This window comes from Sus scrofa, chromosome 13 (assembly GCF_054392235.1).
Source record: "Sus scrofa isolate SSC_HxYL_T2T_F1_AM1 chromosome 13, Sscrofa_HxYL_maternal_Yorkshire_Landrace_v2.0, whole genome shotgun sequence".
Taxonomy (NCBI): Eukaryota; Metazoa; Chordata; class Mammalia; order Artiodactyla; family Suidae; genus Sus; species Sus scrofa.
The window spans coordinates 100,758,748-100,830,836 of NC_139395.1; the positions used below are offsets into that span (position 1 = coordinate 100,758,748).

At 34.8% G+C, this 72,089-nt stretch overlaps 1 long non-coding RNA gene across 1 annotated transcript; it reads right to left on the minus strand.

The window, feature by feature from the left end:
- Nucleotides 1–37,021: 37,021 nt before the first annotated feature.
- LOC110256530 (uncharacterized) lies at nt 37,022–46,397 on the minus strand. Its single transcript, XR_002338138.2, has 3 exons — nt 46,219–46,397; nt 44,027–44,141; nt 37,022–40,705 (listed from the first exon to the last, which is right to left on the minus strand). It is a non-coding gene; the product is annotated as an uncharacterized LOC110256530 (long non-coding RNA).
- Nucleotides 46,398–72,089: the final 25,692 nt, after the last annotated feature.

Here is a 72,089-nt window from a genome sequence, read left to right on the forward strand (position 1 = left end):
AAATGAGAAAAGCCACAAAAATTAAAAATAGGAGTTTTAAAACCCAGAAATTCACTACTCTTAATAAGGACCAATATTTTCCAAAACATTTAGTAATAACTTGTACCTTTTAAAATCTTCTCTGAGACCAATGACATTTTAAAAAAAATCTTAGTCTTATTATTTTAGTCTAACACTAGTTTTAGATCTCAAGTACTTACAACAAATAAATTTATTTAAAAGTTCTTTGTTATGACTCTTTATAATAAATTGTTCCCAATACCTTTGGAATTTCTCAAAATGCCCTGAAGTATAATTTCTCCATTGTAACTGACCTTGTATCAAAAATTTATGTTTCAGATCAATATATTTAATATCTCTATTTCATCTTCTGTCCCCTTATTGAAATGGAAAAAATGATTTATGTTTGCAGCAGATGGCAAATTACTTCAAGATCAAAATAAAAAAGTATTATATTTAAAAGTATTATATTTAAAAACAAATCAATTAAATGAAAAGCTGTCACCATTAAGACTTATACGGAATTGCAGCTTTATTCAGAATAGCAAAAATTGATAAACAACTAAAATGTCTATGGATAAGCAATAAAATTGATCCAACCACTAAGCAATAACAAACAACAAATTGCCTGTATACGCAACATGCTTGAAGCCCATAGGTACTTCATACTGTATGACTGCATCTTTTTTAAGTTCTAAAAATGGTGAAACATTAGTGGCTGCTGAAGTCTGGGGATGAGAAAGAGGACTGACTACAAAGAAACACAGAGCAGATGGGATGAAACTGTTGGAACATGTAAAGAAGTGAAAAATCAAACCCAAATAAAGAAGATTGCTGCGGAGTTAACCACATTTTTCCAACAGAGTAAGCTCAGAGTGATGCAACATACAAAAAATGAGCAGTGTGTCTACCAACTTTTTGGTCATGTAAAGCAGAGCAGGATAGAAAGAGGTAACATGTCTCCATGTACCACTCAGTGGTAACTTGTAAAGATCCAGACTAAATTCTAGCAAAGATAATGAGGAAAAAAAAAATGTAAAAATGTTATGTTAGTTCCAAACATTATTTACCCTAGCAAAACTGCTTAGTAACAGGGTTTAGCGGTTTTCAAACTGGTCCAAGGGCTATTTTTGCCATAATATAAACTCTTAGTATTATCATTGTATTCTTCATTCTCATTCTCCCCCAGATGCGTAGTGGAAAACTTCTCAGAGATCACATGATGTGGTGACATCATCTCTTTGAAGGCTAATGGAATGTGTATACTTGGGTTTAAAATGGGTTTTTTTTTTGTTTTGTTTTGTTTTGTTTTTTGTTTTGGTTTTAACTGTTAATATAGTAAACATCAGAAGAGATAACTCACATAAATACAAGTGTAGAAGTGAGTTCTAAAACCAAAAAGTTTGAGAATTGCTAGTATAGTTAAATAAATAATGGACCAGTTACCAAGATTGGACCTGGAACCAGCCCTAGCCTTCCCTCCAGCATGAAAAGTAGCACTTGCTTCCAGTTTCCAGCTGTGAGAATTACTTTCTAACTGCAGCAAAAATGTTCATGGGGACCTCATGTGGCTTAAAAACAGAACATTGTCAAGGGTCACTATAGACCTCTACAGGGGACACAAATGAAAAATGAAAAATCTAAGCATTTTTCCATTCAATAATGTAATATTACTCTAAAGTGTTCCAACATAGGAGCATCCTTATTTTAATCTACTCATAATGGACCACACATGCTCAGAGGAGGCCTAGAGGCAGCAAATTCAGGAAAATAAACAGACTAGCCCAACTATTTAAAAAATATATTATTTCTCACAGTGCTGCTCTTGTGGAAACAAGATCAAAATGGAATTGGTATTGCTAAGGGAGCTCTCTAAAATGAAGTGGGGAGGCTAGTGAGGAAGTGTGATTTGTACAGGTCCCAGTTTGGGTGGAATCTGAACTTTTGACCTCTTGTCCTAACAAGGAATCCAGAACAATTACCATAAATTCAAGATACTTATTGGACACTTACCCTAAATCAACTAATTTCAGACATCCCTTAATGACAAATATTTCCCTTCTTGTATCAGAGTATAAGCCCCCTGCCTTTGCCTTTACAAGCACCTGACTCTTCTGTTCCCTAGCAGCCTCTTCTGGTTTAACTCAAATCTGTGTCTCCTGAATTGCAATTCTCAGGACCCCAAATAAATGCCTTTTTTATTTGTAGCATTCTGCATTTTTTTCTCTTTTTCTTTTTTGGTTGACACTCAAATATAAAAGCACAAAAAAGACAAACGTTTGAGAAAGGTAAATAATATTAAAGAAAAATGTACTATGAATAGTGAGGACAACTGGTGCAGCCAAAAACTGGATCTATGAGTCTGAAGACAAACATAACACTATGTAATAAATATTATAGCATAAATCAAAAGCATGTTATATTCAGAAAATTTCAACTAATCTAAAATGCAGGCAATCAGAAAATAAGAAATAATTTAATAAAACCATAATTTCTATAGTGAAAACGTCAATAGAATGTGAAGATAAGATAGTGCACGTATAAGTGACTTGAAATTTAAAATGTAAAAATCTTCCAGAAGTTTCAACAGTAAGTGAAAGAGATATAAAATATAATAGAAAGGGTTAGAGATAGCACAAAGACCTAAGTTTGAACATTCATATAATAAGAGTATCAACAAGAGAAAACAATTTAGGGTTATAACCTATAGTTGAAAATATACCTGACTTGAATTAATCTTTACATTTAGATAATCCACTAATATCTGGCAGAAAATTATTTTAAATATACATATATCTAGACATATACTCCTGATTTTTACAAAAACGGCTGAAATTTTCAATAATAAAAGTAAAAGTAACATTACCTCCACATTAGCAAGAATAATCCTGGCATAAGATGTCTCATTAATGATATTTGATGCCAAGTGACTGACAAAGTGCATCTTCAAAGTTTTAACGTCATTGATCCTAGAACATATATGACCAAAATAGTCAAATGTGAGAGTGAAAAAGAAGTATTTTCACATATGTAACAACTCAAAAAGCTTATCTTTCTGATAGTCTTTCTAAAAAATTTCAATTTTCTTCTCAATAAAATGATTTTTTAAGATCTTAATTTTCCTAATCAATAAATTATAAATATATACTTTTATGTATATGTATAACTGAATCACTTTGCTATACAGCAGAAATTACACAGCATTGTAGGTTCTAGACAGTTTCAAAGGGGCCGTTTCCACTTGACATTTGTTAAAAAAACTAACAAACATCAGTTACAAAAACAAAAAGAACTTGATTAAATCCACTAGAAAATGTAAAAGAGGAAGAAATGATTTGCATCTAACCCAGGAGTGAGATGGCTAAATGTGCCATTAGGCCGGGGCAGCAGGCCCAATATTCTACAGGCCCAAATTATGTTAAGAAAACAAAGGAGAACTTCCAGTGAAAGTGTCTCATGAGCCTATACAATTTCACTGCACAATTGATAAGACCTATGCCTCAAATCTTACATTTGATCATTTATCTTCCAAGGCAGATATATGAAGAAAGCAAACCTATGTGTATATATACAGCATATATATATATATGACATGCTAAACAACCCCACATTCGCAGTTGCTGACAAAATCAGCATCATTATGTCATGTGGTAAATATCCACTGAGGGTCAGCTGGGCCTCTATTTTACTTTGTCTTTACCTGAGGGCCCAGGCTAAATAGACTCCATCTTTGGGTTTCCATGTTTGCTAAGGCTGGAAGGAGTGTATGTGGTAAACTCTGCCCAGGCTCAACATTTTCAGCCAGACTGTCCCTTCTTGGTAGACTATTCTTCTACTTTACAGACAAGAAATAGGAAATGTAATACACAGAAAGGTTAGGTGATAGAGAATTTCACAGTGCATTTTCCTGCTCATTTTGAAGTTTATTACATCATTTGTATAGCTAAGATTGCAAGTATTTTACTTCAAACATATACAGCAAATCCCCCCCAACAAAAGCAAAGAAATAGTAATAATAATCACAATCACGAGAATAGAATTTATCTCAAACAAGGCCAAATGCTCTATTTTCTTTTTTCAAATCTCCATTTGCCTATCACATAATAGGCTCTTAAAAGTTAATGATGGTTATGAAGCAAAAAAAAAAAAAAAAATGAGATAAATGTAGACGAGCCCTGAAAAATATGTCATGTAAGAGTCAAGACAGTATCTAAGATGTATTGCACAAAATATTTGTCAGCAAAATGCTCTTCAATCTCTGCAGGATTCTCTCCACTTGAAAGAACAGATGTTCATTGTGTTTGATGAGCTGCGGAACCACTGTCTGCATTGAAAACAAAACAAGGAAGGAAGTGACAGTGACATGTGGCAAAAGCAGCCACTTTGCAACAAATTATATTCAGCCACTTTTACCTTCCTTGAGTCGTCTGTGAGATTCTGATAACAAAATATCAAGAAAGTATTTATTCATTTTGCTTGATTATAAATTATGGATTTGCTTGATTATAAATCATGGATTTGCTTCATTCAGTATTCCTCAAATATACAGATCTTCAGTCTTTTTAAAGTTCATACTAAGCTGATATTAAACCTGTATGTTCTGATATGATCAGACTAGTTCCTAGAAAAAGGAAAAAATTCCATACTTGTATAGTAACTATCATTCACCCCAATTCCCCCCAGCCACATTTTTTCTTCCTGAGCAGCCCTATGGCTCAGCAACCAGAAGATAAGCACTTGGCTAACAGAAGGGCTTCAAACCTTGCTCCAGTGCCCTGGACAGTCAGCAATTCTATTGAGTGGCCAATACAGTTAATTATTGTCAACATTGCTCTTGGATATATCAAAATGTAATTTGTCATTTTGTAATTGGTAATTCCTTCTCCTACTCTCTCATATTACTTCTCTTCATAACACTTTTCCAGCTTCTAATAAACTATAAAATATAATTATAATTACATTAACTTCATAAGGGTGAGTATTTTATCTACATTCTCTACTGGTGTATCCCAAGTGCCAGGAATAGTGTAGATTCAATGAATGTTTGTTGAATTAATATCCTCATGCTCTTACCAACACTGGAAATCTGGAAATTTTTATACTTTTCCAGTGCTAATAAACTTTTGCTAATAAAATTTAAAACTAAAAATATTGCATTTTTCTGTCAGTTCGCATGTCCTGACTACAACTGAGATTGAAAATGGTGTTTTCAAATGATTATTGTTTATATAAATATACATACATTCTATAAATTGCCAGATTATATATCAATTTATCATTCACTGATTTGGTTCCTCATATATTATTCTCTATTAAAGTCCCTATACTTTGTCTGAGGGCTACTGATACATTTCAATATATAGTTTTCACTTATTCCTTCCACTCATTTATGTTTATAGATTTAATTTGATTTCCTTTATTTATAGGGTAGGTTTTCTTTTTTTGAAAATTTCTATTTAAAAATTTTGCTTTTTGCTCCTGTTTACCAGTTTTATTTCACTGCAATAAAAACAAAAGGCTTAAATGATTTTTTTACTTGTGAAAAATTATTTTAAATTTTCAGTAAAAATTAGTTACATTAGACAGGCCACACAGGTTTATACTTGAATTATATAACCCCAGGGCCTTGGTGACTGACTTGGCAGGCAAACATTTTTCCTTTGCTCTTATTGGATGGATGTGGGGGCTCAGTTCTACAGAGTCACTCAGGGTCAATTTGATCTTGAATTTCTGTTCTCCAGGGCTATGAGAAAATAAACTTCTGTTGTTTAAGCCACAGACTCTATGGTATTTTGTTAATGTCAGTGAGTTGACTAAAAAGAGGCATTTCATTTGCCCTTATCCCCAGTGGTTATTGTGGAATATAACCCACTTTCATAGTGCCTTCATACCCACAGCATATTGGGGTCCCAAAGGCTATTTACTTTCAAAGGGTCACAGCAGTTTTCAAATCTAGACTCAGGGTTTGTTTAGCAGCACTGCAGTCTCCATTCCTGTCCACTTGAATCTAGTCAATTCCTTGTGGCAGTTATTTTTGAAAAATCTTTTTTAGATCTGCTATCTTTATTTTTTGCCAAATGCCTCTCTCTTGAATTAGGCTCTCAGACTTCTCTGGCAAATCTAGCCCCTACTCTGATTTGTGTCCTGAATCATTTTATGCCCGGACAGAAATTACTAGTTGTCATATCATCCTACTACTGTATTTTCCTAAATTATATTTATCAGCTGAGAAGTTTTTACAATAAGAAAGCAGCCTAAATTCTTTGCTGCCAGGCTGAATTTCAAAGGCCTTCATTGCTCACATATTTTCAGGATTTTACCTCCTTCTGAAAGGATTAAAAAGCACTTTACTCTTTCATTATTTGTACACCCTGAATTTTTCAGATTTCTTTATTACTTTTTATTTTGACTTGAGGACAATCTATTTTCTGAACTCATTGTTATCATGTAATACCTGGTAAAATCCAGTCAGTAGTGATCGTTACACAGTGTTATAATTCAATTCCAGAATATCTTCTCCAAGATCTAAAAGTTCAGTAAGTAAATGATCTGGCTTCTAAGCTGTATCTGATGAGTTTTACTACATGTTTTGCCAGTGAATGACATAGGAATCATTCTCAGGGATCAATTGCTTAATTGGCCATCACCTGGTCCTTAAAATAATGCCAGCTATTTTAGGTTTCTGACAGGACGACCTTACTTCCAGTAACAATACCATTATTTCTATTTTGATAGGATTGAATAGGATAGGATGTATATGCTACAGTAACAACACCAAAATTTTCAAAGGCTTAAAACAACATTTGTGTTTTGAGCTCTGGTGACATGTGTGATGTCACGAACCAGCAGAGGTTTCTCATCCATTAGGAGGTGAGATCTTTGAATTTGGATGTGGCATAGGATTGATTTTACCAGTGGGATGATAAGCAATGTGATGCAAGTAGAGACTTAAAACAACTAACATGAACCATATGAACCATAATCTTGCACAGGAAGTTGAGTGGACCAATGGAAGAGAAGTAAGCACCCTGTCTCACAATTCACTAACTTCCAAAGATATGAGAGGCCATTTCAGATTATCTTGCCTCCTGGGCAGCTGTCTACAGGCACAGGATAGAGCCCATCAGAAATTCATTTGAACTCCCTCAGACTAGAAGAACTACCTGGCACTAAAAGAATCAGAAATTAAATGAAATAATTAGATTTTAAGCCAATATGTTTGTTAAGCCAAATAGATTTTTTTTAAGATTTAAAATTTAAATCTTACCTTTTTTTTTTTTTTTTTCTTCATTACACAGCAAACTCTTAACTGATACATGAACTACCATCTGGAAATGGGGTGCTATGGTAAGAAAAACCTAAAACATGTTGTATGAAGTTGGGGCCTGGGGTTTCACAAAGTCTGAAAAAACAGTAAGGAAGTTGTTGGTGGAACTTGGAAAAGTGTCAACCAAACTGCTATATCAGGCTGGAAAAATGGCAACCTGTAATAGACAATGTTGGAAAAATTATGAAAACTACTACTTATATTAACTTGTACTATAGAAATGTGGCCATGGAGCTTGAGATATTGGCTAAAGAAATTGCTAGAATTTAATATAGAAAATCCACAAATATTTATATATTTGAGTAAATTATATCGCCAATTTTCTCAGAGTTTCCCACTGCCTCTCTAGGTACACTTTCTATGCTGCTTCTCTCCAGGAGATTAAAATGTGTGGATGAAAATAAATAGGTTACTTTACTCCCTGATTTGTATTAGATTAAAAAATTTAGAATCACGGGCATAGAAAAAGAAAGTGGGATGACACTGAAATTTGAGTATTTAAGGTCATGGCTCTTTTCTTTTCAAGACACAAAAGTATAGTGATGGATCCAAAGACATAATTCCTGCTCCACTTACAGCTACAGCTTCCTCTATAGCTTCTCTCTCTCTTTCCCTCCTTTCAGCCCCAGGGTGGTTAACATCTCACTGTCCCTGGTCCAGGAGTACTTGACATCCTTGATTGATTTCTTTTAAACATTCCAGGGGTTTCCTTATTAGACTTTGACTGATACATCAATTGAAACGTTGTTATTATTATTATTCAGTAAGAAGACTGGTTAGAATTACAACTTTCTTAAATATTATGGACTGTTTTTGCAGGTCTTAGTTTGTAAGACTGCTTTGTATTAAGCATTATAAAGACATGTATGTGTGTGTGTGTGTGTATAAAAAAACACTAATTATAGTATTTACTGTTCTTGTAGCTAAAAGGTAAGGGGAGATAATTCTTCTCTACATTGAAATGATTTTTTAGTGAACTGTTAGCAGAAAGAACTTGCAATTTTTCAAGGCTGAATGCTTGAATTTTACTAATTCTCACAGGGAGGAAAAAAATGCTGGATTGAAAAGACTGATGAAGATTATATGAAAAAAAAAGGTCAGGATAGGATTATTAACAGATTATTAACAAATGACCAGAATGTGGACACATCCTGTTTTCCATTTGTACAGCATTGGTACAAATTTTTCTTTGTTTTTTGTCTTTTAGGGCAGCCACTGGTGGCATATGAGGTTCCCAAGCTAGGGATCAAATTGAAGCTGTAGCCACCGGCCACAGCCACAGCCACAGCCACAGCAACTCAGGATCCGAGCCATGTCTGCGACCTACAGCACAGCTCACTGCAACGCCAGATCCTTAACCCCCTGAGTGACGCCAGGGATCAAACTCGCGTCCTCATGGATGCTAGTCGGGTTGGTTAACCACTGAGCCATGACGGGAACTCCAAGTACAAATTTTTCAGTAAGCAAAAGTAAATGTTTTGTTTAACAAAACAATCATTTGTGTAAATAAACAAAAAAAAACAGTAGGAAATGCAAAGAACTGAAACAATCAAAAAATCAAGAGATGTTACCTCTGTTGGAGGGAAGGACTGTGACTGGAGAGGGTTATATATTATGCATATGAATATGTACATTCTTGGGAGTTCCTGTCTTGGCTGGGAACCATGAGGTTGCGGGTTTGCTCAGTGGGTTAAGGATCCCTCATTGCCATGAGCTGTGGTGTAGGTCACAGATGCGGCTCAGATCTCAAGTTGTGGCTCTGGCCTAAGCAGGCATAACAGCTCCAATTGGACCCCTAGCCTGGGAACTTCCATATGCCATGGGCACAGTCCTAAAAAGACATAAGACAAAAAAAAAAAAAAAAAAAAAAAAAAAAAAAAAGAATAAGTACATTCTAGTATGTTTAAATAAGAAAAATAGATGGTGTAATCACATGCTATAGAGTAATACTGGAAACAAATACATATTACCATATATCAACTTCACAATGCATGTTGAACACATTGAACTGAAATGTTACCAAACAAATTTAAATTTAACGTGGAATGAATCATGTTCAAAGGCAATTTAGATGTGATTCCAGTGCTTAAATAATCATAACCACACATAAATAATCATAATGCTATACTCTAAAGAAAGATTAAAAACAGAAGTGTTTAATTAGGATTTTAAAAGCATGTATAATTTAATGGAAAATGCCGCATATAGTATCTAGGAAAAGAAAAAACAATAGCAAGCAGATTTTGTATCTAATGATGTTAAATATTTGAGTCAACCAAAAATTTTGGAAACTGACAATTGAGATAATTTCAGCAAAAACAAATAACTGAGTACTACATGCACCAGTCAAAACAGAATTTGCTTGATGAAAATGCATTTATTCTGTTTTCTTAGTAAAGATAATTTTATATCTTTGATTTCATATTTTAACTTTCTCTTCAATCTAAACATAGACTTTAGACCTTTGGCAAATGTCATTTCATAGACTCATCCTGTTTTGAAAATATCAGTAAAGAATATATTACTGTCAGACAAATGGATCCACACAAAAAAAAACCCAGTTAGTAAAATGGGAAATCACGTTTTTAATTTGATTTATTTCTACTGAAACCCATCATTAAACTTTAAACATCAAAGAAATATATGATGCAACTATACCTGTAATTCCTTAAATATATTTGTTATTAGATTATATATTTTCAACACAATTAAAAAGTAAAAATAACTAGGATTTGGAGAATAGATTCAAATTCATATATTGTTAATATTTATATTTGGTTTCTCTACCCATACTCATTCCCTTAGTGATCTCATTCACATAACTGGTTTTAAATATCATTATAACCTGGAAGATACAGAATTTGTATTTCTGTCAATGAAGTTTCAAACTTTGAACCCAATTATCCAATTGTCTATTTGCTATTTCCACTCAGATCCCTAATAAATATCAACATTTAACTTGTCCAGAGCAGACCTTCTAATCTTCTGTGTCCCAAACTACACAGCTTTTACATAAGATTTGATGGGAAATGTTCTTAGACCAAATATTTTAGGGACACTTTGATCTTCTTTTCCTCACACCTCACATATAGTTCATCAGGAAATCCTGTTGATTATACCTTCAAAATATGTGTAGAATCTGATCATTTCTCACCATCACCACAAAAATGATCCCAATCTGAGTCACCATTATCTCTGCCTGGACCACTGCCACACCCTTCTACCTGGTCTGTTTCCATTCTTGCTTTGCTATGTTCTTGAACATGTATATCAAATCATGACTCCTTTTTTCAAAACCCTGAAGGAGTTCCTCATTTGACTAAGAAAAAAAGCCAAAACTTTCCTTGTTTCTCATTCTCCTCAATCCACGGGAGGTCTCCTTGCTACTTCTTGGTAGAACCAGGTACAGTCCTATCTTAGGACATTGCACTGGCTAGAATGCTTTTCTCCCATGTATTCACTTTGCAGATCTCCACACCTTTTCTTTCAAGTTTACTCAAATGTCGCCATCACTTGAGGCCAACTTTGTCCAAACTGCAACATGATTACTGCTTCCTTTCTACCCATTCTTGATCTTCCTTATGTATACCGTGTGTGTGTGTGTGCGTGTGTGTGAGTGTGTGTGTGCATTTTACTTTCTCAGTAGAATTTATATAGTGCCTGGTACAAATACGTGCTGAAAAAATATTTGTTGAGCATGTGTAAAAATGAATGTGAGTGAATGAACATTTATGACTAAAGAATTCTAAAATTAGCTAGGATGCAAATATGGTAAAACTTAGTGGGTAAACACTGTAATGTAATTTCTAATTGTAGAGGATTAAGTCATTTCAAGATCATCCTCTTTAGTAGTACTTAAATTATTAGAATTACATTTAGCTTTCCTCTTTTATCAAGCAAATCCCATTTCATTTTTACTTTAAATGCCTATTTAATTTTCCCTGCTCTTACTAACATATTCACAAATAACAATAATTTAATTAAAAATATGCACGACCATAAAATAAACCCTGTTAATGGGATTGTCTTAGATCATTTACATTTAATTTAAATATAGATAAGTATAAATTGCCATCTTGCTATTTGGTTTATATTTACACCTTGTATTATTTGATGTTTTTCTCCTCAACAGTTACATTTTTATATTTAGACTAATACATAATTTTAAGATCTAACACATAGGTAAAAATATTTTATTATTGCATACACTAGGGAACCAAAATGCTGAATTCTATTCAGAGTAGAAAGAATTAACTCGTCTCATTAAACAGAATGAAAACATCAGTTTCAGTGAGCATTCAAACTGGTTTTAATTTTGTGTTCATAGTTAGGATTTGTTTGCCCTATTAAGTTCACAAAACTTTCGTACATTTTAAAGTTGTAAAATTAAATTTTCATATCCAACAAATATGTCATTTGACAATATTGCGATTCTTCTTTTAGAAGTTAAGAAAAAGATCAGATTACAATGTTGTGTGCAAGATACGATAACTGACAATGTGTCTCCCCTGCTCACTTAGCATGAGAATTTGGGGATGAAACGCGTAATATTCTTTGTAGACAAGGATCATTGGAGAATTAACAGCTCCAAAGTGTCACATGGTGCTAAGGAGAATGGTAGTAATAAAGACCAAGTTTATACAAATAGATGTATCCGTATTTAGATTTCATCAGCTTGATTGTGTGTTCATTATGTCTTTTCTTATATTGCTTTGAGGCAGCAATAGAAAGAAGTGGAATTCAAAAATTTGAAAAATATATAAAAAAAAATATAATGCTTTTAAAATTAAACCTTTCACATATTTTTATCTTCTCACTTTCCCTGAATATATTGAAATATGTTTGTTGTTGTTGTTGTTTATTTCTCCCTCTTTTGATAGTTTAGTCACACACATGTGCTGATCAGTACTCTGGTGAATGTTAGGGGGAGTACGCAGGTTATATGTTGGACTCTCCTGGCCCCCTTCCTTTTAGAAATTTTCCTGTAAGCTCAGACAATTGTCAGGCTCACTTTGTTTGTCTCTCAGATATCACTGTCCTTTGTAGCCTGATGTTGAATAGTTTAAGAACTTTTGTTTCATGTTTTTCTTAGTTTGTAGTTATTTTAACTGATTAACAAATCTAGTCTCCATCACTTTGTCTTGTCTGAAAGTGAAAGTGCCTCATGCATATGTATTTTTAAATAACAATTTTTTATTATTTGGAAAATTCTACCTTACTTTCTGAAGCTCTTTCATAAAATAGTCATTTACAAGTTCTAATCATTAATGCTATGTGTATTCATCAATAATAAATTAACACTGTTGTGCATATAAAAACTTTTTAAGAGGATAGATCTCATGTTTAGTGTTCTTAAAACGCACACAGACAAAGTGGACACAGAAGTCTTTTGCTGGTGATGGATATGTTTATTATCTTGATTGCGATGATAGAATCATTAATGTATACACAGGTCCAAACACAGAAAAATGTTTACATTAAATATGTAAAAAAATTTTATGCTAAATATACCTCAGTAAAGCTGAAACATAAAAAGAATAGATGTCTTTCATCATTTCCTATAAACCTAGTTTTAATTTAATCTAACAATTTCATTTTTGAATTTTCTCTTCAAAGATATAGCTTTATGTTTTACTTATTGCATAAATACTTATGTATAATGTAACTATTAAAATGTTTCTTTTAATGAAACATATACTAAAATATGTCAGTTAGGAATACATTTACTTACAGTTATGAAATGTATTTTTATTTTGAGTAAAAGAAGATAAAAATAAGATTATGATGTATAACAATTAAAATATCACAATTTAAGGAGATATCTGCCTTTTTTTTTGAAATTTACTAAAATTTCATCACATTGATAGCTCCATATATTTTTTACAGTAATCTCTAGATAGTATAATAATACTATCATTGAAATATCGCATTGTATTCATCAGTTGAGAGTAGGGGGCTATGATCAGTATTATTCTTGAGATAAATGTGCAGGAAAAAGCATGAAGAGATGGATGGATAGATAGGCCAATAGGTAAATTGATAGATCCTTGCAATTAACCATCACATCAAATTATATATAAAATACAGATGCATTGTTTATAAGTCAGTAAAGAAAGGGGAGTTCCCATCATGGCTCAGTGGAAATGAATCTGACTAGCATCCATGAGGACTAAGGTTTGATCCCTGGCCTCACTCAGTGGGTTAAAGATCTGGTGTTGCCATGACCTGGGGTGTAGGTCGCAGATGTGGCTCAGATCCTGCAGTTGCTGTGGCTGTGGGTAAGCTGGCAGCTACAGCTCCCATTTGACCCCTAGCCTGGGAACCTCCATATGCCTTGAGTGCGGCCCTAAAAAGACAAAAGACAAAAAAAAAAATCAGTAGATAAAAGTACAGTCATACTGCAATGATCTGATCTTTTATGTATTTGGGGAGAGATGGGATGTCCCATTGAGTTAGTTCTTTTTTTCTCAACCTTAATTAATCATTGATTCTGGAAGAGCAATTTACCTCTTACAAATGACTGTAGAACATGAAGAATATTCTTGGGGAACAGGTATGAGGAGGGGAGGGAAAATTTGTCACTCTGCACATCAAAGCAAACCCTTTGCAAACATTTTTAGCCTATTTTCCCTAACTAAGAGCCTTTTTCTTTTTTCTTCACCAAGGCTAAAAATCTTTTCTACATCCCATGGAAACACCATCCCATAGTCAATGTAAATGACCAAATTGCTCACAGGTATTTTAGAAGCAGTATCATGTAGGTCACTGAAGTGGATAATTTCCTTTGAGACTTAAAAAAAAAAAAAAAAAAAAAACTCATGGTGAAGGGAACTGACCATGTTCAGGTATTATTAAAAAAGCTCGACTTGCAAACATCCAGACGTATCCTTTTCCGTTTAGAGCACTGGCTGCAGTGTCCCATCACACCATCTTCTCTTAAGGACATCATTCACATAATCATGGCTCTTCTGATGAAAACCTTCCAAGTAACAGATACAATAAATTTGCTTCTGGGTATACAAAGGTATGAAAATTAATGGAAAAGAATCATTTTTCTGTGTGGAAAAATGTTACACCTTGCTGAACAAGGGAAGAGAGAAAGCAGATGACTTGAGAAAAATTGCAGAGGACTGGAAGTTCCACGTGGGTATTAACTATCATCATTTCTATCAAGAAGCTTATTTTTACAATTAATTACTCATTGCATTGATTTTCTTTGTATGAGTTGGACTCAAGGATATAATTTGCTTTATCACTTAAACTGGCTCTATCACTAGTTGATCAGGTAACGGACCCAAATAAATTATGTGGAAAATATCCCAGTAAGCATTATATTGGCTTTATTTTGATTCTAGCATTCTTTTTCACAATTTGTCTTCATGTTTAAAAGTTGTAAGTACAGATCTCAAGTCATATATTATAATTAATAATACTTTCATTCAGTTTAGGGTCTGTAGTTGATGCCAGTTACTAAGACAGAACAGTTAAAAGAAAAAGTCTAATGAAGACATTTGCTTGCCATATATTTTTTATTTATAAAATAATAAAAGTCGGATCCTGTGGTGGCTCAATGGCAACAAGCCTGACCAATATCCATGAGAATGCAGGATCCACCCTCTGGCCTTGCTCAATGGGTTAAGGATCCCACGTTGCTGTAAACTGTGGTGTAGGTCACAGACATGGCTCTGCTGTGGCTGTGGTGTAGGCTGGCGGCTACAGCTCCAATTTGACCCCCTACCCTGGGACTTTCATATGCTGTGGGTGCAGCCCCCCCCCAAAAAAAACAAGAAAACAAAAATAGATAAAATCCTATGTGCCAAACACAAATGCTTTATCTTTAAAAATAATTCTGAGAGTAAATCCTTTTTTATCTTTACTCTCTAGATAAGGAAAATGAGACTTAACTAGAGAAGAAAAACATTTTGCTCAGAGTTATCATTTAAAAAATTGTAGGAGTTCCCATCGTGGTTCAGTGGTTAACGAATCCAACTTGGAACCATGAGGTTGTGGTTCGATCCCTGGCCTCACTCAGTGGGTTAAGGGTCTGGCATTGCCGTGAGCGGTGGTGCAGGTCACAGATGTGCACCTCCAATCCCGAGTTGCTGGGGCTGTGGTGTAGGACGGCGTCTGCAGCTTCAATTAGACCCCTATCCTGGGAGCCTCCATATGCCGTGGGTGTGGCCCTAGAAAAGACATAAATAAAAAAAAAATAAATAAATGAATAAACAAACAAACATAGAAAAGAAGTTGAACCTAAGTTTTTCTGGCAATAAATACTATCTTTCTTTTTTTTCAGCTGTACCAGTGGCATGTGTAAATTCCAGGGCCAGGGATCAAACCTAAGCCACAGTAGTGACCTGGCCACAGCAGTGACAATGCTAGATCCTTAACCCACTGAGAGACCAAGGAACTCCAATACTCTTTTTACTGTAGTACACAGCTCCTAAATTTGAAATGAAATTAACTTTTAGAGAAGCTTAAAGACTGGGATTAGAAAATAATAAGAATTTCATATGTGTCTGATACAAGAATTTGCACTAATTTTTATGTAATCATGCCAAAACTGTATATTGTATTTGAATATATCAATTATAAAATTTTACCATATCAAGACAATTATTGTTTTAGTTCTTATATATTTCATATAATATGTATGCATTTTTATGTTACCACCCGTAGCGGCCTCTAGTGATAGTCTACTAAAATAACTTTACCTTCTCCTTAATATTTTCCCCTCTTATGCAAAGACAACTCTATTCCCAGCTCAGGGAGAATATCTAAATTCGTCTGAAGGTCAGCTGTGGCAATTGCATTCTCCTTTTCAATGATTAGTTCACGGTCATTTGATTCAATTCTGGCCAATAAGATATGAAGAAATGTCTTCAGGGACTTGTAGGAAAAAATTGTCTATTATTTAAAATGAGCCATGAGGAAGAAATAATCTTTCTTCTTCTATGTGATGCTGTTGTGTCTTAATGTAATACACAGAACTGTTGCTACCACAACAGAGCTTCTAGCACACTGAGTTTGGCAGAGCAGAAAAAATAAAACACTGGGTTTCTTGATTAAATAACAAGACTTGGAGACACTGTACCAATAAATTTCAGGTTATGTAAGATAATGAATTTCCTGTGTTTAAATCATTTGAGTTGAGCTCTTCTGTTATTGGTGACCGAAGGCACCCTACTTTTCACCCTGTGATACAGAGGTGCATTTTTATTTCTAATCATTATGAAACCCCACTTATAATTCATTCTGAATGAAAGTTCATTAAAGTGAAAGCAAGGGGTCATTTCAGCAAGTGGTGCCTGCAATGCATCTCCCCTCCATTTTTCTTTCCTTGTACTAGCATTTTTATTTGTTATTAATTTGAGTTGAAATTCACACACTTTGGAGTTAAGCAATTAAAAGTAAACAATTTGGAGTTTCCACTGTGGCACAGTGGGTTAAGGATCTGGTGTTGCCACAGCTGTGGGTAGGTCATATCTGGGCTCAGATTCCATATGCCGCAGGTATGCGCCTCACCCCCCAAAAGTGAACAATTTGATGACAGTACATTCACACTCTTGTGCAACTACCACCTCCATCTAGTTCCAAATTATTTCTATCCCTAGAAAGTACATATGGCCATACGTCTACAAGTTCCTTCAGAGCAAGTCATGTTCAATACTTTGTATGTCCAAAATAGAACAAAATTCCTGGCACAGTGTAGATACTCAAAATAAGTTCTTTAAAAATACAGAGAGTGGTTTCTTTATTACTAAACTTTTTTTTTTATAAACCCAAGTCTAAACTTAGATCCCAGAACACATTTAATGAAACTATTTAGTGTTGACAAACCAGATTAGTTAATATAGAAACTGCCGTTTTTAAGAATCTGTCCAATAAAATTAAAAAGTACTGAAAAAAGCAATATTTTGAAAAAAAAACTTTTATGGATCCTTTTTTTCTTCTTTTTATGGCATCAGATACGTTTGATACATTATAAAGAGGTAGTCTATCACTCCAAGCAATGTAACATGTATCATTGTATTAATGTAAGTATTTATGCATTATAAAGTAAAATAATATAAATTAGTATAAATATATATTCTACTAGTATACAAATTACATTGTATATTTACATTCAGTATTATATATAACAAAATAACATAATACATGTTACTACATGTATGTGTGTATGCATAGAACATATATCTATTCCTAAGTATATATGTATAAATTAGGAAAAGTTAAAACCAAAATCAATATTAAAAAGAGATTCCAAAAAATAAAAAACTGAAATTTGCTGGAAAAGATTGTTTTCCTTTGTTCATTGACTAAGTCAGGTCTAAATTGCTAATGTTAGGAATACATTGTTGTGTTCTTCAGATCATCACTAAATAGCAGTTGCTACTTATCTGCTTAGTTGACATTTATATTCATGTTTATTTTTAGTTTATGTTACTTATGGGAGATGTTCACATTTCAAAAGAAGATTCTGAAGAAAAAGATGTGCAGTGGGCAGTTGGGATACAGAGACATTATCACAAAACAGTTACAAAATACAAACTTTAGAAAGGAGAGGACAAAAACGCATCTGCAAACTAGCATTTCAAGAAAAGCAACATAAGTAACACCACATTTATGGACCTTTTGATTATTTCAATAACATTCTATTTTTGATAAATTATGTTCTGTATGAATCTTGGTTTAATCTAAACTTTTCAAAGGTCGTTACAATAAACAGTATTTGCATGGTGCTCCTGAGGTCAAAGTCATGAATTTGACATCAATTCTGAAGGTTTGTTTAACCTAGAAACCTTTGACTCCCTGGTGAGGAGTCAGCCTCAGTGAAAATGCCAGGGTCTCAGCAGGAGCTCATCACCAAAACAGGGGAATGACTGAAGTGCTGTGTTCTGACAGAATGAGGAACATTCTTGTTTCAAAGTCAACAAAGCTAACAGTTGCAATTTTACTTGATATCAAAAGCTCATTGGAAAAGAGTAATCCTAATTAATCTACATCAACAAATGAGTCAGCTATGATCATCTCCTAGACAGACACAAGTTTCCTCCTTTGCTACAATGTCCAGGTGTGTTGGTTACTGTTTTCTTTGTGTGTATGTATTTGTGTTTGTTTAATCAGCGAGCATGAGTTGTTTTTTTCCTCATTTTACAGACATATATGTATCTTTGTCTACCTATGCCAAAAAATTATTTGTTTGAAAATTAAGTCTACCTTGTGTGAAGATAAAAAGAACTACAAACTGCAGCACATATTCACCTGAAAGTAATACAGATTCCATTCTCTGCCAATAGCATAACTAAGGAGATAGTACTGATTGGACCAGGAAGGCTTGATACCCTTACTCTGTGGGGAAGCACCTGATAATAAACTACAACTACACTGACAAGGAAGCCTTTCCAGTCAGTAGAACAGAAAGTTTCACAGACCAAATTAAAATGCCTGAATCACAATGTTAATTTGATTCACACTAATACTACACATAGCATAAAGCTAGGAGAAAGAGCTGGAGTAAGTCAACACGGCATAGAATCCAAGGGCTTTGGAAGGACTCCAATACTGAATCTGTGGTACCCAATCCATGGTACACAATTGTCTTGTCTCTCTGACTTTCCTGTGAGGATATGGTTACCAGAATGAGAGTTGAGGTTCAAGCCGGGGAGCTCACCTGAGGAAGGTGCCAGTGGTAAATGACACACTCTTGCTTTATCACAGATACACGAAACAGTTTAGCTGGGTTAATAGCTGTTATCTTGCCAATTAACTTGCTGAATAGCTAAGGATTTTATGTGAGTTTCTTGGGCATGCAACTGTCAGGGCCAAAATGGGTGTCATCAATGGGTGGCTGGATTAAGACCTCATGAATAATAAGTGCTTCAAATGTCTCATGTTTATTTAATGTGGCCTGTTATTTAGTGCTTCTGGTACCTCATGCATATTTAATACTTCATGAATAATCAGCATTCTTAGTCCTCCCATCCTCTCTCTAACTCATACATGCTCTACTTACTAACTTCTTATCTATACTTAACATAGCTTATGAATCTCACTCATTTTTATCCTTGCAAGAATTGAATACTCTCAAACAGTACAATAAATAGATGAACCTCAGCTATTGTCTTCTGAACGGCTTTAAATCAGCTATAATAATCAGAATTTTGGAATTTATTTAATTTAGAAAAAACAGATATGTCAGAATATATGAATATATGTATGTGTACAGATGGAAGATAAATAGATAAATATTGAAGATAGTATTGTATTCACACATAATGCTGAACTGACTTGAATATGCAGGAATTATTTTAATTTGCAAACCTAGGAGTCACAAGTAACTAGTTACATGAGAGACATTTAACATTTCTTTTTCAAAAATAAATTTTAAATTTAATTAATCCTCAAGAAATTCGACATTGAGTAATTTCAAAGCAATTATTCTTTGAAAGAGCTGAATTCCCAGAGGCACCAAATATTTTTATAAAGTTAAATGTATAGATGTGGTATTAAAAAAAGTATCTTTTTTTAGAGTAAAAATGTATTATTACTCATCATCAATTTATTTCTACACTTTCTATTATTGCTGAAAATAATGGTCTTAATCTTATGCAAATATATCAAGATAATATATAATATATCTGGTTTTACAACTCTAAGTATTAAATTTAATTACTAGGCAGGATCAGCTCATTAATGAAGTCAATCTTGACACATTCAGTATGAATTGTATGCTGCCTTGACAGTTTCAATAAGTAAAAAAAAAAAAGATTAATTTTAGATTATAAACCAATGTGTTGATTTTTGTGTACGTGTATGTTGTGGGTAAATGTAGTGTTGATGGTCTGAGCTTTTCTCTGTACCCAGATCCCAGCAAGTGAGGAAGAAAGTAATGATGCACCTGCTTGGAAAAAAAGAGAAAAGCAACCATGATATAAAATGTGAAATTTAAATTTTCAGAATAGCATGCACATGAAGCTCTTTGCTTTAAACAGTATAGCCACATTTATATTTCAGTGTTAAATTTGGGTTTTTTGTTCCTTCTGTCATCAGAATAAAATGAGACCAGTTGTAACCTACAAAGAAATTTATTTTTTTAATTTAACCTTTTGAAGTATAGTCAATTTACAATATTGTGTTAGTTTCAGGTGTACTTTCTGGGGAGTTAGTTATATGAAGGAATTTAAATTTTTGTGGAGATTAGAATATAGGAGTGAAGTTAGCAGTTCTAACCTTAGTCTACATATTTAAATTTCAAAGTATACAAAAAAAATAAATATTAACATTACATCAATTAAGGATAAATCTTCAATTCCACTCTTTGTAAATGTACTAATTTTAAAGTTATCATCATTAACTGTCCATCTGGGAATCAAATGGATATAATTAGCCATCCATCAATCTAAAATATGTCAGAGACTAAAGATATACTTAGATTTATGTTGGCAAATTAAATTAACCTGAGGTCATTGATCTGGCATTATCATGAACCAAGAAGAAAGAAGGATAGTTGCCCTTTTGTTTATCAACCCATTATTCAATTCTGTCTCATAAATGCACACTTATATATCTGCTTTCTGCTACCATGGATCAATTTATTGTTTCTGTCAATGATTTCAGGAGTTTCACAAGGCAAATCCAATAAAAAAAATTTCATGCTATGTGTATAGTTTTTTACACATCTATTACATCTAAACCAGGAACCATTTTAATAATTTTCAATGAGATATAATTGTATATAGTAAAATGTACAGATTTAATATGGTGAGTTTGGACATTGACACACCCACATAATCAATACTCGCCAGCAGAAATAGAGCATTGCTTTCACCAAAATTCTCTTCTGTCCCTTTCCAGTCATTCCTCACTCCCCTAAGAAAATGCTATTCTAATTTCTATCATCAAAAATTACTTCTCTATCTCTATAAACTTCAGACAAATGGAAACACACAGTATATACTCTCTATCCTCGATGAACATACTGTTGTGGAGACTGATCCTCATGTATATCATTTTTTTTTTTTTTTTGCTGTAATTTACCTTTCTATTGATGGCCATTTGGGTTAATTCCATGATTTTGCTATACTGAATAAAGTTGTGCAAGTATTTTTGTGACATGTTATTAGAAATTTGGTCATAAATATATCATTCTAATTCTGGATAATAATTAGAATAATAATTATTCTAATTAATCTATTCACTATCATATTTATTGTAACTTTATGCTCAACTTTATACATTGCTAAACTTGATTTTCTAAAATTCTGTTGATAAAATATAGGTGTTTGTAATTTCTTTTTATAAAGTTTTGCCTTGTTTTGGATCAGTTTAGATTGGCTCCTCAGGAACAGCTGAAGAGTTTTTCTGCTCTATTTTCTTTAAGAGAGTTTTTTTTTTTTTTTCTTTTTATTATTTGTTTACAGTAAGTAAGTGTGTTTTTCTTAAATCTTTCAATCTTTCATAGAATTCACCAGTGAAGCCATCCGGGCCAAGAGTTTTCTTTTTCTTTCTCTCTCTTTTTTTTTTTTGGCTGTGCCCACAGCATGTGGAAGTTCCCAGACCAGGAAATGAACTGCTGGATCAAACCTCAGCCACTGAAGTGACAAAGCTGAATCCTTAATTTCTAGGCCACCAGGGAACTCCAGGAATTTTCTTTCTGAAAAGATTTTCCTTTGGAATTTATTTATTTATTTATTTTTTAAGAGAAATGGAGCTATTCACTTTCTTTCTTCTTAGGTCAGTTTTAGCAAGTTGTATTTGATAAAAAACTTATCCATTGTACCTACACTGTCAAAGCTATTGGCATAAAATTATTTATAATATCTTAAATTCTGTTTTTTGTAATATTTCCTTTCATTCCTGATATTATTAGTTTGTGACTTACCTATTTTTTTCATCAAGCTTTTTAAGAGTGTACCTGAATTTTTTTGGAGAACCACTTTTCTGCTTTATTTTTTTTCTCGACAGCTTGTATTTCTATTCAAGCAATTTCTGATCTGATCTTTATTATGTCTTTTTTCTGATGTATTTGCATTTCCTTTGCTCTTTTTCTTTTCTTTTCTTTTTGGGGGCCACACCTGCAGCATTTGGAAGTGCCCAGGCTAGGAGTTGAATCAGAACTGAAGCTGCCAGCCTATGCTACAGTTGCAGCAACACCAGATCCAAGCCACATCTGTGACAAATTTCAGCTTGAGTCCTTAACCCACTGAGAGAGGCCAGGGATCGAACCCATATCCTCAGGGACACTATATCAGGTTCTTAACCTGGTGAACCACAATGGGAACTCCTTATTGCTCTTATTTTTCTGTCCTCTTAAAATAGAAATTTAGATCATTAAATTTAAAGTTTTTAAATTTTCTAACATACGCCTTTAAAACTGTGAGTTTCTAAGCACAATTTTAGTTTCAGCTCACACTTTGATGTATTGTGTTTTCATTAATATTTGTTTAAAAATATAATTTGTTTCCTTGGTATTTCTCCTTAGACTAAAAAAGTTTATAATATCTTTTCTTAATTTGCTTAATTTTCAACTACTTGAGGGTTAGCGAGATTATTTTTGTTGTTGTTGCAGATTATTAAACTGTTGCAGCCAGAAACTTATTTTGTGTAATGTTAATATTTGAAATTTGTTGAGAATTTTTTTCTTTTCTGGTATATTATCCTTTCATGTATCCTCAAAAAAGAATGTGTTTCCTGCAGTTGCTGGGTTGAGTGTTTTTAAAATATCTACTAAGTCTAGTTACTTTATCTAATAGTGGGAGAGAATGTTAAAAGTCTCCGGTTATAGATTTCTATATTTCTCTCTGTATTTTGAGCAATTTTTGTTTCATGGGCTTTGAAGTACTACTATTATTAAAAAATTTCTCTCTTTGATGAATTGACACTTTTATCTTTATGAAATGTCTCTCTTTGGATCTGATAAAATATCTCTCTTTAGATATATGTCAGCTTTGTGTGACATTGGTGTAGTCACTCCAGCTTTCTCACACTTGATATTTGCATTTATCTATAAAGTTAATCTGTTACCTTTTTTTGCCCTAATTAATTGTGGTAATGCGGCCTTTTAATAGGATTAAATCCATTTATTTTAATGTAATTATGCATATAGTTGTATTTAAGACTATCACCTTTCTATTATTATAAGCATTCCCTCTCTTTCTTGTTCTTTTGATTCTGCTTTCCTTCTTTCTTTTGATTCTGCTTTCCTTCTTTCTTTTGGATGAAAAAATTATTACATAATATTCAACTGTATTTCTTGACTCTCTGTCCTTCTCTTTCTTTCTTTAGATGTTTTTCTGAGGAGTACATTGTAATCTCTAATTTCTTTTTTACCACTTATTTTCATTTCAATCCTTTATGTAAATAGAAACATTCCATTAGCCTCATGCTGATTAAATTTATTTGTTATTTCTTACTGTGCTTGATAGTCTGCTGGCTACAAATTCTCTTTGCTTTAATTCATCAGAAAATATACTTGGGACTATTTTAACTGAATAGAGAATATTGATTCTGCTTTTGTGTGTACTTCAAAAATGTAATTCCATTATCCTCTTCTTTGCATTTACTGTTGATGTGACATTAGCATTGTTATTATTTTGATCACTCCCTTTTTTGTGTGTGTGTTCATTGATTGATTTTAGCATTTTCTCCTTATCTTTATACTCAGTTATTGCACTATCATGAACTTATATTTGCTTTAATGAGCTATTTTTATTTAAGGATTGATCATTTTAGTTATTTTTTGTATTTTTATTTATTTCTTTTTTAAAATGTTTTATGGCTGTGCCCATGGCATATGGAAGTTCCTGGGCCAGGGATTGAATCTGAGCTGTGACTTACACTGCAGCTGCAGCAATGCTGGATCCTTTAACTCATTGTGCTGGGCTGGGTATCAAACTCCTGCCTTTGCATTTACCAGAGCTACTGCAGTTGGATTCTTAACCCACAGTGCCACAGTGGGATCTCCTAGTTAACTTTTTTTTTAATTCCATCCATTATTTCTTTAGATAATTTTTTTCTGCCCAATCTGCCCTCCTTTTCTTTTAGGACTCCAGTAACATCTTTGTTAGTTTATTTGATATTGTCTCATGTTATTCTTTTTCCCTATTTTTGTGCTTCTCTTCAGATAATATCAGTTGATATTTTTCCAGTTCAATGATTCATTCTTTTACACTCTTCATTTTGTAATTTTGCATGTAATTTTGATTTTTGAAATTGAGTTTTTCTATATTAGAATATATTTTGTTTTATAGTTCTAATTTTATTTCTGAGATTTTCTGCATTTTCTCTCATCCATTCCATCTTTTCCAGTGAATCTTTGCTCATACATATAAGATAATTATTTTAAAGTCATCTCTTTCTAGTTTTAATATCTGGGTTTATGAAGAATTTGTTTCTGTTAATTTTATCTCCACATTATGCATTCTATTTCTTGCTTCTTCAAGTTTCTTGTAATTTTCATTGGATATTGGATATTTAGTGGACAATAATAGGGTTGTCTGAACAGCACTATTTTTGCTTAGCTTTGTTTTTTTCAGAGAATATAAGTTTGTTTTTAGGACTGGTGGCTAGGTGAAGAATTGATCTTTCAGATTCATAACAATTAATTTGTCATCTGTATATACAACAGATGTAAAAACATGTATCGGTTTTTCTGTCAGTTTAGCACACTCAAGTTTATACTAAGGTCTCTTTCTCTCTATTGCAATTATTTATATTATAAAATTTATCTTCACCTCTTTAATTTTTGTCTGCTCTGGTATTCTTCAATTAAAAATCAATAGAAAATGATCAATCATGGGTGTAGATGAGGATAAAGGCAGAAGCATAGCTATCCATATTTCCCAAATTTTCTCTCCAAACATATGAGAAAAGAAGAGATAAATAAATTCTACACAAATCATGCCCTCAGCACAACTGAAAGAAAGAAAAGGCTTAAAATACAAATTAACTGTGAGTGAAAAGAAAAAAACACTAATCCCAGCATGAAATCACTCCTGCTACTGCCCCAGCCTTACCCAGCCACAAGGCTACATGAAGAGCAAAACCATAATGAGAAAAACTCTGAGGAAGCTAGAAAAGGGGCCTAAGGGTGATTTGATGTAATTGTGAGAAATATAAAATCATCTTCTACCTATAATTGCTGGAACTGTTTTCAGACATATCAGAGCACTTCAGAGTATGTGTGGTTTAAAGGAACAGGCACTATTTAAAGAAGCAGACCCAAGTAAAGACAAGCCTGACTTAAAGGGACAAGCACACATAAAAGGGCAGTTTTTGAAATGCACTGCTTTTGGTGGCAAAGCTTTATGTCTATTTAACATAAAGAGGGGGAAAATGTTTGGCAATTGGGTGGTGATGATAAAAAGAAAAGGAAAAACATCTTAGGGTCCTACATGGCAAAAGAGAACCATAAAATAGGAGGATTCACAACCCTTCTTCACCATCAAAACAAACAAACAAGCAACAAACCTGCAACACTATCTGATATATTTTGTAAATATGTCCTCCTACTTTATCAGTTGTCCTTTGATTTTTTTTATGGTGTAGTTTGCTATGTAAATGTGTTTTGTTTTGTTTTAATGTGGTCAAATTTATCAAATATTTTCTTTTATTTCCTCTGAATTTTGAATCATAGATAGAATGCCTTATCTTTCACCAAGATTAAAGAATTTACTAGAATTTTCGTGTAGTATTTGTTATTTTTAATTTAGGCCTCTAATCAATTTGGAATTGATTAGTGTGTATGGTGTGATGTACAGATCTAATCTCATCTCTTTTTTCCCAAATCTCTACCATTTTGCAGTAGAACAATGGGAAAAAAGATGTGAACAGTCATATATGTATAATATGTGTGTGTATAGACACACCACATACACACACACATAAAACATATAAAAGATTCGTATAATATGTGTGTATAGACACACCACATACACACACACATATAAAACATATAAAAGATTCAATCTCATTCATTGTTAAAGAAATGCAAATTAAAATAATGCTAAAATGCCATTTCTCGTTATCAGATCATGAAAATGAAAAAGTATGACAATAAATTCTGTTGGGAAAGCTATGAGGACACAATCATTCTCAAACAATGCAGATGGACATGCAAGTCATTACAACTTTTCTGGAGGGGAATCTGTTAACAGCTAACAAATGTGCTTAGGTTTTGACCCAGTAATCACACTTCTAAGACTCTACCCTAAAGGCATACCTCCAAAAGTACAAAAATACATATAAACCAGTTATTTATGTACCATTGTTTATAACTGCAAAATATTTGATATAGCCCAAAACACTGAAGGAGACTATTGAAGAAAGTATACTACAGCCTCATAATACAATGCTGTGTAGCCTTAAAAAAAAATGAGAACAGTCCCTATGCATTGATTTTCACTGATTTTCAGAACATAATGTTAAATGAAAAAACTAAAATGAGAAAAAAAAATATAATATGCTATTTGTCATGTGAAAGTGATAGGGGTAGAGGAAAACATAAATGTATCTGCTCATTGGTGTGAAAGAATTGCTTAAGGATAATCCACAAACTAAATAGATTATTTACCTACAAGGAAGGAAGTGGGCCTATTATGCACACATGTAATATTACTGAGTGAATTATTAGTGATAAATGAATATTTATTATTTACAGAAAATTGTGTCATAAAGAATGTATAGTTTTTTGGAGTTCCTGTGTGGTGCAGTGGAAACAAATCCAAATAGTATCCATGAGGATGTGGGTTCAATCTCTAGGCTCACTCAGTGGGCAGGGGATCCCACATTGCTGTGGGCTGTAGTGTAGGTGGCAGGCATGGCTTGCATCCCATATTGCCATGGCTGTGGCATAGGCCAGTGGCTGTAGCTCTGATTCGACCCCTAGCCTGGGAACTTGCATATACCTCAAGTGTGGTCCTAAAAAGCAAAAAAAAGAAAAAACAAAAAAAAAAAAAAACAAAAAACAAGAAACAAAAAAAGAAAGAAAGAAAGAAAACATATAGTTTTAAATTGAAATCTGTTGCATTGTTATTTTAAATAAATGGCAGGCAATATGAACTACAATATGAGTATCAAATTTAATTGGTGTATTATTGCCTGTAGATTATTTTCTTTTAATTTAAAAATACTCAACCATCAAATCATCTGTTCAAAATTCAGCTTTTGGAGAAATAAATAGAAAGGCATACCATTTACTATGTGCTAAGAATTCTTAAGTATATTAGGATTTTGTGTACATTTACCCTAAGCAGTTTATTTTTGACAGTAAGTCAACAAAGATGTTGGATTATCACCTTTGTTCCTCATTATGTCAAAACGGATTACATTGTATTTTAATCTGTTGGAAAATCGTCATAGTATATTGACCTTTCTAAAAGAAGACATGCTGTTATCATCTATCAGAAAATTTTAAGATTGCTTATCTTTGGAATTGATACATTTAAATATATGTATACACACATCTATGCCTATAAATATTCACAACAATAAAGATGACTATGATCTGATATCTTAGGTACCCTTTTATGGCACCATTAGACATCACACAACTTTAAAACTCTATGTGATAGCACTGCCCACTGGCACTTCTTTGAACTAATTTGTAGTCACTTCCTCAAGAAGGAAGCCTGACACTTGTATGGAAACATTCATACTCCGAACTAGGTGTCAAAGCCAGCTTTTGCACTTTCCATCCACAGAGATTTTATTCAGAGTTTTAATTGCTATCTCTTGCCCTCTTATGCTATTCAAATAGCCCATCCAGCTAAAGCAGTAGGATTATGCAGTTTTAAGTATAACAGTGAATATGGTTGATTTTTTTGGGTAGTTTTCTCTCCACAAGTTCATGGCCTTCAGAAATTCCACCCATTACTCCTTTTTCCAGAAATCATCAAGCACTAAATAACAACAATTTTATTTCCTGGGGGGAAAATCAATCTGCATGTCCAAGGAAGCACACTTTGCAGAATTTTTCTGAATGCTATCCCATACCACTCACTCACGACAACAGCAGTATAGCTGTATTGTCATTAGTCTTATTCTCCCTAAGAAATATGGGAGAATAATATTCTTTTTTTTTCTTTCTAAAGAAAGTTGAATGATAAAACTGGAAAGAATATTGGGAGGTTATTATGTATAATTATTTAATTTTTCTTTTTGAGTTCTTGGACCCAATTCCAAGGTAGATGTGTGCTGGGTAGGGGAGGCTTTCCCACACACCCCACCAAGGAGTTCTCAAACACCAGTAGGGTGTCTGAGAATTCAACTTAATTCTGAGACTGTTTACCAGGAGAAAGCCTCATAATCCACAGGTTGAGGACTCAATTCTACAAGACTTCTTACTCCCCGCCCCCCTCACCCCATTTCAGACACCATTTGCAAGTCCAGGCTGTTACCTCTGCTTCTGACCCACCAGCAACAAATTGGAGGTTTTAATTAACTCCTCCAGCACCAGAATGCCCATCACAGATCCAGATTGTTACTTCTACTTCTGACAGACTGGCTATAAATATGAGGTTCCCATGACTTCCTCCTCAAATTTGACTAATTTGCTAAAGTGGCTCACACAAGTCAGAGAAACATTTTACTTATTAGATTACAAGTTTATTACAAAAGGATATAAAGAAGCAGCCAGATGGAAAAGATATACAGGACAAGGTATGGGAAAAGGACATAGAGCTTCCGTGCCTTCCCAAGGCATCGTTCTCCCAGCAAATCCAGATGTTTGCTTATTCTCCAAACTGTCCCCTTCCGGGCTTTTATGGAGGTTTCATTACATTGGCATGACTAAGTCATTGGCCATTCATCTCTCCTTCCCAGAGTTTGAAGAGGGGTGGGTGGGACCAAATTTCTAATCCTCTAATCACATGGTTGCCTCTACTGCCAACCAGGACCCATTCTTAGATGCTTTCCAAAAGTCGCCTCATTAACATAACTTAATAGATGACTTTAAGATCCTGTTACTCATTTTTGGAGCTGTGAGCCAAGAACCATGGATGATTTCTTACTATAAATCACAATATCACAATTTTGTAAATAGAAAACTAAGGCTTGGAGTTGTCAAGGGGTTGGCCATATCTGGCACCTGCAGATATGAATATAACTGGCGGTGAAAACTATTTTTCCTGAATCAATCAATCTACTACATATATTTCAACTTCTTTTCTACTAAAATGTAGAAAATCTTTCTGTAGTTTTCCAAGTGATGATATGAAAAGTGTTCAGACAATTTTATAAAATGCATTTTGAAAAGTAATATTTATTTTTATCCTTTGCAGTTTTATGGAAGGTAATCAAAATAAGAGTTTGCTTATTAAATAACATGTAAGATAAACTAACTTTTTAGCAGGGAGATCTGTGTAAAATTCAGTTCTTTTGATGAATTTATCAATAAAAACTTGATCTGCTAATGACTAAATATTATGATCTCTTTCAATCTTTTGTGTGCCAATGTAATAAATATTGTGTAGAAAAATCTTTAAGGTTTGCTATTTTCAACTCCTATTATGTACATTTAGCCACTTTCAAATTCCCAAGAAATATTTTATACCATGTGTATTATAGCCATTAGAAGGTAAATCCGAAAGATACAAAGCACTGCGCTTTTTGCTTAAAAATTGTGTTCATAAGATTTTCTAATAGCGTATAAAAGATTTATCTTTTGGCTATCAGATTTTTATATGATTCTAGATATAAAGGACTTTTTTTTTTTTGTCTTTTTGCCATTTCTAGGGCTGCTTTTGCAGCACATGGAGGTTAGCAGGCTAGGGGTCTAATTGGAGCTATAGCTGCGGGCCTACACCAGAGCTACAGCAACGGGGAATCTGAGCCGCATCTGCAACATACACCACAGTTCAGGGCAACACCGGATCCTTAACTCACTGAGCAAGGCCAGGGATCAAACCTGCAACCTCATAGTTCCTAGTCGGATTCGTTAACCACTGAGCCATGACAGGAACTCCCAATTCTAGATATAAAGGACTTTCGATGCTGTCTGGGGTGGAATTCCGAGACCATTCAAGCAGATTGATCTCAGAAACATTTGTAGGTTAAATGGAAAGCTCAATAGAAGTTGAAAAAAATGTGAGTTATTTCAAAAGGTGAACTGCCTTTTTTTTCAAATCCCTAGGCTACTATTCTTATATCAAGGGGGAAAATGTAAATGTGTTGCTATCACAGATGTCAACAGAAGTCAATGAAACCCATCTTACTGCATCAATGAATCCACTAACTACATTTCGAGTTCCACTGTTTTTATGGACAACTATGCAATAAAAGTTTATATAAAAGAAGACTCAGAACCTCAGATTCTATAAGTAACATTTTAATTAGAAAGACATAGGAAGGGTATACTAAGAAATATAGACCTCTTTGAATAAAATTTGACACTTAGCTGTTGACATATGTTTAAAAGTGTTTTCTCTTCAATGACAAAAAGGCAAAATAGTTTAATTCTCTAAAATTATACTCTTCAGAGAGATGGTGGTAAATATTTCTTAGCACTCTATCGGTTATATACAATATTGCTTTCCTAAGCGCTGATATATTTGAAGTTCTTACTTTTACAACTAATTTTCAGCTAGACTATATAGACACCCAGATGGACCCTAATTACCATATTCATAATTTTGGCAGTTATCTTCTTGGGTGAGCACTGGCAGTACAACAATTAAGCTATGGTAGAAGACATTATTACAATTATAATTAGTGGGCTTAACCATCTTTGGAACTCTCAAATGAACTTGAACACATGATTTTCATGTGAAGGACATAGGACCTAATATTTATAAAGTTTCTCTCCTTAAGGGATTCTTGTGTGTCTATTAACCTACAAAGAATAACTTACTATAATTTCCATACTTGACTACATAATGGCAGGGGAAATTAAAGGAGGCAATTTTCAGTGTATTCTCACCAGAGGCCTCTGATTACTGTATGTGACACTGGTATCATGTGCATAGATGTAATAGTAAAGAAATCAGAGAGAAAAAAATAATTAAGCCTGTGTTTTCCTTAAGATCAAGGACCTTGTATAATTAGTCTTTTGTTATTTATTTTTTATATCCGTTAAGTATTTTGTGTTCATTTAACCCATGTTAAATTTATTAATAGATTGTTACAAGTGGTTGACATGAGGTCAGAAAACATGGATGATTAGAGGCCATGTCTGATATGAATTACTATTAATGTAAGATGGAAAAATGAACATAATTACCCCTAGGCTATATTTACTGAGTAAAACAGAAAAAAAAAAAATATCCTGGTACTCTCCTCATCTATTGACATGACAAAATGATTCCAACACCATAAATATTATGTAGAATTTAAATATATAAAATTGAAAAAGAAGGGACAAAATTATGTTCCTGGCAGAAGATATGATCAAAAATATGTATTTATTTTAAAAAGCATAATTGGCAAAGTATTAGACATTTTAAAATAATTTGGTAATTGCATTTAAATATACTATTGGTTTGTAAAAATGAACAGTTTTCCTACACACCAGCAAAAATATATATAGAATCCATAGGAGAAAAATGCATTCAAGGTAACAACAAAATTATTAAATGTTTATCAATAAAATAATGAAATAATAAAACATCAAAAAGCAAATGTATATATTTAAGAAATGATATATGAAGATGTAATAAAATGAAGATTTATGTTTACAATTAGAATAAATGTAATGAAGTCAATTTTTATCTCAAAATAATCTATAAATTTGATGCATTGCAATCAAAATCTCAACAAAATCCATCTTGAAATTTCTAATTTTTTTTTTTTGCTATTTCTTTGGGCCGCTCCTGCGGCATATGGAGGTTCCCAGGCTAGGGGTCGAATCAGAGCTGTAGCCCCCGGCCTACGCCAGAGCCACAGCAACGCAGGATCCCAGCCGCGTCTGCAACCTACACCACAGCTCATGGCAATGCCGGATCCTTAACCCACTGAGCAAGGGCAGGGACCGAACCCGCAAACTCATGGTTCCTAGTCGGATTAGTTAACCACTGCACCACGATGGGAACTCCTTGAAATTTCTAATATTAACATAGAAAAATAAAGGAGCAAGGGAGTTCCCATTGTGGCTAAGCAGTAATGAACCCAGCTGGTAAACATGAGGATGGGGGTTTGATCCCTGGCCTTGTTCAGTGGGTTAAGGATCCGGTGTTGCCATGAGCTGTGGTGTAGGTCACAGACATGGCTTGGATCCCATGTTGCTGTGGCTGTGGTGTAGGCTGGCAGCTGTAGCTCCAATTTGACCCCTAGCCTGGATCTTCCATATGCCACAGGTATGGCTAAAAAGACAAAAAAATAAAAATAAAAAATAAAATAAATTTGAAAATATTATACAAAAAGAACACAACTAAAGTAATAATCTGGGAGATAAAAATTAAAGTAGGTCATGTATCACCCATCAGATTGATAAATAATTCTAAATGAGTAATTCCAAGTGTTTGCAAGTATGCGGGAAGTGCACTGATAGGAGACTTCATACTGGTACAGCTGCTCCCTGGGGCCATTTGGTTGCATCTGTTAAATTTAGAAACACACATGCTCTATACCTCAGCAATCCTACTGTTTCTGTGATGTGCTCTAGAGGCATGCTTGTAGATTGATCATTTATATTATTATATTCAAGCATTTAGATGGATAATCTCTACTGAATTTTTGTAGTAGTGAAATTTTTGAAACAAAATAAATGTCCACTTATAGGGACATATCTAGGTTATATTATTAAACACAATGGGATATCATGGAACAGTTTGAAAAAATGATATAGGTCCATATATACTAGTAGGAAAGTCCCTCAAGAGATATTATTAAATGAAAAAAGCTGATGGTATAAGCATACTTCAAGTACACCTTTTATGTATTTTAAAATATTACATATTTTTCTACATTTTAAAACTTAGTTATGGATTATAATGTACCAATCTAATTACAGTAGTTACTTCTGCCTAGAGAGTGCAAAGGAAGAGAATTAGCAGTAGGGACCCATGAAACACTGCCTTCTTTATAAAGTTTAAATATTTTTATTACAAGAACTTATGGGTTTGAAGAAAATTGGTTAAAATCCAATTTTTAATATTCTCCTTACACTCTTCCCCCCAGATATAAATCTAGAACAGATTACCTCATAGGCAACAACTTTAGCATTCCCGGGAGACAGAGAATATCATAAATTTCACATTAATTGTAATTAGAGAAGAAAATAAATTCCAGCATACCCTATACATGTTTGCCTGCCCTTCATTGTAAACGTGTGTGTGCAGAAAGCAAGGAAAAGGAGCTTTAAAAAAAACTCAGTGAAATAACGCTCAAAGAAAGGAATCGTAGAAAGCATAGATGAAACTACCATAATGGGAAATGGCAGGCTGTGGTTAGAAATGGCTTGTAGTTACCAGAACTGGTTAAAGAAAAGTGAGAAAGTGTGAAGGACTGAAAGTGGCAGGCTGAGAGAGGTATTGCTCTGGAAATGAATGATATGTGGAAAGGTGAATAGAAAAAAAAAGCAATTCTTCTTAAAGATGAGGCCAGGAAGGTAAAGGAGCAAATCAGAGGGGAAAATAAAGATCTCACAGAAATTAAAGAGAAACTAGAAAGGAAACATCAACCCTTTCTTCTTCCCTCCCACAATCAACAGCACTTTCCAGAAAGAACTTGCACAGAAGATCATGGAGCTAATAAATCTCCGTGAGTACTAACAAACCAGAGATCCTGACCACAAAATGAATGGGAATAGAAAGATAGTAGACCACATCCTTTAACAAATGATACTGGAAAAAAAAAAAAAGCCTGAAAACACAAATATGAAACTTTTCCTGTTGATCTGTTGATGAAAATCTTGGCAAAATGCCATCAATGGTGAGGAAGAGAACTATAACCCAATATTCCAAGATAAAATAACTATCTCAAATAAGATTTGGGAAATATTTAAAATTTAAAGAATATGAAAAAAAGAACTTCAAATCAGAAATATAAAAATTAAGGAGAAATGAACAAAACCTAGAAATAATTAAAATGCGAGTTAAATGGATTTGGGAAAGTAATATTAAAAAAAAAGATAAAATCATATCAGAAATAGAGACTGAATTACAAGGTTCCCAAGGGAGAGTAGATTCAAATGAAGATCTAATAAAGAACTTTGACAAACAGGAAATCAGGCATTTAAAAACAAAAATGAGGTAAAGAAAGAAATAAACAACCCAAAGCAAAAGTGGTTGAAAAGGAAGACAGTTGAAGCCCATCTTGTAGTAGAGTTTGTGGAAACATTTGTAAAGTACCTGAATTCTGACAAATTCAAAACTCTTTTCTTATGCTCTGAAAATTTAGACAATTTGGTCTTGCACTTTTTGAAATTTTTTTGATTTTCATTGTACTTCCTTAAGTTTCTTGAGAATTCTGCTCTGTATTGCTTTTTATCACATGGTTTCTTGCAGAGTAATTTGATGTTATTCTGATTCTTTTATGATTTTAATCTATTTTGTATCTTTGCTTGAGGCTCTGTGGACTTTTTTTGGCGGCGGGGGCGGGGGGGCTCTAAAGCCCTATACATTTACTAGAGGATATCTTACAGTTGTTTGTTTTTGGTCAATTTTCCCTGGTAACCAGTGGGCTCTTCCAAAGTGAAGATTCACATTATCTTTTATTTCTGGAAATTTTTCTTGAATTACTCCTTTAGGTATTATTTCTATTCCAATGTTTGGACTTTCTTCCAGAGAGTCACCACTCTACATGCCTATTTAAAGAAAAAGATTTTAAAACTGGCTCTTGAAACAAAAAACTAACTCTATGCTGTGTACAAGAGACACATTTAAAATGTCATAATTCAAATAGGCTGAAGATAACAAAATGCATAAAACTTACCAGACAAAAAGAAAACAAAGTTTGCAAACCTGATACCAAGGCAGACTTCAAGCCAAAAAGCATTAAATCCAAAAAAGGACACTTTATAATGTTACAAGCCACATTCTAAAATGAGGATAGCAGTTAAGCATATCTGTTTAGCAAATAGTACAGAAGCTGTCTGTGATGATTAATTGTATGTGTCAATTTGACTGGGCCATGATTAAATATTATTTCTGGTCGTGTCTCTGAGTTTGTTTCTGGATTAAATTAGCCTTTAAATCAGTGGAATCAGAGAAGTAGATAGTCTTCCCCAATATGTGTAGACATCATCCAATCTGTTAAAGGCATAATTAGAACAAAAAAGAATGTGTCCGCTTCTGACCTGTCTGCTTGCCTGAACTGGGACTTCGGTCTCCTCTTGCCTGAATTGGGACTTCGGTCTCCTTTTGCCCTTGGACTGGGTCTTACATCGTCATTTACCCTGATTCCCAGGATTGTAATCACACTACCTTTTCCCCAGATTTTCCTGGGTATCTAGGGGTTTGCAGATAGCAGGTTATGGTGCTTCTTAGTCTCTTTACTCCATGAGCCAATCCCCTCAAGTACTGGAGGCTGGGAAGTCCAAGATTAAGATGTCAAATAAGGTGTCTGGTAAGAACCTGCTTCTTCATTAAAAGCTGTCTTCTCACTGTGCCCTCATGTGGCAAAAGGGCTAGGGAGCTCTATGGGACCTCTTTCATCCCAATTATGAGGGCAGCCTATTCACCTCCTAAAGACTTCACACCTCTTAATACTATCACTTTGAGGATTAGGATCTCCACATATGAATTTGGAGGGGGTGGGTGCAGGCACAAATATTCAGACTGTAGTGCTCAATTTTACTTATTATAAATAAAATCCAAGATTTTATCAAAAAATAATTATCGCCTCAATCTGTTGAGCCCTACCATGAATAGAATATTAAGCAATCCATGCATCCCCTGCTTAGTTACATCATCTTCCTCCTATCTTCCACACTATAGGAATTGCTGCTATTTATATCTCCCTTGACTTTTCCAATCCTTGTAGTCAACCCAAAACATTGTATCAGGAAATCATAAATGAGAAGAAAGGCAATACCATTGTCTCAAGATAATGGTAAGTTTAAAACGAAGGTGTTAACACAAACTTTCTTACACACACATTCATTTTCTCTCTCACACACACACACACACACACACACACACTGAACCCTGAGGAGAGTTGAACAAAAAGCCATTTCATTTAAGACCATTCAGCTTTCCCAGATGATGTGCAAATGAGCCATGTGAGCAGTTCTAAGTCATTGATATCACTTCATTCAGCACGCAATTTCCAAAAACAAGTTAACGAACCAGTTTAAAAAAATCATTTAGAAGCACACTTTGACACATATCAATGAAGCCACTCCATTTGCTGTGGAAATAGACTCTATCATGGGTCCTTTTTAAAGCAAATTTGACATTGCCTGTCATGATAAATGGTACAAAAATTCAAATAGTAAGTGTACCCCTAGACTTTTGAAATAAGAACTATTTTCTCAATTAATGTAGGTAAACTATATTCAAATAATCAAAATAACTCTGTAAGAATGAAATGCTTCATGATAAATTTAGAAGTAAAAACATTTCTCTTTTTGTTAAATGTTCTTGAGTGATTATTCAAAGAACTTGAATAAGGAAAAGACAGCCTTCCTCATTCTGAAGTATTGTGTATCATTTGGCTCTGTCTATGAGTATATGTATGTTGTGATTTTATGTTGTCTGCATCACTGGCAGTGTATGTTTGTGTGAGGACAGAACAAACTTGGAAATGTTTAGTCTATTGTTTCATGTACACTTTGCCAAGATGAATATCCATGTGTATTTTATTGCTCTTGGAAGTGCTTCAATTCAGAGTTTCTACTTAAACTATTTTTAGATTAAAACCAGTAAGAATTATTCCCTAGAAATATGAACCACTTTTAATAACATTTTTATATCATCTGTCATTATATCTATTTCCTTTTCTTCACACTTTCATGCATCTTAACTGTTACAGTTTATAACTATTTTGCTTATCCAAATAATCCTGTTCATTTATCCTTGATCCTTCATTCATCTACAGCAACATCTTCAGACTCTTTGGAGCTTTATCTGAAGAAAAAAAAAAAAAAGTTCAGCTCTACCTGATATCTAATTCTACAATGAGGAAAACCTGTCACCAGAAATTCTCTAATCTACTGACTGGTTACTCTCTCGAGACCATCTATCATGGCCTACTGTTTCAGTGTTTATTGTCATTTATAGACATACCATTACTTCTCCACTTCATTTTAAAATGTCCTCTTCTTTTATAACCTCTATTTCCAATATTGTGGATCTTTATTTCTAGTGCCATGAATACCACAGTTCTGTTCATTGCTGCTGACTCACCATCTCTCAGTCTATTTATTCACTAAGGAATTGTATGAACTTAAAATTGTCCACCTTATACTAATTCTTGCCACTGCTGTAAAAGACACACACACATCTATCTATATATCTACATGTATAGTATATATCAAGCTGTATGTATATATCATATGCATATATGTATGTATGTAGATATATATGTGTGTGTGCATATATATAAACACATATATATTTATCTTTCAATATGTATGCCTTATCCAGCAAAACAATTTCAAAATTAGTTAACTTCTTAACTCCACTAATTGTCAACTATAATCTATATCAATATACCACAACCAGGATCATAATCTAGAATTTATCCCCCTAAACAAAAAAGTTTGTTTAAAAAATTCCATCCCTGAAATCAGAAATATTGATACTCTGACCACAAGCTCCTTCCTTTCACGTCTCTCACTGACTTTACTTACATCACATCTGTTTTAAAATTTTAGTCAAGCAAAATTGTTCTTTGCTCCCTGCTCCTTTACTATCATATAGCACTCAATTTAGTGAGGGACACAGGATGTGAAAGAATTAGATTACGGTGTGATTGAGTGCTGTGATTGGCCAGCACTTTCTCAATCCTTTCTCAGATGATATTTACTTAACATCTCCCCAATACATTCACTTATTTTCCATCTTGACTGTATGTTCTAGAGAACTGACCACAGGCATCTCCTGCTTGGGTGACTCTGATATTTCCTTCATGAAATTTTCATGTATTGAATTCTCATGATGCAGCATGAGTGATCTTTCTAAAATGAGCAGTTTATGTACCTTCCTTGTTTAAAATAATTCAGTAGCCAATCCATTAGTATTGGAGCAAAGAACAGATTCTTTAATGTGATTTATAAACCCTTGGGATGTTTTCTCTGCTGTCTTCTATCCTTTCCCTCCCTGACTCCCTCACATGGAGCCCACAGTGCAGTTACACCGTGTTGTTGGACAAATTAAGCTTCTTCACACTCAGCCACTTAGCTCATGCCATTTCTCTGATGCTAACACACTCCTATATTTAGCTTTCCCAAACTCTAGTTAATTTCTATTTTTTTGGCCTCAGGCTTTTTATATGTTGGTAAGGAGAATCATTTTTGCTGTTTTTATTGCATTCTTCAGCCAGGTAGAAGGCCAGGACTCTAGACACCCTGAATTCTGCATGGATTTATGCCTTGAAATAGAAAGTGCTAAGAGTTAGTAATGCCCATGCCTCTAAATAAAAGGTGCTATGATTAATAAGAGGCATTAGGTTCATTGTCTAAATTTAACTTTTTTTTTTTCTGTTTTTATTCCATTCACAGCCAAGTAAGGAAATTAAACTCTGTGGGCTGAAGTGTGCGATTCACGTAGCTGGTCCATGACTAAATATTTGCTGTCTATCACATGGAGCTCAGTTGGCTCTCAGTGTATTAATCAGTTAAACTTTACCCTTGAGTTTAGATTTCAGAGACATAGAAGTGACTACCACTTACAATGGTAGAGTTTAAAAAATGAAAACATGAGAAAAGAAGAGGAGTCCTAATTATGAAGAGAACATGCCATCTTCTTGAATACAGTAAAGAAATAAGAAAAAGTCTTGCAGTTATTACAAACCAAAGCTATAAGAGAATTTGAAACATATGTGCCTGGTAGACCTCCTTTCCACAAAGCAGATTTTCATTAAGAAATCAAAGAATAATTGAATTTGCTTTCAAGACATGCTTCTTTCATTTTATGTGCAAAATGGGAGAAGTGTGAAACAGTATAAAAGAATTATAAAAGAAAACAAGCTTGTTAAACTGGAAGAAGAGAGCAAACTCCTTAGGAGATGTTAGCGAGCTTATAAAACTATAGGAAGAGACAAAGAAATCAGCCTGAGCCTAGTTTCTTTTGAAGAGAAAATTTCAAAAGAATGTTTTCAATATTACTGGAGCTAGGACAGTAATCATTTCCTAAAGAAAAATAAAGAGAGGATGAAGTGATTTGTCCAGGGGGATCACAGATCCAATAAGGTGTTTGCAGTCATATTGTTAATGCACAGAGTCTGTAATGAGGGTGATTGGGGAACAAGCCCTTGAACAGAAAACAAATTTGCAAAGTGGTTTCGTAAAAGACGGACAAATATTTAAGTAGCCAAAAATAGGGATATCAAAGAAAAGTATTCAACTACTTTCACTTTTTGTTATGTTTCACACAACACCATTACTGTGGTTAGAGTTGCAGGTATTGCCTGGGTCCCCAGGGAGCACACAGTATAAATTTTAAAAACAGAATTTTAAGGAAAGTGATATACATTGAATATGGAGTATAAGATATATCGAAATATTTGGCAGGGCCATGATAGATTGAACAGTTGCTTGGATTTCTCGTTAGCCTCATTAGAAACACCTCCTGAGTGCTATTGTACAACCCAGGGAAGTAAAATGAAGACAAGATTAATTTTGAACAGCAGCTATGTTTTCCTCACTTAGCAGTGACTGAACTCATATTTCTTACTCAGAGTGAACGCAAAAGAAAAACAATCTAGAGAAGATGTCAGAAAATAAATGTCTGAGCCTCATAGCAAAAGCAAAGTTAGAGGAAGGAGGGAAGCCCTTCCATCTAACCCTGGAGACACACAGAAGAAAAAACCCAACCTAACCATTGAGTCACATTAAAAGTGCAGACGTTGGGAGTTCCCTTCATGACTCAATGGTTAATGAAACCAACTAGGATCCATGAGGATGAGGGTTCAACTCCTGGCCTCACTCTGTGGGTTGAGGATCTGGCATTGCTGTGAGCTGTTGTGTAGGTCACAGATGCAGCTCGGATCCTTCATTGCTGTGGCCGTGGTGTAGGCCAGTGTTTACAGCTCCCATTCGTCTCCTAGCCTGGGAACTTCTGTATGCTATGGGTGCAGCCCTAAAAACAACCACAAAAAAATGCAGATGTATGCCTTTCTCTTGAAAGGAGAATGTCCCAGGAATATAACACTCTAGTGTTGTATCTCACAACTGAAGAAGGTTTAGTGGAAGAATGATTAGCCCGGAAGTGAAGATGATCGAGTATCTTCTCATTTCAAGAACTCTTTCTTTCCCCAAAACATGGCAATGATGTATAAACTCTGAAAAGAGGAAACAAAAAGAAATATCCAGGTCAAAAATAATATGACTACCTGTATTTGTTTTTCTATTGCCATTGTAAAAAATTACCACAATTGAATTGCTTGATACAACATGAATATATTTTCTTATTTTTTGTTAAGTCCAACACAGCTCTCACTGGCCTAAAATCAAGGTGTCAGAATGTTTCTGGATGTTCTTGGGGAAAATTCCTTGGCCTTTTCCAATTCCAAGGAGCTGTCCGAATTTCTTGGCTTATGACTCCTTCTTCCAACTTCAAATCCATCTTGAGCTGAGTCCTTCTCATGTCACATTGCTCTGACCTTCTGCTTCCCTCTTCTACTTTTAAAGACTCTTTTAAGTTCATTGGCCCACTTAGAACATTCTGGATAATTTCTCTATCATAAGTTTAGATGCTGGGCAATCTTAATAATATCTGCAATTTCACTTTGCCATCTATTATGACATATGAACAAGTTCCAGGGAGTAGGATGTGCACATCTTTGGTGGACTTAGTTCAGTTCAGATTTTTCTTAACAAAACACCACAGACTGGGTGACTTCAACAACACATCTTAACTTCTCTCAGTTCTGGCAGCTGATCAAGTTAGATCAGGGTGTCAGCATGGCCAACTTCTAAGAGAGGGATCTCTTCTTGGTTTACAGACAGCTACCTTCCTGCTCTTTCCTCATAAGGTGGAGAGAAATCATCTGTGTCTCTGCTTACAAAGGCACTAATATTATCACGTGAGCTCTACCATCACGATCTCATTACCTTCCAAAGCCCCCACCTTCAAATACCATCACATTAGGCACTAGAGTTTGACATATGAATTTGGAGGGGACACAAATATTCAGTCCATAGCACCTACCATGCTATCTCTATGGAATATGAATGGAAAAGTAAACAGGGCTGATGGGTTTGACACAATGGCAATCAGGGAATTTATCTTTTAAGGGACATGGGGTGTTAAAAGGCTGTTAAGACATAAAATATCTATAGTTAAAACAAAGTAACGAGTGGTACAATGACACCTGGATTTTGTAGAGGGGGAGGGAAACAAGATAAAATTAGATTCATCTTTTACTATATACGAAGATAAATATCTCAATTCTAGATGTAAAATATAATTTTTTTTTTTGGTCTTTTTGCCATTTTTCTTGGCCGCTCCCACGGCATATGGAGGTTCCCAGGCTAGGGGTCTAGTCAGAGCTGTAGCTGCCAGTTTAGCGAGACCCACAGCAACGCGGGATCCGAGCTGCCTCAGCTCATGGCAATGCTGGATCGTTAACCCACTGAGCAAGGGCAGGGATCAAACCTGCAACCTCATGGTTCCTAGTAAGATTCGTTAACCACTGCGCCGCGACAGGAACTCCTAAAATATAATTTATATAAGTATGAGTGAAAAACACAAATAATGGGGAAATCTTTCTAGCTATGACTCAAAATGCACACAAACTGAAAAAAAAGAAAAAGGGAAAAGGAAATTTTGTGGACTAGCTTTATGAAAATGGAAGTAGAGCTTTCCTAATAGATTGCTAATCTCCTCCCCTGCAAAAGGCATTGGTTTTCAAGGTTAACTAGAGAAGTAAAAGCTAAATCCAAAGTAATGGCTAATCGAAAAAGAAAAAGGAAGGAAGGAGGTAAGGAAGGAAGAAACCCACAGAACCTTAGAAAGTCATTTCTATCCCCCTTGGTCTGATGTCCATGAGGATCATCAAGTAGAGTCACAGCTGTGATCCATGCTCTCCTCTTTCTCCTTCTCCCATCCCGGTAAATCTCACATCTCTTGGACTTTGACATTTTTCAATTGGTTGGAGCTAGCCCATTAAATGACTAAAAGTAGAAGTTTATCATTTATTTCAGTTATATGAGTTACAAATATCATATCCCACTTAAATTGCCTTTGGTACAATTTCTAATTTTAAGTTTAATGGATCAATCTTTTCCTTTACATCAAATATGTTTTGTATCGTTTAGCAATTCCTTCCCTTCCCTTAGGTCAGGAGGATATGCTTCTATATTTTCATCTAAAAATTTAATAGTGTTACTTTTCACACTTAGCTTTTGGTTTCACTTGATAAAAAGAAGACAGAGTAACCTAAAAGACACCGGAAAATTAAAAAAAAAAGGTCACACACAGGATTATTCAAATAGCCAAAAAAACACACAAAATTGTGCTCAACATCATTAGTAATCAAAGAAATGCAAACTAAAATGGCAATGAAACACTTCTAGAGACACACCAATTGGATACAATTTTTGAAGTTTAATTGTCCCAAGTATTGATGACGATTGGAAACATGAGAAATTTTGACACTGACAGTGAGAGTGTGTAAGTCTGAGGCACATGTACAGAGTGTAATTGGTACACACATTTGGGAAAATGGTCATTATATAAGTTGAAAATCTACCTGTCCCAACTCTACTGGAAGTAATATATCCTAGAGAAACTTCTCACAGATGAACCAGGATATATACAGTACCTCATGGCACCACTCTTCAAAAGAGCATGAAACCAGAAGTAGCCCAAATGTCCATCCAAAACAGAGTGGTATATCATTAATGGTGTGCTTATATAATAGGATACAACAACATACAAGATACAAAAAGAAAATAAAACAACAAAAAATTAGCTATACAACATGTAGGACCCCCAAATGGGGTGGGGTGGGGGCATCAAGGGACCACTGAAACTGCTGTGAAAAAAACTAGAAATTATCCTTAAAAGTAAATTTATTAACATGAAAATCATGAAGAACAGAGAAAAAAGATTCCATAGCATTCCCAAAAGAATGAGAGAATGAGTTTTTAGGAAATAGATTACTTGATTGTGAATTATTCTTTGGCAAACTCATTTTTAGGGCACTTGTCTTGTCCATAATTATACCATCGCAATTTTCTTTGTGGTCTTAAACTTCTATGTTTTAGAGACAGGAGAAGCAACTAAAATCTAATTATTAATGCCTACGGAGGAAAATAGAGATAGTAAATAAATAGAGAAGTTGACGTTATCTTTGTTGCTCATAATGAATCCTGAATGTACCTCACCTTCATTCAAACCTGTTCTGTACTGTATTTCTCCAGAGGAGGATGAAATATAATTTCTGAGCAACAAATCTGTTGCAACCAAAACATTTCTTTTTTTAATGTTAAGAAGGAAGGAAATAACTTTAAGACTTTGAGTTCTCTCAGAGTCACATTTGTGATTAAATTGAGCAATTTCAACCCACTGTTTTTTTTTTTAAGACTGTATAATGCAAAAATTATGCATCAAGCGAATAATAAAAGATGTGACTGGAGAGATTAAAAGTTAAACAAACCTGCAGAAATCACAGCATGACAGCAAATTCCAGATGGCTGGAAATCCCCAGAGTCCTTGAGGAGTATTGAAAGGGCAGGTTGCATGTCATCTAACAGATTTTCATCCCTGTAAGCCTATAAAGGAAGAAAGAAATGTTCCTGAAAACACACAACTTCAAAGAATGGTTGTTTTGAACTCTGTGTGGGGTCCTGGCCTAGCTCATGACCCAGTCATCCAAGGAAGCACATGTCCAAGGAATCGGAGTGGTTCTAAGGAGACTTTTCCCCTCTGGCCTCAATGTTGTTCTTTTGTTTTGCACGTGCATCAACTCTGAAATTAGGTCTTGCATTTTCTTAGCTTTTTAATAGAGGTCATAGGGAAAAATGGGAATGGAAAATACAGGCAAGACTTTGGGGACCCCATGTGAAACCAGTGCTCCTGATGGATGGGAGACCCTGGGATTTGGGAAGAGACTCTGCTTCTAGAAACACTTAACTCTTTATGAAAAATTAATAACTGTGTGATATGAAATAACATACAAGACAGACTGGTATTGTATCTTGGATATGCTACTTTATTAGCGGTATGCTTCTTAATGGCAGTGCGAACTTTAAAAAATTGTACAACCTGAAAGTTGAGGGTTAAGTTTTATTTGGGGTGAAATTAGGACTTAAGCCTGGGAGACAGCATCTCAGGTAGCGCTGAGAAACAGCTCTGAGGAGGCGAGGGGAGAGCTAGGCAGGTAGCAGAAACAAAAGATTATGGAAAACCAGGTAACTTAAGTCAAGGAATTCAGTCCCTGCTTTTCTATGGGAAGATGTAAAAGTCTGGGCTTACTGGAATCACTCCTTTGATGTGCACCTCAGCTATGGGGCAGTGAAATTCAGATAGCTCTGAAATACTGCTCCAAAGAGGGGGAAATAATATCAGTGCATATGTAATAAAGGTGAAAGGGGAGGTGCATGCAGCCATACACTCATTTTACCAGTTTGCTTCTAGTCTCATGAAGGTTACTACTAGTCACAAGGAGAAGACATTACCATGAAAGATTATAGTGTTTTCTAGATATGAGGGGATGTAAGAATTGGGCTCATAAAATCTAAAATATCTAACTATCTGAAGACTGCTCTTTCAGTTTTCCCAAAGCACAGAATGACTACTTCTTGACTCCACCCTGAGATCCACTCAGGGGATACTGCAGGCCGGTGGCTACAGTGGCTCATGTTTCAATCAATGTAGAGGCTGATGGCAAGTGCCAAACTTCAGTACACAGGAGTATTCTTTGTGCTTTTTATAGAAGGAATAATAATGCCTATATTAGGAGTTTTGTGAGGATTAAATGAAACATGCCACTCATAAAGCACCCAACATCTTGTCAGCCATCAAAAATGTATTAATGTCAATTTATCTCCCTTTCTCTATACTGGTGTGTATACATGTGCTCCCTCATATTTTGTCTCTAAAGTTCCTCTACAGTGCAAAATAATATCTACACACAATAGAAAATATAATGCGAAGATATACAACATGCCTGAAACCCTTTCTTCCCATAGCACATAGTGTGCTCTTACACACAAATAACACATCATGCTACTCACAGTTCAAGAGCTCAGTTGCTACATGTAATGGAAACAGGAGGGAAGGGAGGAGGGCACAACCTTTAAAATAATGACATAGTCCTGGAGTTCCTATCGTAGCTCAGTGGAAACAAATCCGACTGGCATCCATGAGGACGCAGGTTCGATCCCTGGCCTTGCTCAGTGGGTTAAGGATCTGGAGTTTCTGTGGATGTGGTGTAGGCCAGCAGCTACAGCTCTGATTTGACCCCTAGCCTGAGAACCTCCATATGCCATGGGTGCATCCCTAAAAATTAAAAAGAAAGAAAGGAAGGAAGGAAGGAAGAGACATAGTCCTTGTAGATGGTTAGAACCAACTCGGTCCAAAATAGTGGATAATTTGCCTTGAGTTCCATTACATATTTATTGTAGTGCATTAGCTACAATGTGCTAAATGACATGCCCACAGGCACCATGGCAGTTTGCAGGTTTACCATAGAAGGCCAAAGAATGGGTGGTGGCCCAGTTCCTGGAAACCCCTGCCCCCTCCCAGAAAGAATTGGAAAAATCCTCCCACTCATTAGCTCTGAAACTGCCCAGCCCATAAAAACTCAACACCGCATATCTCAGTGCCTCCCACCCTCTCACCTCTTACCTTATGAAATGGCCCACCTCTGTCTGTGGTGTGTGTTTCTCCCAGGGCCACTATCTTGCCTTTTGAGACTGACCACACTTTGTCTTATCTCTCAACAAATCTGCTTCTTACCTATCACTTTGCCTCTTGCTAAATTCCTTCTGCACTGAGACATAAAGAACCTGAACTCCAGTAAGTCCTGGGACCAGGTGTGTCATTTTAATTTTAAAAAAAAGGTGGAGGCAGTTAAGTACTAATCTGGATTTTTGGCTGGGTTTGAGTTCTGGCTTGTGGGTTCACCTCTCAGTCTGAGTCTTGGCTGAGTCCCAGCATGTGGGTTCAAGTACCAAATTGATGTGTAGTCTTCATAACTAGTGTTACTTTATTGGAATAGTAGTTTTAGAGTATAAGGAATGTAAATTTATACTTAGCTGGGAAATAGTGTTTTGCTTTGGGAGCTCAGAAAATTATTTCATATATCCTTATAGTCATACTGTTCTATGCTGCTAGCAAACTCATTCTTCCTCTGTTACCAAACAAAAGTTCATGTACCCAGTGTACAGTGGGGCCAAACAAACTGAATCATCAGAGTTTGGAGCCAGAGAAAGGTTTATCAAGGGGTCATGCAAGGAGAATGACTGGCTCATGCTCAAACCCCCAAACTGTCCAAACATTTTGGGGGGAAAGTTTTATAGGTCAAATTTGGGGTGAAGGCTGCTGGAATGTATAACTTTTATCTGATTGGTCCATGGTGAGGTAACGGGGTGGTGCTCCAGGAATCATTGGCTCAGCCTGAAGTGACCATCCTCTACCTGAGTCGGGGGACTTAGATCCAGGGGAACTCAGAGATATTGTTATGTGTATTTCTTGAGGAGAAACCAAGACCCCATCCCAAGGCTGCACCATTGTTTCTTGACTCTTCCTCCTTTGTTTCTGCATTCCCCACCTACTCTGATTAGCAAATGTTTGAATCTGCCCTTTGGAACTCAGGGAAGGTCAAAGAGGCTGAATGAAGCCCATTTCCTACAAACCAGAAAATAGAGGCATAGAAAGGCTTTTGTGTGCTGTGTTTCACTTCTTTACAAATTATGCATTTCATTTTTTTTTTCTCTTGCTTTTTACTGCTAACCCTACATGCACCCCCTAGTTCAGCTAATGTCCTTGGTTAAGAATTTACAGAAATAAAATAATCAATATGTTACTTTCTCTATCCTCCTACTATCAATAAGCACAAGCCCATCTGCATTCTTCCTCCTCTTCAATTAAAGCACATGAACTGCCTGTGCCATTATTTAAGATAAACTTCACCAGTTTTGAGTGGTTGTATTTCCTCCTGCTTCCTGAAGAATTCAACCCTCAGCAATTATCCTCCCTCTCTTCTTTAAATTATTTTTTTCTCCTCTGTACAGAATCATTCTCACCAGTTTTCAAATATGAATAAGAGCTTTGCTATAAAATGAAATAATAAAATTACAAAAAGATAAAAAAGAATAACTCATGATCATACATCTCCTTACAGTTACTACCATCTTTCTTCTCCCTTTGTTGGGGACATGGCTTGGATTGTCAGTGTCAAAAAATGAGACACATGAACACGGGGAGATCTTGACAAGGCTCTTTACTTATGCAGAAGGGTGCAGGTACTCCAAAAAGTGCATGCACTGAACAAAGGACCCTCCCCTATTTATCCCTAACACAGGTGATGTATCTGTCCCCTTCCCATAGGTCAGGTCAGGGTGTACATTCTTCCTGGTTGGCTAATTTGAAACAAATTGTTACTGGGATAAGAGGGAAAGAGGAGGAGGGTGTCACAGAAAGGTGAACAGGAGCAAAATGCAGTAACCAAGATTTCCTTTGATAGAAAAGACATTATGTTACTTTCCATACATTTCACAGAAAAATTCCTTTGACATGTACCATCTTTTCTCTCATGCCCCACATTTAATTCATAATAAAATTCTATCAAGTCTAATTAAAAAATATATCATGAATCCAACCACTTCTAACCTCCTAACTTCTTCCACTATTAATACTGAGGACCAGCCACTACTCCCCCTCTCTCTACAATCATGATAGCCTTCTTGTAACTCTCCTTGCTTCCACCTTGGCCCCCAAAGCCTCTTTCTACACAGCAGTTCATCTAAAAATGTGATTAGATCATACGACTTCCCTGTCATCAACCATTCAAAGACTTCCCATCACCCTTGGAATAATACCCAAAATCCTGATAAAGTCCAACATAATATCGCTCTTGGTGTCATCTCTGAAATCATCTCTCACTGTTCAAATGCTATTGGTTTATTAGCTTTTCTGGAACACACAACAGTGTTTCCTTCTCAGCATCTTTTCACTTGCTGTCCTCTCTGTCTCTAAAGCACATCACCCTCGTTAGGAGAAAGGATACTCCCTCACCTCAAAGAGGTCTTTGTTCAAACATCAAGGAGGACTTCCCTTCCCTGGAGACAAAAATAACATACCTTTCCTTTCTTTAATTCAGATGTCAGGTTGGTTAACATTTTCTATAAAGGGCAAGGTAGTAAATGTTTTAGGCATCACAGTCTATATACAGTCTCTGTTGCATATATTTTTGCTTATTTTTACAATATAAAATTTTTACCTATAAAAACAAATCTTAGATTGCAAGTTATACAAAATCAGGCCATGAACCATGTTTGACCCATTGCTCAATTGGGCCACAGCTGCTCAGGACCAGTCCTTTCCCTGGTTATACATCATACCACTTATCACCTATCTATATATCTGTATCTGTATCTATGTCTATGTCTACCTCTATCTCTATCTATCTCTGTCTCTAACTCTCTATATTTTTTTTAATAATTATTTTTATTTTTTCCATTATAGCTGAATTACAGTGTTCTGTCAAATTTTCTACTGCACAGGAAGGTGACTCAGTCACACGTACATATATACATTACATTTTTCCACATTATCATGCTCTATCATAAGTGACCAGACATAGTTCCCCTTGCTATACAGCAGGATCCCATTGCTTATCCATTCCAAAGGTTAGAGTTTGCATCTATTAACTCCAAATTCGCAGTCCCTCCCATCACCTCCCTCCCACCCCACTTGGCAACCACAATTCTATTCTCCATGTCCATGATTTTCTTTTCTGTGGAAAGGTTCATTTGTGCCATATATTAGATTCCAGGTATAAGTGATATCATCATTATAAGTATTTGTCTTTCTCTTTCTGACTTACTTCACTTAGTATGAGAATCTCTATTTCCATGTTGCTGCAAATGGCATTATCTTGTTCTTTTTATGGCTGAGTAGTAGTCCATTGTGAATATATACCATATCTTCTTAATCTATTCATCTGTTGATGCACATTTAGGTTGTTTCCATGTCTTAGCTATTGTGGATAGTGCAGCAATGAACATACAGTGCATGAGTCTTTTTCAAGGAAAGTTTTGTCCAGATATATGCCCAAGAGTGTGATTGCTGGGTCATATGGTAGTTCTATATATACTTTTCTAAGGTACCTCCATACTGTTCTCCATAGCGTTTTTACCAGCTTACATTCCCACCAATAGTGCAGGAGGGTTCCCTTTTCTCCACACCCCCTCCAGCATTTGTTATTTGTGGACTTACTAATGATGGTCATTCTGACTGGTGAGGTGGTATCTCGTGGTAGTTTTGATTTGCATTTCTCTAATAATCAGGAATGTTGAGCATTTTTTCATGTGCTTGTTGTCCATCTGTACATCTTCCTTGGAGAAATGTCTATTCAGGTCTTTTGCCCATTTTTCAATTAGGTTGTTGGCTTTTTTGTTGTTGAGTTGTATAAGTTGTTTGCATATTTTAGAGATTAAGCCCTTGTCCATTGCATCGTTTGAAACTATTTTCTCCCATTCCTTAAGTTGTCTTTTTGTTTTCTTTTTGGTTTCCTTTGCTGTGCAAAAGCTTTTCAGTTTGATGAGGTCCCATTGGTTTATTTTTACTTTTATTTCTGTTGCCTTGGGAGACTGATCTGGGAAAAACATTTGTAAGGTTGATGTCATAGAATGTTTTACCCATGTTCTTTTCGAGGAATTTGGTGGTGTCTTGTCTTATATTTAAGTCTTTCAGCCATTTTGAGTTTATTTTTGTGCATAGTGTGAGGGTGTGTTCCAGTGTCATTGATTTTTCCCAGCCCCACTTGCTGAAAAAACTGTCTTTTCCCTATTTTATATTCTTGCCTCCTTTGTCAAAGATTAATTGACCATAGGTGTCCAGGTTTATTTCTGGGTTCTGTATGTCTATTTTGGTACCAGTACCACACTGTCTTGATTACTGTGGCTCTGTAGTAGTGCCTGATGTCTGGGAGAGTTATGCCTCCTGCTTGTTTTTTTTCTCAGGATTTCTTTGGCAATTCTAGATCTTTTGTAGTGCCATATAAATTTTTGATTGTTTGTTCTAGTTCTGTGAAAAATGTCATGGGTAATTTGGTAGGAATTGCATTGAATCTGTAGATTGCTTTGGGTAGTATGGCTTTTTTTTTTTTTTTTTTTTTTTTTTTTTTTTTTGTCTTTTTGCCATTTCTAGGGCTGCTCCTGTGGCATATGGAGGTTCCCAGGCTAGGGGTCAAATTGGAGCTGTAGCTGCTGGCCTACACCAGAGCCACAGCAATGTGGGATCTGAGCTGCATCTGCAACCTACACCATAGCTCACGGCAACGCCAGATCCTTAACCCACTGAGCAAGGCCAGGGATTGAACCTGCAACCTCATGGTTTCTAGTCAGATTCACTAACCCAGGAGCCTGGAATATCTTTGCATTTCTTGGCATTGTCTTTAATTTCCTTGATTAATGTTTTATAGTTCTCAGCATATAAGTCTTTCACCTGCTTGGTCAGGTTTATTCTATATCTACTCATTTTATTGGCTATTCTTTTCCACTGGAATAGAAGCCCCATAAAGGCAGGGACTTTGTTATGTTCAATATTATATTTCTAGCACCTAGAGCAGTGATTGATAATAGGTAGAAGAAGAGGAAATGCTGTGAATATTCAATTCCAGGCTTTGCTGGATCTGACTCCAACCTACTCTAAGTAGCTTCACCCGTGGACACACACCTGACACACACACTTGCTCCTAGTGTCTCATCCACACTTGCCTTCGCTTCAGTCTCCTCCCTCAGGGACTTTCTCACAGGTAATTTCCTCTGCCTAGAATTATTTTCCCAGGATCTGCAAATCGTTATACTTTCTCAGTTTTATATTTAAATATTTCCTCAACATGACATTTGCCTCCTTGACCTAAGATATCTTCTCTTCCATCATCTTTACTTAAAACAGGAAAGTGTACCTAAAATGTTATTTTTCTCCCTAACTTTATGAAAATTATGACTTCATTATACATATTTGCATGGTTATTCATTTGTTATACATACCTCTCCCTGACTAAACTGAAATCTTCATGAAGGCAGAAATTATATATTTTTTTTTTCTTCATCTTTGTGTTCCTAACAACTGTAATCATGCCTGGCATCGACTAAGCACTCAGTATTACTCTAATAAAATCTCTGCCTCCCTATGACTCATCTAAGACAGTGTCCTATTCAAAAACAATGTTAAAAGTAATTAATGCTATAAATTAATTTTACTGTTTACTGAAGGCTCTGGAAGAGGCACCATATGGGCAATTTCCTTCCATGAACACATCTGTCTCCTGAGTCCTTATAGCAGTCACTCCAAATGTCATTTCTCTCTTTATTTGGATATCTGTATGTATATCTATCTATCTATCTATCTATCTATCTATCTATCTATCTATCTATCTATCACCTACCTGTCCACCTGTCTACCTCCTCCATGTTGTAACTTTGCTCTTCAATAAATGGAGAAATTTAGTCTTTTCAGATCATTTAAAATATCTCAATATTCCAATCATCCTAAATAATCCCTCCAAAACTTCCAGATAAATACAAAACTATCCTTATCAATCATCAGGCAAATGGGTGTTTAAATACTTAGAAGCATTTGCCCTCTTCATAAATGGATGAGGAGTTCCCTAGTGGCTTAGCAGGTTAAGGATTTGGTGTCATCACTATGGTGGCTCTAGTTACAGCTGTGGTGCAGGTTCAGTCCCTAACTCAGAAACTTCTGTATGCCATGGACATGGCCAAAAAAAAGAAAAGACAAAAATGGATGAATGGATGATTGATTGAACCATGGTTTAGATGTCACTCAGGGTATTGACAAGCATGGATTTCAAATCAGTCTGTCTTGGCCCAAATTCCTTCTGCAACACTTATTAATTGGCAAACATTGAAAAGTTAATTAATCTCTCTAAAACTCATTGTTCTAGTCTGTAAAATTTCAGTAAAAATACCACGACAGAGAACTGTGAGAGTTATACAAAATGATATTAAATAACTAGCAGATCAGACTGAGCATAGTGGAAGCTCAACAAATATATTTTTATTCTGCTTCTTTAAAAAGGCAAGTAACCTCATACAAATTTGTGCTTTTAGCTTTTAGCACTGGATGCTATTTCGATTTTTAGCATTCTTTGCATTAAACAGCTCACATTAGCTTAAGAATTCAGTACCAAGGAAACTGCATTTTCTCTCTCTCTTGAAGGGCAGGTGAGAATCCTCAGCTATTTTTCATCACTGATTGTAAATCACTTAGCGTCTCTTTATCAAACAGCAAAAAGAAAACAACATAAATTTTATACGATTTCTGGGTAAAGTGCTCTTTCATTTAATTGGAATGTATTTCTTACACATTGCTTCAGTTAGGAGACAATTTCTGTGATTTGATATTTATTCTTTAGCATGTGGAGGAAAAAAAAAGACCACCAAATACCCAAGTTGTGTTTTTCCTTGCAGTTGAGAACAGCTGGGCTCTGAGAGATGATTAGTACCTCTAGCTGGCTCTGCATCATGATTCACGGGCTCCTTTGAACCTGAATTGAGTACTGATAGTGCTGTTTATTCTGTATTGGAGATGACAATTGACAGCTAATATTTTCTCTGTGGGAAAAAAATATCCTTAAGGAAACAAATTTTGCATGCTTAACAGTGAATTGTGGCCCAGCAACAATCAAGACCCATCTTATACTTAAAATATCCCCAACCACAATAAATGAAAGATATGATGTCATAAAGCATATATTATAATATTTGTTATAGCAATAGAAGGTGAACTGCATGTTATTGTAAAAGAAAATCCAATTTACTGCCTGCTGCCTTCAATTTTGATTTGACAAATGCTCAGTCATGTGCAGAATTTCGACTCTCTTCATTTATCTTTTAGAGCATGTACTGTAATGTCTCCTTAGGGCAAATAAAAGAATCTTTCCATTTCGTTTACTAAAAATGCTCATGTATATTGGAGTTTACTACGTACAAATATAGGAAAATCATTTTCTGTTGTTAAAAGTTTTTTTAACAGCATGAGATTGATCCTGACTTTATTGTTTGGGTTTGAAACTACTGATTGCATCTTTGTGTGACAAGAGGCAAGCCTACCAAAACTATTTTTATTTTTCACACGTACATCATATAATTTAGTGATGCATATCAGATTTCAACAACTGCCTCAAGTCAAAGTATTTAATTATTCACCTTAAATAGTTGAATTGACTATGAAAGCAAATTTTTCTATAGGCTCCAGTTATTTTACAGTTTGTATTTAAAATCAAGAGAAATACCTTTAAACAGTAAAAATGTTAGTTCTGTCCATTCATTCACTCCCGGAAACTTATTGTAGAAAAATGCAAAATATTATGTGAAGGAATATCTTGGAAATTAAATCTCAAAATTTTAATATATTTATTTGCTTTTCAGGGCTGCACCTGCAGCATATGTAGGTCTAATCAGAGCTACAGCTGCCAGCCTATACCACAGCCACAGCAACACAGAATCCGAGCAGCATCTGCAACCTATACCACACATCATAACACCAGTCCTTAACCCGCTGAGCGAGGCCAGGGATCGACCCTGCAAGCTCATGGTTCCTAGTCAGATTTGTTTCTACTGCACCACGATGGGAACTCCCATCAAAAATTTTAAGTAATTATAAAGACTTGCAGCAAAACTGGACGTGAATTACATGTGTTTATTGCCACTCTCTCCAAAAATTTGAACAAAAATACAGCAAACGAATAAAAGGGGTATACTCTCTAACACATAGAGAATGGAGAGGGAAAGAAAGGAAGTGAGATATATCAACCATCTTTGATTTAGATGAAAATGTATGGATGATGCTACCTGACCTGGCACAAAAACGTGAAACCTAGATGCCAAATGAAGAAGCCAACAAGACTTAAATCAACACATAGCAAAATACTCAAGAAGAGATTAGGAATTGAAGGCAACAGTTGCCTCTAGTAAATTCTATTTTTCCCAGGTGAAATAGAAAAACCTCAGTTAAATTAGAAAATTATAAATTTGGGGGCCATAAATATCTCCCAAATCATGCATGAGAGGCATACTTATTTAAAAACATATTTACTGTTTTTCTGAAAGTCACATATGGGACATACTTATTCTAAAAAAAAAAAAATACTGTTTTTCTGAAATTCAAATGTAACTAAGCATCCTCTAATTTTATATACTAAATCTTTCAACCTACTCTGAGCGTGGGTGAGACGTACTGCTGTATATGGTTCAGTTGAAAGTGGGTATAAGAAGCAGTGCCATCTCCAGATTTCCTCTCCCCCACAATCCACACCCACCCCCAGAGAAAAAGGCATTTTATAAAGCCCAGCAGGCAGTGGGGATTTATTCTCTGGAGAAATTGAGCCACAGAAACCAGGTGTCAGGGTAAGTCACACGAGAATGACTGGTATTAAGTGAAAATCTAAGTAATGAAGAGTGAGACCCTCTGGTCTCCTTTCCCCACTCAGGTTATACATTCTAGAAGACAGAATTACCTGCCCCACTCCCATCAACTCAGAGATTAGAGAACCTTTTTAGGAGCAAACCCAAGAGAAAAAGTCCATAGATACTGATAACTTAGATTCTGACAAGTTCAACCATGTTCACAGGCATTCATACCAGATTTTTCAGTGCTTCCTCTTGAAATAAGAAAGACTGACAAATATTCATTCACCAAAAAATGTGTTGAGCAAGCCCTATTCTAGATCCTGAGATGCCTCAGTAAACAAAGCATCAAGAAATATTTGACAAAACTTTCTAATATGGGAGGAAGGAACCAAAACAAAAAAGATAGCAAAGAATAAATTAAAAAAACCTATAGTTAATACACTCAGAGAAGGAAGAAAATATTTCCTCCTTTACCTAAAAACAGTTTAAAAGAAACATTTAGATGATAACAAAAAGTCTTTGGAAATTAAAATAATAATATTATGATTCAAAAATTATGAGAACAATGACACTAAAGTTGAGAAAATATTGCAAATATAAAGAATAAGAATCAGACAAGAGGGATATAATAAAAATTAGAGAAAACAGTTAATACAACCAATAAATTTATAGAAAGGGAGAAAAAAAGGAGAAACATGGAGCTGAGGAAATTATTTTAAAATTACATAAGAAATAAAATTCCACAATTAAAGAATATGAGTTTTCACATTGAAAAGTGAGCAAAATGTTTAGCACTAGAGGTACACACACGCAAAGCTTACATTTGTGAGACTGCGAAATAATAGAGTTAAAAAGAATATCCTAAAAAGCTTCCAAAATGAGGGGGAAAAATTCAGGTTCTCATATAAAAGACTGGAATGATCATGACTTTGTACTTCTCAATAGCAGTTCAAGTTGCTATAAGAGCAATGAGTAATGCCTTAAAAAATCTCAGGAAAATTTATTTGCAACTGAGAATTCTAAATCTAGCCAAGTTACCCAAGAAGTATGAAAGTAAAAAGAGCATGCTTTCAGATTTGCAAGGTCTGAAAAACTTATCTCCAATGCACTTATTCTCAACAATAAATGTAAGAGAGTTTCTCTCTTTCACAGAAGACAATAGGTAATGTATGAAGGAAAAAAATAGCATTATAAACCTATTATTTGGTAACTACTATTTTTGCATCAGAACAGATAAAGAATCGAAGGTTGCGATGTATGTTATGTTCAGTGTGAACTGTGTTTTTTCTTTTGGGTTTGTGAGTACTCTGCCTTTTTAAAGTATGCACAGATAATAGTTTGGTAAACATAAACGTTAAACAAAATAAAAATTCCACAGAGGACTATGAGATCCAATTAGCTCTCCTAACATAATAAGGAGCACCACTGAATGTTATGTACATCAGAGCCATAGAATTTCAATCAATCTTTTGGAATTGATTTCTGCAATTTGGATAAAACATTTGTTTAACTGTGACTTAAATCACTTGAGCAAAATAATGCAAACACAGCAATGTAAGAAAAGCACAAAGATTCATATAATCTCTAAAACAAAAAGTCAATAAAGCATATTTCCTGAAGGTATACACTTTACCACACTCACATCTACTTTTTTTTTCTTTTTGCTATTTCTTGGGCCGCTCCCGCGGCATATGGGGGTTCCCAGGCTAGGGGTCAAATCGGCGCTGTAGCCACCGGCCTACACCAGAGCCACAGCAACGAGGGATCCGAGTCGCGTCTGCAACCTACACCACAGCTCACGGCAACGCCGGATCGTCAACCCACTGAGCAAGGGCAGGGACCGAACCTGCAACCCCATGGTTCCCAGTCGGAATCGTTAACAACTGCGCCACGATGGTAACTCCCACATCTACTTTGAACTCATTTTGTAGTAACATGATTGCTATAGGATAACACTCGCTACTGAACACTTCTCATAGATACAATTTCTCTGGGTCCAAACATTACACCAATTAGGTGAAAAATTTTTGTCAATTAATCTCAGGCTTAATGATTAAGGTGGAAGTGACTCTTAGCATAACGATGAAAAGGTAATTAATTGTAGGTCCTACCAAGAAAATCAAGCAGGAAATTGCTGAGTCTTTTTTAAAAAGAAGAGCAAGATAAAAGTGATGGCGAAGAACTAAGACAGCTTTATGCTGCCTTAGTTAACCTAAAGTTGCAGTTATTTGAAAAAACACACCAATCTAGAGTGGACCTAGATTGACATGACCTCAGATGGCCTCTATCTTTCTTTAAATATCATCACTTGAGCTATCTATGGAATGATAGACCATGCTTAGAACAAGAAAACTTACTTGCACCAAATATTTCTGATATATGTCAAAACAATAGTACCCAATAAAATAGCCCCTTGGCTTGCTTTGGCCAGATTCTTTATTCCTCTTTATTTGATCCATACATTTATTCACCTTGTGGATAATGTGATAACAGTGAATGTGCTCCTCTAGAACACTGAGGAAATTGCCAATTACAAATATTCCTATCCTGCTTCTTACTGCACAAGTGAGATAGGGTGATAACTTGTGGTAGAAACTGCAGTGTGTCTACATCCAAACCAGAAAGGATAGAGATAGATATAGGGTTTTCTGATGCCATATAGGAATCAAACAAGAGGGAAACTAGGGAGGTTGGTAATGGGGAGGAGTAGACAATAGAACCAAGGCCGTGAAAGTGGCTACTTTTTAGCACATGGTGTTAATTGAATATTTAGTGCTGTCTTTAAAAATAATAAATTATGACTATCACATAAACATTCAGTATCCCAATTAGAAAATTCTTATTATCCTGGAAATTATCCGTAGGTTGTTTTATTCAGTAACTCCTAAATATTCATTGAGAAGTTTTCAGTCAAAAATGCTTATGAGGTGGTCCCCCAGTGGCACAATGGATTATGGATCTGGCATTGTCACTGCTATGGCTCAGGTCACTGCTGCGGTGAGGGTTCAATCCTGTTCTGGGAACTTCTTCATGCTATGAGCATGGCCAAGAATAATAATAATAATAAAGTTATGGAGCTCTCACTATATACCAGGCATTTAAAAGTCCTAGGAACAAAATGGTGTATTTAGACAATAGTCTTTGAAGCTTACATTCCAATGGGGGAGGGGAGTTAAGGAGGCTAACATAAATCAAATAAGTAAGGGAAATATATATTATGTAAGATTAAGATAAATACAAAAACAAAATCAGGAAAGCAAGAGGATATTTTAATAATCTATCAAAATATGTTGGTGGCTTGGTCAGGGTAGAGGTGATGGTTGGAAGACAATACAAGGGTAGTTGAATGAGTGTAAAAACTTTTAAGAAAAGTAATGTTCTAAATTACGCTTTTGTTCATTTACTGTATTCAAGGAAAGTATTTCAGATGAATTCATGTTGACCTTGACAATTAGTTTTTAGGATGAGTGGTGTTGATATTAAAATTTAGATGGTAGGTCATTTTTTTCCAAAATTTCTTACATTGCCATGAATAATTCTCTAATCATAAAATTTGCTTAAGTCTTTTATAAATGTATTTATTACCCTCTCTCTATTGATGGAATTGTTTATAACAGTCACCTTGCTTGTTTATTAATACTGTGTATTTCTGAGCTTTATTGTAGATGCAATGAATCAGAATTTCTATATATCAGACAAAACTGTTTTAATAAATAGCCCAGGTGATTTACATATACCTGAAAGTTGGACAACCACTAATTTGCTAATGTGATAAGATATGATAAACAAATTCTTATTCATTCAGTTTATACTCTCATATATTTAGAAATCTGAATACCAGGACAATCGGATTCTGTCTTTCCAGTATTCCCATCCTCTAAACATGTATTTATGATCAGGGGATTACCACAAATATAATGAAAGATGAGCTGCAGGGCCCTTCATTTGATGATCCCAAACACTGCATAAACCTATTGACTCGCCAAAAGATAAGGGGTCCCTGTTTACTTACTTCTTTTAGAGAATAGTCTCTTGCAAACTAGAAGCCAGAAACCAGAGGTTAGGCACACTGCCACAGACCTGGGGCTCCAAGCCAAGTTCCCTAATACCTAGTATAAATTACACATTTGCAACTCCTTTAAATCAAGTGTCACTTCTTTACTTTAGGTTTGTTTGTTTGTTTGTTTTTTGCTCAATAGGGCTGTACCTGTCACGTGTGAAGGTTCCCAGGCTAGTGGTGGAATTGGAGCTGCAGTTGAGGGCCTATGCCACAGCCACAGTAATGCAGGATCTGAGCCACATGTGGGACCTACATGACAGCTCACAGCAATGCCAGATCCTTAATCCACTGAGTGAAGCCAGGGATCAAATCTGCATCCTCATGGATCCTAGTCAGGTTCGTTAACTGCTGAGCCACAAAGGTAAATCCTTATTAGCCTTTTATATTGGATTGTGTTTACGCTTTTAGAGAAAAAATGAAATTTGGGTATTTAAAAGGAAAAAAAAAATCCAGTAGTCTGAATGAACATCTACATTTCATGTTCTTCACTTTTGCTATTGCTTTACAACTACAACAGCAATAACCGCTACTGCTGCTATACACACACAGAGATTCACAAAAATTTCATATTTCATATTTTGAGGTGATTTAGCATGATACAGTTGTGTTATAAAAATTGGAAAGAATAAGTTTGCCTGCTTAGAAACAGATGTCTCGATGAGTTTTAAATGCTCAGTTGGTCTAATTGCTTTAAAATATTTAATACAGTCTTTCCATATATAATTTATATACTTTCAGATTTGTAAAGTAGTTGCTAGTTTATCTTGTACAGTGAAAATATTGTAAAATTGCTTCTAAGGTAAAGTTCTTTTTTTTTTTTTTCTTCTACTTTTAGGGCCACACCTGTGGCACATGGAGGTTCCCAGGCTAGGGGTCGAATTGGAGATGTAGCCGCTGGCCTACATCACAGCCACAGCAAGTCAGTATCCTAGCCACATCTGCAACCTACACCACAGTTCACGGCAACGCCAGATCCTTAACCACTGAGCAAGGCCAGGGACCAAACCCACAACCTTATCGTACCTAGTCAGATTTATTTCCGGGGCCACGATGGGAACTCTGCTTTTAAGATAAAGTTCTATACTTTCTTCTATTTTATAAGTTTATCAGAGCCTTAAAATCAACCATTAATTCAATCTTTGTTACCTCCACACACACACACACACACACACACAATCAGGAAAGACACACCACACAATCACACATAATTGCTGGCAGATTCTTGCAATTACTGCAATTTTTCTGGCATAGAAGATAACCCTAAACCTAACCCTAACCCTAACTCTAACCCTAAACTAAGAGCACCTTAAGGTCAATAATAGGTGTTTCTAGAACTCTCATGGACAGCACAGTAAGTAAATGCAGGCTTGGCATTCAATAAATGTTTGATGATAAATGAATAAATGAATGAATTCAGATCTACTTTCTTAACTGAAAACTAAAGTGACTTCTTCACCATGTTCTTGAATAAAGAGATGTTTAATTACAAACTTGATTGAGACTGTTCCTTTAATAGTTTTTAGATTCTAAAATACAGTAACCAGATCAATTTATCATGGACCTCTATTCATGACCAGCATGATTGGTTCAGGATTGAGAACTAATGGCTTCTTGCAGCTATAGCTTCAGATTCAAAAATAATCTATTTACAGGGATCCGGCTGACACCCAATTTCAGTTCCTATAGAAACATATTAGAGAAAATGGGTGTGTTTTTAAGAATTGTTTTCTCTGACATGTGTTTCAGTGTGATATTTACACTGCTGTCTCTGCTCATTATGGATTGCATTGATTATACAGCAGGAATGTCAACATAACTGAGAGATTTATTCCTCCATGGGACCTTAGCACAAATGAGGTAGTTTAGCTTACCTCAGTGCATCCTTATTGCTTGAGAACAATTTTCACAAATAAAACTAAATCAACATTTCTTGTTTCAGATTTAACCATGACCTTCAAAAAACAAACAAAGGTCATTGCAGGGACTTTTGTAACTAATTATAAAAATTGAAAATTAAGAGATTGATGTGCTGCTGTCAAATAATGAACGAGCAGAAGGTTTGTAAACTGGCAATCCAAAGTTCTATCAGTTTATTTGGGCTCTATATACCCTATGTAGTGAAGACTATCTTAAATAAGTTAGAATGGTAAAACAACAAGACTTCTCCAATTTTCTGCTAAAAGGCATTAATGAGTTTTAGTAGGATTATTATTTTTTAAGTCAAGACAATAAACACTGACCGTAAGGGGAAAATCCGGTATCTCTGACTCTGTTATAACATTAAAAGACATCATGCAGAGAGAGAAAATAAAAATCACAAGATGTGAAAAGTGTTTAGCATCACAAACAACAGATGAAGATTTTATATTTAATTTATATAAAAAGCTCCTACCAGTCGACAAGAAAAATAGGAAAATGACATATCAGTTTCCATGAAAATGGATAGAAAGGATTTCCAAGTGGCCAATCAGTATAAGGCCATACGAGGTATTTTAGAGCAACAGTGTAATACTGTTAATATCCAAAAAATGACTATGAAGGAAAAGTCTAAAAGATGAGGCATGACAGGGATGTAGGCCAAGCAAAGCTTTTCTATACTGCTAGAGGCAGAGAAGTTTGTAAAGTTTGTCACTATCTGCTTAAGATAAACATACACAACTACTCCTACTCAGCAACATTATACTTAGGTATATAATCAACAAAAATGTCTTTGCACATACATCAAGGGGCATTTACAAGAAAAATCATAACTCCTTTATTTGTAATAGACAAAAATTGGAAACTATTAAGATAACTATCAACAGTATAAATGGATAAAAATAATGTATACATGTAATGGAATAACACAAAAAATAAAAATAAACTACAGCATTACACATTATAGATGAATTCCTCAAACCCGATAATCATTAAAGAAGCTCAAATACAAGAGTACAAACCTTACAATCTCAGTTCATTGAGTTCTATCCAAAATACAATAAGTTAAACTTGGATTTTGTGATGCGTATTGCACCATGCAATATTAAAAAAAATGAAAAAAAGCAGAAAGAATTAATTGCCATAGCAATTAGATATATTGTTATTCTTAGGAGGGAGCTGTGGTGGATAATTTCTAAAGAACTGGTGATTTATATTTCTTAAACTGCCTGGTAGTTATGAAGTGTTCCCTTTTTTTTTTTTTTTTTTTGTCTTTTTTTTTGTCTTTTTGCCTTTTCTAGGGCCGCCCCTGTGGCATATGGAGGTTCCCAGGCTAGGGTTCTAATCGGAGCTCTAGCCACTGGCCTACGCCAGAGCCACAGCAACGTGGGATCCAAACTGCGTCCACCACCTACCCACAGCTCACGGAAATGCCGGATCCTTAACCCGCTGAGCAAGGCCAGGGATCGAACCCTCACCCTCATGTTTCCTAGTCAGATTCGCCAACCACTGCGCCACGACAGGAACTCCTGGAGTGTTCACTTTATAATCATTTCTTAACCTGTACAATTGTTTTACAGAGTTCTCTATATAAGTTATTTCACAACAAATAGATGAAAATACACAAATGTATAATACATATATTTTAAAACAAAATTTATTAGTCATCAAAAAATACTACTTTGGTAAAATACCAATTTTGTGTATTTTAATTTATTAAAAATTAAATTGTGTAATGTACATTGGTATATACTGATCAAAAAATTTTTGGAAAATGATTTAACAAACTATAGTAAGTGTTTTTGTATATTAGTTCCAATCATTCTCATTATGGAAATCTCCTAGAGGAATTAATTCAAAATGAGAAAAAAATGTGTACAAAGTAGATTAATTGTGTTATTTATAGAGACAGCACTGGAAACCAATCAAAAGGCCAACTGTAGGGAATTCAAATAGAATTCATTAAATTGGCAGTTGGATTTTTAAAATATTTTGACTATTATGTACGGAAAATTCACATATATCATACAATACTGAATGTGCAGGAAAGCTTTTCTTAGAAACATTAAAAATGCCTGCTATAGTCTGAATGTCTGTGTCCTCCCCAAAATTCACATGCAGGATACCTAATTCTCAATATGATGGTGTTAGGAGTGCAGAGGGGCTTTGAGGAGGTGATTAGGTTGTGAGGATGGAGCCCCCATGAATGGAATTAGCAGTCTTATAGAAGAGACACCACAGAGCTCCCCAGTCCCTTTCAACACGAAAGGATCAAAAGCAGTGTCTGCAACCCAGAAAAGAGCCTTTACACAACAATGTTGGCACCCTGATCTAGGACTTCCAGCCTCCAGAATTATAAGAAATGCTTGTTGTCTATAAACCATCCTGCCTGTGGAATTTTGTTATAGCAGCCCAAACAGGAAATACCAAATGTTAACTTTGACTTATTCTGCCAGTGTAAATGTGTATTTTGGGTTGTTGGGTTTGTTTTTTTTTTTTTTTTTTTTTTTTTTTTTGGTCATTCCTTTAACTCTTCCATCTTTTGTGCTTTAGGTATATATATATATATATTTTTTTTTTCCATAAGCTGAAATAGTGAACAAAAACACAAGCTAAATTCATCAGATGATTTGCTTTTATCTTTTGCTTCTTCATTTCCAGTCAGAATGTATTTTATTTCTTTTTCTTGGCTAATTCCACTAGCTAGAACCTCCAGTACAAAGTAGAGTAGAATTGGAAAGAGCAAGCATCCTTGACTTCATCTTCTAAATGGAAAGCATTCAATCTTTCACCATAAAGTAAGTTAACTGTAGGTTTCACATAGAACCCTTAATCGACTTTAGAAAATCTCCCTCTATTTCAAGTTTGTTGACAGTTTTTATTGTAAATGCATGTTGAATTTTATCAAATGCCTTATTCTCTTTATTTAAATGATCATAAGATATTTAATCCTTATTCTATTATATTGGTGTATTTAATTGAATTTCTAATGTTAAGCTGAACGTCTTATATATAGATGATTTTTGCATCTATATTGATGAGGAATTTTGCTCTGTTGTTAATTTTTTGTGATATCTTTATCTGGCTTTGGAATCAAGGTCATATTGACTTTATATAGAATGAATTGTGAAGTATCCCTTCCTCCTCTCTTATTTGGGAAAGTTTGTAGTATCTGTGAGTGTAAATTTTTCAAAACTACCATGCAGCAGCTGTGATGAGGTCAACCTGAAATGAAAAAAGTAGGGGAGAAAACATTTAAGGTAAAGATTTCTCAGAGATTACAGTTGAGAAACCACTGAATAAGATTTTAACTTTCTTGCCCCCTTGCAGCAGTAGGCACTGGAAAGGGGCCTGGAAAAAGCACCAATCCCAACTAGCAAAGAGAAAAAATTTTACCTGTAACTTTCATCAACAAATTCCACAACAAAATCTGCACAATTATCAGGTAATATGGAGATATCTTGGCCAGATGCCATTTTACCAAGGAAATGGAAGGATGCTTCCTTTGGGTATAGAATAGACAGCTCTATTAAAACCTTAACTTAGAATTGACCAAACATACGCCTGGAGACTGTTTTAAACCAAAGACACTGTCTAATCCAAGCCCATTGTCATCCTTAACTATCAAATTTAATTTCACCTTTCGCCTCACTGCTACAAGTGGTACAAAAACTAGAAGTGCTACAGAATTGATTTCACTTCTAAGGTGTGTAAAATTCAAAACTCTCTAGTTTTACTTTCTCTCTAAACATATGTTACTAAACCTTGATTCTCTTTTGGATCTTTTTTTGGGGGGGAGATTGATTGATCAGACTGAATGACACAAATGCGAGGGACTAAAATCTGGAGCTCATGGAAATCCTAAGAAGCTGCTTGAGTGTTCAGAATTACATCAGAGCATATCCAAATGGGAAAGTGTTGCATCCATAGAGGAAGGAAGGGGTTAAGGGTATTTTATCCAAGAGGTTTAAATGATTCAATGTAAAATTAATGTATATTTTTGACATATATTCAGTCAATTTATATGCACAGTAAAACATTATTTAAGTAAAAATCCTCACTGGTTCAAAAGGCTAATTGCCTCAAACTCTAAGCTTATGTTTACTATCTTATAAATTATCAAATATTTATAATTTAATTTAAAATAATTTCTTACCTAAAATTGGCTTTTATAGAAGTAGTTTTAAAGAGTAGAAATTGGAGTTCCCATCGTGACTCTGTGGAAAAGAACCCAACTAGTATCTCTGAGGACATGGGTTGGATCCCTGTCCTCAATCAGTGGGTTAATGATTGGGCATTGCTGTGAGCTGTGTGTAGGTTGCAGACATGGCTCAGATGTGGCATTGCTGTGGCTGTAGCATAGACCAGCAGCTGCAGATCTGATTTGACCCCCAGCCTGGGAACTTCCATATGCCTCAGATCTAGCCTTAAAAAGACAAAAAAAAAAAAAAAGTAGATATGACTGAGTCTTACCCAGTACAGGTGATTCTCTAGTACCACAAGATCTACATCTGTGGATTCAATCAACTGCTGTTCAAAAATACTCCAGGAAAAAAAAAAGTTCCAAAAAGGAAAAAAAAAAAAATTTGCCATGTATTGGCAACTATTTACTTAGCATTTATATTATATTAGGCATTTATAAGTAACCCAAAGATGATTTTATATATAGAAGGATATGTGTAGGTTATATGCAAATACTGCACCATTTTATATAAAGGACTTGGGACTTGAGCACCTTGGATTTTGAGATCCATGGGAAAAGACAGAGAAGTCTTGGAACCAATCCCCCAAGAATATCAAGGAATGAATCTAAACAACTGGAAATAATAAAAAAGAAAAAGAAAATGAAAATCAATCTCTCTTATTAGAAAGATATATATAGCTTGATAAGACACCTATCAGGAAAAGTGGTTTGAAGCAAATATTTTGGATATATTTTTACGATAAAAATTATATTAACATCATTTCATGTCTGCTCTTTTCATCAGCTTCTTCATTAGAAAATCAAGAACATTTGTGCTTGGTAGGAAATTTTTTTTTGTTTTTGTTTTTTAGTTGCTTTCCTGATGCAATGAATGAATTTAAGAAACAAAATAGATTAGTAGGATTAGCAAAGTTACTTATATTCAATTTTAAATTACATTTTCATATAATGTATTTCCCAGAACAGGCTGACAACATGGTCTAAGTAGTGAGAACACAGAGAACAAAATAATTACATGCAGTTTTGGTTACTGTGTTTTCAGCAGAGCTTCTATGCCACACTAAACAAGCCTACTCTTGAGGGAAAAAGCCTTTTTTCTAAGCAGACATAATCAAATCCTGGAGCAGCAGCATTACTTCTTTCCACTGTTACCAGAAAATGTAGAGGAGAACTGTAGCTCTCTATTCCTGCTGTTTCACCCAGTATTTAACACATTTTACCTACATGGCAAATAAGGAATTAGACTCATACACTAGCTTTTTCTATACATTTACTTTCATTTCCGTTTTTAAAAATTTTTTTATTACTCAATGAATTTATTACAGCTATAGTTGTACAATGATCATCACAACCCAATTTTATAACATTCCAATCCCAAACTGCCAGCATCCCCCCACCCCCCAACTCCAGACATTTAATTTCAAGCTTAACCTAATCTTCAAAGTGGTCATGTATTATCAATGTACCACAGAAGTGACCTGAAAATTTTTCATAGAAATTATGCTTAAATGATAGCTAGATTTTTGGTCTCAATATTAGACTATACCTTGTTTCAAAATTTACTTGAAGGAATATGTATTTGAAGTTTCAGTGCTCACACACATGTATACAAGCATCACAATAACTTGCGTATTATATACATACATGAACTATTTACATACATGCACTATTTACATACACACAATATTTACATATTCAGATACATGTAATATTTGGATAAAACTATTTTTATATTGTTATTACAAGTAACCTCCAAAGGCACATCAAATATATGCTGTTTTTTTTTTTTTTTTTTTTTTTTTTTTAATGATGAAGTAGGAAATTTCAGTGAGGTTGTAGCTTATTTTTCCTCATTCCCCAAAGGTAGTTACCTCATGCCCTGAGCCACAGATTTAATTATCTATATCTTTACCATGCTTACTTTGCAAACTAGAGCTATTTTTAGCAATCATTTAATCTGTTCTTGAATCCAGGCACATCATTTCCATATCCTCTTGGAACTGAAAAACCTACAATTTCATCACATAATGTACTTGGGAGAGGGAGGAAATTTACTTTAAAGTTATTTTAAGTTTTATCTCGATTAATTAGTTTGAATAAAACTATTATTTCATGTAATGCCTGAGCTTATGCATTTTCCTCTGGTAGAGATAAAAACAGGCAAAGGAGCTGTAAGCTCCTAATAAATACTAAAGAACTTTCTTATCAGGATAAAAGAGTTGTAAATGCAAATTTTTGAATTAGCATTAACTTTTCCATTTCCCCTCTGTTTACATCCAGATACTTTAAAATAAATTTGAAAATATAGGGTGTTTCTTTAGTTACGAAAATAGTTTTTCATAGTAAGTCTCATTTATTTTGGATAAAGACAACTCTATTTTAAAATTAATGGTGGAGTTCTCTTGTCTTGCAGTAGGTTAAGCATCTGCTGTTGTCACGGCAGCAGCTTGGGTCACTGATGTGGCAAGAGTTCAGTCCCTGGCTCAGGAAATTTCATGTGCTGCGGACACAGCCAAAAAAAATAAATAAGTTAGTAGTATGAGAGTTTTCAGCAAACATGAAAAGAGTAGAGTACCTACTATGTGTAAGAGGCTCTAATCCAGGAACTGATTTTTTTGATTTTTAAATTAAAAGAAAAATTTTTTTTCTGTTTATGGCTGCACTTGCAGCATATGGAAGTTCCTGGGCTAGGGGTCAAATCAGAGCTGCTGTTGAGGCCTATGCCACAACCACAGCAACACCAGATCCCAGCCACATCTGCCACCTATACCACACCTTGTGGCAAATGCTGTATTTTTAACCTACAGAGCCAGGCCAGGGATGGAACCTGCAACCTTACAGAGACTATGGGGTCTTAAACCACTGAGTCACAATGGGAACTCCCTGATTTTTTCTTAAGTAGTGAAAATGTAATTTGTGGTTTCAGAAAAAAGTCAATGTAGAATGAACCCAGATGAAAATGGAACATTGAGTGGTATTTGAACATTAATGAATGCAAAGTAATTTTTTTCCTTCTTGTGTTCAATATCATATTGTGATATCATATTATTGAGAAATTCTCTGTTCACCATTTTATAATGAACATTATATCTAGATTCAACTCTGCCACACATTTCATACAAACATAAATGGCAGTAGGAGCAGGCATAGAGTGCTAACCACATGCAAGATGCTGTTTTAAGACATTATGACATTTAATCCTGTGGTTATTATAGTTATCCAGTTTTCTATTTGAGCTACCTCAAAACTGTAAGTTTAATAGAAATAATTTTGAACTTTAAATGTGTATTTTATGCTTGTCTGATTTTCTAATATTCTAAAATTAATTTATACTTACAAACATTTTAAGTCGTCTTACTATATTTTTTATTCTAGATAGCTCTTAACATAATCACCAAAAGTAAAGATTTAGAGCAAGTAGATTACCTCAAATATTCTGGCTTTAATCCTTTCTAAGTTTGCAAGCCCACTATAAAGTTAAAGGCAATAATTACAATTAAAATTAGAACATACATTTCAAGAGATCAGATATTTAAGAGAAAGCAAGATGAATCCTTAGAGACTACTCCTCTTCTTTTTTTTGGCTTTTTTTGCCTTTTCTAGGGCTGCTCCCGTGGCATATGGAGATTCCCAAGCTAGGGGTCTAATCAGAGCTGTGGCCACTGGCCTACACCAGAGCCACAGCAACACAGGATCTGAGCAACATCTGCAACCTACACCACAGCTCACGGCAACGCTGGATCCTTAACCCACTGAACAAGCCAAGGGATAGAACCCACAATCCTGTGGTTCCTAGTAGGATTTGTTAACCACTGAGCCACGGGAACTACTAGAGAATACTCTTCTTGACACACAGTAGATGTTCAATAAATAGTTCTTGAATGAATGAATGCATATTACAGTACTCTTATGAAGTCTTTGCCATTTCTGTCATAAATTCATTTTAAGTAGTTATACATCAGTTATTTTTAATCCATGCCTGGAGGAAAATTAACCTGAAGATGCATTAACCATATATAGCCAAGCTAATTGTGTTTAAACTTCTTATGACCTTTTTCTGTTCCTTTAGCTCAGCCACGCATTGCCACAGTTGAACCTTGATCTAGTCATCACCCGAAAATGCATTACCTTAAACCCTCATCTCAAAGGATCCAGTCTTTTCCCAGTCAACTTATGCAAAGACAACACCCTGAATCGATGATAATTTTTCCTTGCTTTTAAATACATAATTCCTATTCTTCTGGAAAATTCTTAATATGCTAAAATATTAATTTTAAATATTGCAAAAAATAAGCACATAAAATTTAATTGGTATTACTATGATTTATCAGTTACAAACTTATATTCTCATTTTGCAGTGATTATTTCATAAAATCTTTTTATTCAAACTTCCATGTACTTTTACAACTTCAGTCTCAACTGATGACCTTATCCATACTGTATATTAAAAATTGGAGCTATCAGATGCAAACTCCATTAACTCCCCACCACAAATATTACAAATTATCTGAATCTTCATTTATTATCTCTCTATATACTTTGCTCATAGTTGATGAACTATCCCTGCTCGTATGCAAAACCAGCCCCTCCACATGTGTTCAAAATTTCCTCCTTTTTAACCTTTGACCTTATCACTTCCATCTCTGGCATCATCACTTTATTTATTCTTAAATTATTACTCTGTATTGATTCATTCCCATAAGCTTTCAAATGTGTTCTTATAAAGGAATCAACCAAACTCTTTCCCAGAAGCCACATCATCTCCAGCTACTGTCACATTTCTCTATATGTGACAGCTCTTCATAACCATGAATAAGAAAGTGTTCACTTTCTCATACTTCATTTGCTTATGGAAAATTATATTCTATGTATTTTATTTTGAAATATTTACTTTTATAAGTTATAAATATAGAGTTAAATATTTGAGGAAAATATTTTCTATATCAGCCCACCTCTCAAGATCCTACTCTTCCTCAGAAAGCTGTTTTCAAATGGATGTATATTCTTCAACAATAATTTTTCTGTGTATTTATATATATTTTGCATCATAAGCCTATCTGTCACTTATATTATAAATTTAAAGAATTATAATATTTACATTATGACTCCATTTATGTTATTTTGATTCTTTTTTTTTCATTTAAAAATACTATTGGACATTAGTTTATGCCAATGCATATAAATCTACATCATTTGTATTAGCAACTATATCTTTTTACATATTATGGACACATTGTTGTTTATGTGATCACTTCCATGTAGACAGATAATTAAATAGTTTCCACTTCCTTGTTATAACATGATGACAAAATATTTTTATATACTTGATTGCTTATACATGAAAACTTTCACTCAAATAGTTAAGACTGGAATTAACAGTCAAACTGGTCGCACATATTGTAAGTTTAATTATAACATTTTTTCAAGAACTTCTAGGTATCTGTCTTGAGTTGTATGGTGACACCTCCCCCCAAAATATATGTCCAAATCCTAACCCTTCTTTGAATGTGGCCTTATTTATAAATAGGTTTTTGCAGATCTAATTAAATTGAGGATATTGAGATGTATTTATTTAGAGTGAGTCGTAAATGCAGTGACAGGTGACCGTATAAGAGAAAAAAGAGAGGCATTACTAGATAGAGGCATTCAGGGAAGGCTATGTGAAGATGGGGGCAGAGGTTAGTGTTATGCAGGGCCAAGCCAAGGAACACCTAGAGCATCAAAGCAACAAGAAGATAGGTTCTCCCTTAGACCTTCAAAGAGCACGCATCCTTGAAGACATTTAATTTTGGACTTCAAGTCTCCGTAACTACAATAAGGAAGATTTCCCTTGTTTTAGGATACTAAGTTTGTGGTAATTTGCTACATCATCCTAATAAAATTAAATAACACAGTAGTATATTTCACATATATTAATAGAAGTACATTTAAAAAAATAAAATCAGATTAAGAAAACACATAATGTGAATATTATTGTTTCCTCCATTTCAACATTTCCATGTTGAAACATTTTAAACCGAAATAAAAATTGTAAAGACTATTACAATGAATCATTTATATGCTTTATCTAGATTCACCAACTGTCATCTTTGGCCACATTTTCTCTATTTCTCTGTATTTTTTCCTGAATCGTTGGAGAGTAGTTTGCAGACATAATGAAACCTCACCTTTAAATACATAAGCGTTTCCAAAGAATAATGGCATTGACATTTTAGAAGAATAGAGGGTAGTTTTGTAGAGTGTCCTTCAATTAGGGCTTGTCTGATTATTTCTCCTGATTAAATAGAAGTTATGGGGTTTGATTGGAATAATAAATAATATTATGTCTTTCACATATGATATCATAAGTCATCAAGTACTCTACATTGTAAAGTGAGCTAAAAAGTAGCTGAGGGTAAGAGATACTATCTTTGGCTTGCCTAGGAGTGGCCACACTAGATTTTGTTATTAATATCATGACCCCAGTGCTCTAGCCCCAAACTTTATATCACTAGCTCCAAATATCACAAATCAATCAATCTTCCACCCTCTCATCAAGTGAAGGGGTCACTCCAAGGAAATCACTCTCAGAGCTTAATGTTACCGCCAATGGGATAAAAGGGCATTTCATTCCCTGGTTGGACTTCTGACACACAGCAAATTGATTGTTCTTGCTCCTGGATCAACTTGAAAAGAGAAAATGCAATGGAAAGTCTACAGAGAAAGTAGGATGCAGTAGATCAGCTGATTCTCCAAGGTGTGTGTTTTGCCAGAATTTCCTATGGGTTTGTGGATGTCAAGGAAGGCTGCCAGCTCAAGTTAACATGTTGGCACCAAAAAATGAGGACCAGTAGATGAAGAATCTCTGGATGGAAAGACAATGCAGCATGCCAGATTAGAGACAGATCTCTTCACTAAAGCAGCCTCCCCCATAATCCGCAATTTACATACAATT